Below are 71,446 nucleotides of genomic sequence, written 5' to 3'. Positions count from 1 at the left end.
ATTTATTCTCTTAGGAGTTTTGAGTGTACAGTACAATATTGTCAAATAGGTATAATGTTGTACAGCAGATCTCAGAACTTGTTCATCTTGCATTGCTGAAACTTTATACCTATTGATTAGTAAGTTCCCATTTTCTCCTCCCTCTGTCCCTGGCAACCACTGTTCTACTCTGGATTTGCTTATCTTGCTTAACATTATGTTCCTGAAGTTCAACTTTGTTGTGGTGTTTAACTGCAAGTTCACTTGCTTCTCAGCAATAAAATGGAATAAGAGAATAGAATGTTTTAATAATATATTGTTGGTGTACACTTGTGTTATTTTTACTTCATTACTATCACCAACAACTACTATGCCATTCTTTTGGATGTGTCCCTGGAGTATGTGAGAGTTTCTTTAGAGTACAACCTAGGAAGGATAATGCTGGGTCGTATGATTTGAACATCTTTTTTTTTGTATGTGTGTGAAATTAGGCATCAAACCAGGACTTGGAGCATGCTCAGCAAGTGCTCTACCACTGAGCACATCCCCAACTCTTGTCATTTTTTATTTTGAGACAGGGTCTCACTAAGTTGCCCAGGCTGGCCTTGAACTTGAGATCCTCTTGCCTCAGCCTCCTGAGCAACTGGGACTACAGGTATGTGCCAACGTGCCTGCCTGGCTAGAACATCTTAAGTCTTACTAATAATGTCAAATTGTTTTCCAAAGTCACTGGATCATTTGCCAGTGCTCTGAGTGTTCATGTCTTTGTAGACACTTGATGTTGAAAGACTTTAAAATTTTCACCAGCCTTATGAACGAGAAATCTTTCTCTGGCAGGTGAAATTTCCATTTTCGTGATTGCTAATGAGGTTGCCTATCTTTCCTCTTTGACTCCTTGGCTTTACTCTTCCATATTGTGTCTTTGCCTCTTTTGCTCATTTTTCTTTGAGGTTAGTTTCTACCCCCTGCCCCTAATTTGTAGGAAATCTTTATCTTAATATATGCTAAAAGTAGTTTTTCTTAGTTTGTGGTTTGCCTTTTCACTCTTCTAACAACGCTCTTCCATTAATGGAGGTTCTTAATTTAACATAGTCTATTCTAGGATGCAGCTTTTATTCTTATTCCAGAAATCCTTTCTACCCTGCGTTAGTACATACATTATCCTGTATGGGCCTCTGCAAGGGTTACAGTTTTACCCTTCACCTTGAAGTCTTTAATCCACCTGGGATTGATTTTTGTGGAGTGCGTGAGACAGGGGTCCAGTTTCAATTTTTCTATATAGATATCCAATCTTCTTAGTGCCGTCATTCCCCATGGATCCGCAGGGCCAGTTCTGTCATGAATCAAGTTCCCATTATTCTGTTCTCTTAGTCACTCTCTTAAGCATGATAGCTTTATATTAATTCTTGATCTCTGGAGGGAAGTCCTTCTATTTTGTTCTTCAAGCATGTGCCAGCGATTATTGGGCCTTTGCTCTCGCATCGTCTTTTGAAGGATCATATTGATGTATTTAAAAATAGCTAGTGCTTCCACACTCTTGATCCTTCCATCCACAAATACGGCAGGTTTCTCCCTTAACACAGGTCTTCTTTAGTGTCTCCCAGTAATGTTTGTACATTTTTCTCTGCAAAAGAATGGGCATCTTTTGTAGATTTATTCTTAGGTTCATCTTTTTCATTTTTTTTGAGGCAATTGAGAATGTTCTCTCATTTAAAAATTACTTTCTTCTACTTTTTTTTTTTTTTTTTTTTTTTTGCCAATGTATAGAGCTATGGTTCATTTTCTGGATGCACAATTCAACTCAAAGACTGTGGAGGTGTGGTTGATTTTTAAAGTAGCCTTATTTTTAAAAGTGATTTTAGGTTCACAATCTGAATGGAAAATATAGAGGCTTTCCACATCCCACCTGCTCCCCAACTCCCTCAACCTCCCTGTCACCAACGACTCCCACCAGAGAGGGACACTTGTTACAATCAATGAACCCACGTCAACACACCATTGTCCAAAATCCAGATTTGACGTTAGGATTCCCTCCTGTTGGTTCATCCTATGGTGTGACAACATGGATCCACCATCATGGTGTCCCACTCAGTAGCTCCTCTGTCCTGAAAGACTTCTGTGCTCCTCTATTCTTTGCTCCTCATAGTCCTAGGTAGCCACTGATCTCTATCCTGGAAGGTCCCATAGTCAGGGCCATCCAGTGTGTGACCCTTGCAGACTGAAAGAAGCCACTAGGTAATATGCATTTAGATCCCTCCCTGTCTTATGGTTGAGAAGCCCATTTCTTTTTAGCACCGAATGCTATTCCATTATCTGATGTACTGGTTTATTCACTCACCTACTGAATACCCTGATTATTTCTGTTTTTCCCACTAAGAATAAAGCTGCTATAAACATCCACGTACAGGTTTCGTGTGGACGGTTTGACTGACTTTTGAACTTTGCCTTAGTATCTACCCAACAGCATTGTTAAATCTCAATCACTCTAATGATTTGTGCATTCGGGTTTCTACATAGAAGAACATATCATCTGTGAAAAGAGTTTTCTTTCTTTACTTCCAATCTCTCTATATTTTTCCTTCCTTGCTTTGCTGTGTTGTTTAAGACATCCAAATGTTGAACCCCAGGGGCAACAGTGAACACACTTGTTACCCCTCTCAAGGGGAAAGATTTTAAAATCTTATGATTTGATGTTTACTCATAAATTTTACAAGGCACATTTTATTTGGGTAAGGCTACCCCTTTATATTACTATTCACTAAGATTTAATTAAGAATAAATGTTGGAAGAAAAAATAACAATGAATCAAACCTCATTACCCTATGTGAATGTATGATTACGCAAATGGTATGCTGTTACTCCAGGTACAAACAGAAACAACATGTATCCCATTTGTTTACAATAAAAATAAATAAAAAAAAGAATAAATGTTAACTTCTATCATCTTTTCACATAAGTTGGAATGATGAAATATTTCTCAATCCTTTAATTTGATTGCACTATTAATTAAACTTAATTTCCTAATGTTAAACAATCTGGAATTCTTGGGATAAACCCAAGTCATGTTGTATTATCTTGTTATTTTATTCATTTGCTGAATTGCTGCTAATTTTTTAGGATTTTTTCACAAAATTGTGTTTATGAATACAATTTGACTGAGTTTTCCCTCCCATGTAGAACCTCTTTAAAACTTTAATATAATGATTATGCTCAACTTGTATATGAATTAAGGAAAATTCTCTATTTTTCTATACCCTGCATAATATTGGATAAAACTGAAGTGCTTGTTGAATGTCTGAAAGAATCTTTTGGTCTGATGTTGATTTTTTTTTTTTTGCTTAGTTTTTTTTTTTTTGTGTGTGTGTGTGTAATAATTTTTAGTCATGGATTATTCTTTGAATAGGTATAGAACATTCAGGATTTTTAGATTTTTGACAGAACTGGGATGTAATAATTTTCTGTAATAATTTAAGGGCTTAAATTTATTGGCACAAGTTTATTCATATTTCCTCCTTTGATTCTGTAGTCTCCATCTCCCTTTTTCTAGCTAACATTTTTGGGGGTTTTTATTGGTTTGTTTTCCTTCTTCTTTTAGTGATCAGTCTTGCCAGATGTTCGTCAATTTCATCAGCTTTTCCCAAGAAACCAGCCTTTGGCTTTGTTGACCTTCCATCACACCTTTGTATTCATTCATTTGTTGTCATTATTATATCTTTCTTCCATGTCCTTTGGGTATAATTTGTACTTTTCCTATACTATATAATGGACTAGAGACAGAGTCATAGATAATTGATTTTTTTAGTTTTTCTTCTGTCCTAATATTTGCTTTTAAATCTAGGCACATCTCTCTACATACCAATTTAGCTATGCTCTCCAGTTTTGATATGTCATATGTTATTATTCATCTCACTGTCAATGGAATTGTGTGTTCATATGTTGAAAATCTAAACCTCCAGATGTGACTGTATTTAGACACAGGTCCTAAAGGGACATAATTAAGATTAAATGTGTTCATGAAGGTGGGCTCTGATTGGATAGGCTTAATGTCTCTTAGAGGATGTACATGGAAAGTTCCCGAAAGCCTCATGTGCTGAAGTCTTGGTCCCCAATGCAACAAGTTTCAGAAGTGGAGCTCTCGGGAAGTGACTGGATCAGGACTCTGACCTCAAAAGTGGGTTGATCCATTGACGGGTTCATAGCTGATTGCATTACCGGGAGGTGTTGGAAATCTTAGGAGGTGAGGCTAGTTGGAGGAAGGAGGTCAGTGGGCCATACCCAAGGAGGGTGTTTCTGGTCCCTGTTCCCCTCCTCTCTCTCTCTTTCTGCCTCCTTTCTGCCATGAGGTAAGCAGCTCTCCTCTACTATGCCCTCTGCCATGATGTTCTGCCTCACATCAGGCCCAAAGCAATGAAGCCAGCTGTCCATGGACTGAAACCATTTTTGAAATCATGTGACAAAATAAGTTTTCCTTCTTTAAGTTATTTTTCTTAGGTGTTCTGTCACAGTGAAAGAAAGCTAAGTGTCCTTATAAGAAGAGACACCAGAAAGCCTGCCCCACCCCTCTCTCTCTCTCTCTCTCTCTGACACACGAGGACACAGTGAGAAGGTAGCTGTCTGCAAGCCAGAAGAGAGTCCTCACCAGAAACCAAACTCTGGCAACTTTTATCTTCTCCTATTTGCCTCTGGAATTCTGTAGTTTCCTCACATTGCAACTGACCGTAGATTTCTTTTTTATTTTTTCCCTTCTGATGTTTTCCCCTGAATTCTTTGGATTAAGTTTTTTTTTTTTTAAATATAAGTTCTGAAAAATTCCCAGACTTTTTTGCTTCAGCACATCTCTCCTATTCTTTTGGAGCTCGGATTATACATCTGTTAGATCTTCATACTTCATTTTCCATGCCTTATTTTTTATGTTTTAAGATTTTAATTGATGTTTTCTAGGAAGTAGAGGAGAATCCCTCAATTAATACATCACCATTCAAAAACTACAAAATTGGTTTTCACAAATATTAGAATCAAATGAGTGTTTTAAAATAAAAGATAATAGTTTAATATTTTTGAAGGGCATGGATTCTAGTATGTAAATTGAGTTATAAAACTTTTACAACGCTGGTAGTAGTATTACTACTTTTAACTGGAAGCTTACCTTTGCTTTGGTGAACTTTTTTAAAGATTTGTTTTAATTAGTTATTCATGACAATAGAATGCACTATGATATACATCATACATAAATGGAAGTATAATTTCTCATTTTTCTGGTTGTACATGATGAATCCCACTGGTCGTGTAGTCAAATATGTACATGAAGTAATAAAGTCTGTTTTACTCTACTATCCTTTGTACCCCCATACCCCTTCCCCTCCCTTCACTCCCTGCTACCTAATCTAAAGTAACTCTATTCTTTCCTAGACCCACCACCGCCCTCATTGTGAGTCAGCATTCACGAATAAGAGAAAACATTTGGCCTTTGGTTTTTTGAGTTTGGTTCATTTCACTTAGCATGATATTCTCCAGCTCCACCATTTACCAGCAAATGCCATAATTTCATTCTTTTTCAAGGATGAGTAATATTCCATTATGCATGTCTTTTGATTTCTCTTTTGTATTTTCCTTCCTTTTGTCTCCTTGTGCTATGTTTGAATAATTTTAAGACTTAAATTGAACAAATTTCTCTTCAATTATTCTTAATATGCTGTAAGTGCATTTGTAAATTTTAAATCATGAAACTTTTATCTCTTGAAGCTGTATTCAGTTCTTTTTCAAATCAGATGATGCCTTTGAGAGATAACTGAACTGTGTGTAGACCATGCTTGATCTCTCTTATAATGTCTTGTTTTCTTGTATGGTTTGCGATTTCAACTGTCATATGTTTTTGAATTTTATCTCAGGGAATTCTGGGAAGATTCTGTTTAAGATGAATTCCTTGAAGATGGAAATCTGCAAGTGTTTCTTCCAGGCATTTGGGGGGGCCCCACCAGCTTGGAAACACTCTAAATTTTTGGTCTGAGCTGGTGTGCATTCAGGCTGCAGACACATGCAAGTTTCTTTGCTGCTTATTAATTCCTGAGGAGAATTTCCTTCCCTCCTTCACTTCTCATTAAGTTTTGAGACACTTTTTCAAGCAGTCCCCCATGGCAGGTCAAGGAAAGGAAGATTTAATTCTAATCCACTGTTAAATAAATGTGCGATCCTTTGAAGTTCCAGTTCTGTGCAAGAGTAGCTCCTGAAATTGGGCTTTATTTCTGTCTCCCATCAGCTCTGACACCATGACAACCAAAGGTCAAGAAAACCAGGGTTAGAAGACATCCTCAGCAAGTCCAGGTGGGCATTGCTCTTACCCCTGCATATCCCCCTTGCACATAGATCTTGGTGCCAGAGTATTTTTCCCCAGTCCTAAAACTCTAATACACTGGGAAAAGGGATTTTCAAAAAAGAAAATCAGTTTTCAATTATTTTTACTTGGGGGATAATTTCTGTACAGTCAATCTACCTTTGTTCAAGTACAGTTCTATGAGTTTTGGCAGATGCATGTAGTCAAGAATGTAAGATAAAGAAGATTCCAGAACCATCCAAAAATTCTTTCTTGCTGCCCCTTTGTAGCTGATCCCTCCCTTGATCCCAGAGCAACCATCACGCTGCTTTCCGTCCCTATAATTTTGCTGTTCCCAGAGCATCATATAAAAGAAATCGTACAACATGCAGTCTTCCCAGTTTACCTTCTTTCACAGGGTGCAATGCACTTGAGGCTTAGAGGAGAAGTATTTTATTAAAAGTGTTTTTAGCTGTGTACAGAGGAGGGCCTGGAGGTATGCTCTTCAGGCTGCCAAGGTCCTGCTGTTCAGCCAAAGTCCTTTGTAAAGTCTTGAGAGTCCTCTCTTATTTGCCTGCCTATTATACTTAAATTCTCTAATATCCTTATTGAGGACTAATTATTTTTTATGTCCTAATAGATGGTAAGTTAAAGTCAGGGACCGTGTTTTCTGCCAGGGTAATATCAAAACACCATCTTTGTTGAGTCAATTCTCTGCTTGCTATTTTCCAGTGAATATAAGTCAGCCACATGGAGAAATTATACATTGACATGATAGGTGATTAGATTTTGAATGTTGCTGTATTTTTTTTCCTAAAGCAAAAATGTGAAATCACTCTGATGGACCTGAGAATTAGAACCTGACACTATGGAGACACTCCAACTTAAAACCCATTTTCCTTTTTAAGTGACCTTCCTTGAGTTGGTTTTCAGGTCTCTACAGCAGCTTTCTTTATTCCCTGGGCATAAGTCAAGTGGCATTGTGTTGAGTTAAGGACCTAATAGAGCTTGCATACAAAGCCCTAATCAATGACTCCATGTTAAAGTGTTTGAGTTGATCATACTTTTTCCTGAGGGACGGTTTTATTTAAGGGAGGGTAAAGGAAGAAGTGGTTATGTGGCATCAGAAACCCAAAATTTGAATCAAAAGCAGGAAGTGCTGAGCATTTGGGAGGAAAGCCTTAAAGGAGAACTGAGGAAAGGCAGGTTTTCCCACCTCAGGATTTTGCTGGGCTTGGTTTGGGTCTTGTCTTGAGGGCTCAGGCCATACTATGCAGCCTTAGTTACTTGAGAAGAACAGGGTTTCAAACAGGAGTCAGAGACTGTTCATCTGCACAACCTATTTGGGAGACTGGCAAAGAGCATGTTAGGCATTTGGGAGAGGGAAGTGACTAGTTCAAAAGAGAACGGGGCTGGATAGCTGAGTGATTCGCTCAGGAAGTGGCTACGAGAGAGGACAAACAGAGGGCTCCAGATGACCTTGATACAACAGGTTCAGTGCTCTGGCCTGGGAATGGGTTCTTAGCAAAAGAAGGCTTGCTGGTTCTGGGCTGGGAGGGAGGTGCTGGCCGGGTGCCGGAAGGCTCTGCCCCTTCCCGGCCTCCCCATCTTCTCTGGCTTGCCAATCTCCCATCAGGTTTCAGCTGAGGGCAGGAGGCCCATCTGCCTCCTTAGCATCCTTGGTAGTCAGCAGTCCTCTGGCTCATCTGCGCTTCTGCTCTGCAGGAGAATGTTGTACTGAAGAATATGGGTTTGGAGGCAGAGAGATTGGTTTCTAATCCTGACTTTGCCATTTGCTTATCGACCGAGTCCTTTGGGAAAATTATTAAAACTCTCTAAAGCTCAGTTCCTCTATGAGAACACGAGTGATAATGGTTCGAGGGGACTCTGTCTACCTAGTGACGTTGTGATGATGAATTCAGGTGATTCTTCTAAAGTGCTAATCTCAAAGCTTGGGACACAGACTGTACCTTGTAAATGTGAGTTGAGGTTGTACTTGGTTCCTCTGCAGCCTTATCTTTCTTGTGTTTCTTGGCACAGGCTGCCAAGACCTTTAATCTGATTCCAGTCTTTCTGAAGGGAGCTAGAATCCTTTATCTGTCCGCCGACATCTAGGACATTTCAGGGCCACTTCCAACTCAAACTTCTGAATCTCCTGTCTTCTTTGTCTCAGGAGAGACTGTGGCTATTTCTGAGTCTACAGGCTTTTGCCTCGTCGTCCACATCTGATCCATTAATAAGCTCTGTCATGTTCATGGGCAATTCTGCTTTCCGTCTTTTGTCCCCGTCTCTCTCTGACTGTCTCATGCTGAGACCACTGTAATAGCCTCTGACTTCATTTCTGCGAGTCCTTCTCCCTTTTAGTTCTGTGTGATCGACCCCCAAATTTCTCCTTGGAGATTCTCCTAATTGCTCCAATTTCAAGAGATGTGTATTTCCTTTGAACCCTTATACTACTTATTTTCTGTCTAATTTTAGTACTACTTATATTCTACCTTATCTTCTAGAATCTTTTTTTTTTCCTTCTAGAATCTTCTTAAGTATACATCTTGGTCTCTAAGCGGTAAACAGAAACCAACTCTTGGGCTTGTCATTTCTCCACCACAAAACTTAGATCTCTGGTGAGAATATCCTAGTTTTCCAGTAAACAGGCATTGGTGGATGGGTGAGTTTGTTATCTTTCTTGAAATTGTGTGAGGGGTCTGTGTTCTGAGTTAGGGACCATGCGTAAGGCTCAGTACTTCCTGCAGATGTGGGACATGAATGCATTTCCTTTGAGTTCAAGCATTACTATCAACACAGAATTTGCCATATTAAAAGTATTATTTTTCTGTATTAAAGGTACTTGTTTTGTCTCTTAGCTTTTCACGATGGCCATAAACAACCTATACCTTGGCACAGATTTACTTCCTATCCCTGGAAATTTAGAGCTGTGTACCGTGGAACAGTATAGGGTTGAAATAATACACTGGAAATATCATTCAAACATTGATCTTTTGATTTCACAGCCAATCGTATTTTTTCAGTGCAACCATGGGCGACAGAACCCAGCTAGACAGCGACCACCGAGCCTTGTGGGAGTGACTTCAGGACCCCGGGGAAGTGCTTCCCTGCCATCCTTAGAATGGCTCCTTTCCTGATGCCTGAAGTTCCTCTTTCAGAGTTACTGATAAGTCCCAACCCCCAGCACGTGCTCATTTAGAAGGAAACAGGTCGGTGCGATCTTACTGTCTGGGCAGGTGTGGGAATTGAATATGGGGGGAAAGGAGGAGAAAGGAGTTGGGCGATGAGGGAGAAGAAGTCCAAGTTCATATACAAACTTTTTTCCTGAGCTTTCTTTTAAATTGGTTTTATGTTTAAAACAGTTTTAAATTCACAGCAAAGATGAGCCGAAAATGCAGTTCTTCCCCATGTACTCCCTGCCCTTCCTTCCACTTTCTCCCACTATCCAATCTCCCCCAGCATGGTACATCTGCTGCAACTAAAGAATCCACGTGGACACAACAGTATTGTCCGAAGTCCATCATTTACATTAAGGTTCATCTTGGTGTTGTGCATTCTATGGGTTTTGAGAAATGGTTACTGATGTGAATGAACTATTATGATTTCATACGGAGTAGTTTCACTATCCTAGAAACCCTCTGCGCTCACCCATTCAATCCCCCCTCACCAATCCCTGCAACCCCTGAGCTTTCCCCCATTTCCACGGTTTTGTCTCTTGCAGAATCAGTTGGATTCGTACGGCGAGGAGACTTTTCTCATCGACTTCTTCCACTTTACAATATGCATCTAAGATTCTTCCATGTCTTTGCACAGTGTGGTGGTGCCTGCCTATTTGGTGCTGGATCATATTCCACTGTCTGAATATACCTCTGCATATTTGTCCTTCTACCTACTGATGGACATCTTGGTGGCCACCATGTTTTGGCAGTTGCAAATACAGCTGCTGTAATCACCATCTTTAAAGATGGATCTGGAAAAGAAGAGTGAAGTGCACGGACGGGAAGCTGGAATGAAGCTGACAGACTTGTTCGGCCACAGCCAGTCCTGCTGCCGTCTCTGCTCCAGAATTTAATGAGAAAGATGAATAGAAACTGTGGAAATGAAACAAAATCAGTCTAATCTCGGTAACTCAGGCACTGAGCAGGTCTTCAAGCAACACATGTCGGGTCCATTCACAAATGCAGCTCTCCCCTCCAGAGAAGAGACTCCGTGGTAGGATCTGGGGTTTTCTTTTCTTACAGTGTCTTTGTCCTGCTCTGTTATCAGGGCTAAGCTGACCTCCTAGAATGAGCTACGTTTTTTTGAAAAGTTTGAGAAACACTGGTGTTAACTCTTCTTTGAATGTTTGTAGAGTCCTCCTGGCAAGACTTTTCTTCACCTGAAGGTTTAAAAAATCACCGATTTAATACCCTTACTAGTTATGGGTCTGTTCAGATTTTCTGTTTCTTTGTGAGTCAGTCATAGTAGGTTTTGTTTCTCTTAATTTATCCATTTCATCTAACTCATCAAATTTGTGTATATACCATTGTCCACCATGCTCTCTTATGATCCCTTTTATTTCTGCAGAATTGGTAGTAATGTCCCTACTTTCATTTCTTATGTTACCAACGGAGTCTTCTTCTCATAGTCAATATGGCTAAACACTAGTTATTTTTACCCAGTTGTGTGGGGGTTTTTGGTGTTTTTTTTTTTTTTTTAAACTTTTCTCTCTAGCTTGATGGTTCTCTATTTCATTTATCTCTTCTCTGATCCTTTTTCTAACATGGGATTTAGTCTGTTCTTCTATTTCTAGCTCCTTGAGTTGTAAAGTTAGGTTGTTTTATGATATTTTTCTTGTTTTCAGTGCAAGCATTTGTGGCTATAAACCTGCCCCTTAGCACTGCTTTTCTGTGTCCTGTAAGTTTTGGTGTTTTGTTTTTCATTTTCATTCCTCTCTAAGTCTTTTCTGATTTTCCTTGTGACTTCTTTCTGATCCATTGGTTGCTTAAGAATCTTTTGTTCACTCTCCAAAAATGTATGAATTTTCTAGTCTTCCTTCGTTGTTGACTTCTAACTCCATCCCACTCTTCTTACTCTATTTTCTGCTGCCACAACAGAATACCACAGATGGCATGATCTGTGAGCAATAGAAGTAGATTGGGCTCATGGAGGTGGAGGCTGGAAAGTCCACAGGCACACAGCCTCTGGTCAGGGCCTTTGTGCCCACGGCACTGTGGAGGAAAAGCCAGCAAGCATGCGTGAAACAGGACAATCAGGCAGAATTCAACCTTTTTACCAAGAATCCACCTCCATGGTAATGGCCTTAATTCATCACCTCTTAAATGTCCCACCTCTTAATACTGTACAATGATGGGTTATGATTTTGATCTGCAATGTCCCCAGGAAAGCTCACACTTTGAAAGCATGACCCCCAACGTAGCAAGGTTCAGAGGTATGACTTTAAGTTAATGATTAGAGCTCTGACCTCATTAGTGGATTAATCCACTAGATGGATTGGATTAATCCCTTGATAGATGAATGGACTACTGGTGGTAACTGTAGGTGAGTAGGGCATGGCAAGAGGAAGCAGGTCTCTAAGGGTGTGACCTTGGACTATATCTGTCCCTGACCCCTTTCTCCCTCCCTCTCTCTGCTTCTCTGCTGCTGTGAGGTGAACTGCTTTCCTCCGTCATGCCCTTCCACAATCATGTTCTGCCTCACCTTGGGTCCAGAGAAACAGAATAGGTGGATCATGAACTGAGACCTCTGAAACCATGAACCAAAAGAAACTTTTCTTCCTCAAGTTGTTCTTGTCAGGTATTTTCATTTCAGGGAGAAAAAAAAAGCTGATTAACATAAATATAAATGGTCCTTAAATTTTCAACATGAATTTTGGAGGAGACATTCAAATCTCAGTACTGTTGTGTTTGGAGAAGATAATTCATGGCATAACTTATGGTATATACTAAAGAAGGCCTACACGCTCTTGAAAATAAGGTGTGTTTTGTAATTGTTGGGTGGTGCTCTGTATCGATCTGTTTGATCTAGTTAATTGTTATGTTGTTCAAGTCCTATATTTCTTTACCTTCTCTCTGGTTGTTCCATCCATTATTGAGAATGAGGTATTAAAAATCCCTATATATTGTAAAACTGTCTGTTTCTTTCTTCTGTTCTATCAATTTTTACTTCATATATTTTGATTATCCCTCACTTGGTGCATAAATGTTTATAATTGTTATAACATCTTGCTATATTGAATCATTTTTTAATATACAAGTCCTCCTTTGTCTCTTATAATCTTTTGATTTATGCCTGTTTTGTCTGGTATTTGTATGGCCATCTCTATTCTCTTGATTACTCTTTGCATGCAATATCTTTTCCATCCATTCACTTTGAACTAGAGTGTCTGGATCTAAAGTGAGCTATATCAACATTACCTTGTTGGATCATGTCTTTTTTTTTTTTTTAATTAATTGTGTCAATCTCTGCTTTTGGTCAAAAAATTCAATCCATTTACATTAAAAATAATTACTGATGACTTATTTTTGCTGTTATTTCCTATGTTTTCCATATGTTCATAGCCCTTTTGTGCTTAATTCCTTACATTACTTTCTGCTTTTGTGTTTGGTTGATTTTTTTGTACTAAAATATTTTAATTCCCTTATTTCCTCTTGTATATTTCTATAACTATTTTTTGTGGTCACCTGGGGGATTACAGCTATAACACTCTAATTTAAATTTGTACCAGATTAATGTTAATAACAAACAAAAACGCAGGTCCTTTAGAGTTCTGCCTCCATCCCAATTTTAGCTTTGCAGTCTCCACCTGGTTCAACAGTTACTTAGATCACCACCTCCCTCCTCCCTTAGCGAAGTTGTTTTATACATTATTGTGTAATGTAGGTAAGATTCTCTTTTTGCTGTCACATTTCTTCCTGGACCCTGACCATTAAAATAATTTTTTAGTTTGCAAATAGTGAGGCTCACTTTTTGTGCTGTATAGGTCTACGGATTTTGTTAAATTCTAATATTATGTAGCCACTATCACAAAATCATAGAGAAGTTTCGCTGCCCCCAAATTCCCCTGTGCTCCAACTATTCCTTCTTCCCTCCCTCAAATCACTGGCAATCACTAATTAAAAAAAATTAATGCTATTCTAGATATGTCTTTTCCAGAATATTGTGTGACTGAAGTCACACAGTGTGTGCTCTTTGCATTCTGGTTTCTTCACTTAGCAACTTGCATTTAGGTTGCTTCCATGTCTTCATGGTTTGCTAGCTCATTTCTTTTTTCTTGAAATAATACTGAAAACCTCAGCCAAGTCAGCCTCTGCAACACCCGATAAGGACACCCCTAGTTATTCTGATGGCATTGTTTCCTTGATTCTAATGGTCATATGAAACAAACCCTTTGTTTAGATCATACAAATTTAACTCAACTTACGTGGGGCTGGATGTTGTCATAAATAACTGGGCATCTGCTTAAATGATGTCTTACATGTAAATGTTGTTCTTAAATTATAATGTATTTGAATTTAGATGGTTATGGGAAGGTTCTGACAGCTTCAAAACCAGAAATTGTTAAATGAAGACTGGTAGGAGTGGGAGGAGACCCTAGAGATGACTTTATAGATGAGGAGACTAAGACTTAGAAAAGTGGATCACTTCCCAAGGTTCTACCTCCATCCCGATTTTAGCTTCGCAGTCTCCACCCGGTTCAACAGTTACTTAGCTCACCACCTCCCTCCTCCCTTAGTGAAGTTGTTTTATACATTATTGTGTAATGTAGGTAAGGTTCTCTTTTTGCAGTCTACATTCCTTCCTGGACCCTGAACATTAAAATAATTTTTTAGTTTATAGATAGTAAGGCTTACTCTTTGTGTTGTTTAGGTCCATGGATTTTGTTAAATGCCTAATATCATGTAGCCACTATCACAAAATCATAAAGAAGTTTCGCTGCCTCTGGACAGTAGTCTCACTTAATACTCATAGGGGAAGCCTTCCCTGTTAGTTGCTAGGCCTTCTGTTCTGGGTTCTCCCTCCTTCCTTCCATACTCAAAGATCTAATCTGATCATGAAAAGTCTCTAGCTCAACAACTTTTATGTCTTTGGATCCTTTGTTTATTTTATTATTATTATTTTAAATGAAAGAATGCTGAAACTTGGGTGCAGGGCCCCTGTAATCCCAGCTACTCTGAAGGCTGAGGCAGGAGGATCACAAGTTTGAGGTCTGCCTTGGCAACTTAGTGAAACCCTGTCTCAAAATAAAAATTTAAAAATAACTGAAGGTGCAGCTCAGTGGTATAGCATTTGTCTAGCATGTGCAAGTCCCTGGGTTCAAACTCTAGTACTGAAAAAAAAAAATTGCTAAAGAAAAAGAAATGGTCCACATGGTCATAAGACACTGAACTTCAGCTTCTGAATTCCTCCCTCTAGTCCAAATTTAAATGGATGAGGCAAAGGCAAAGCATAAACTGCTTAGGTAGACTTTTTCCTACTCCATGACTCTCCCAGGGCTGGGAGAGTCAATGAAAAACCAATCAATATATGTTTCATTTTTGTTTTCTGTATAAATAGTTGTCTTATCTGAAATGACCTTTCTCCAAGAACTGATGGTCATAAATTTTTGCAGCTGGACATGTTTAGAAATGCCTCTTAGCTATTTTTGTTGATTTATTTTCTTTGTACTTGTGCAATCCAGTTTTGGGCATGGAAGCAAGTGGCCCTGGTTCTCTGGTCTTCTACCTCTAATGATTTAATTCTGAGGACATAGTCCTTCCCCCATGGGAAGCATCTCATAGGTATTCTATGGTGTATAGTTCAGCCCAGGAGAAATTACTGTATCTTGGAGACATAAGCCTTTAATTTTCTTTGTGGTAACTTTTTCTGCACTTCCCCTTGAGTCTGTTTTCAATCTATTTACCCACCTACAGCTTTTGTGTCCAATAATATGGTGGTTTATATTATGGAGCATTAACTCACTGGCATATTAAGTGGTCACAAAAAAATTCTAATGTAAAGACCACTTATGATATTGCTTCATGGAAAATCATGTATATATAAATGAGTGTTCTAAATATTTATATATTTAATTATAGTTTGCAAGTTTTATGCAAATATTTGGAAAAAACTCAAAAAAGAGTAAAGTGAACTGGAAATTCCTGATGACCTATTGTGTGCTAGATTTTTCTCATTTAATTCTTAGAACAATTCTGTGAATAAGGCTTCCATTTGAAGATCAATAACCTGAGTCTTCATTTGGTCGAATAATTTGTCTAAGATCACACAACCAACATGAAGGTACAATCAGGGTTACAAGTTGCACCTAAAGCTAGAATCCATCCTCTTCATTATCGATACCATACTACATTTAGAGAATTCTGCATGATTTTTGACTTAGGAGGCAAAGGGCCTAGAACTATGGCCTTTTCGTTAAAAATAAAAATAAATATGAAGACATTTTTGTCCTCGTCCATATTCTCTAATTTCTGAGTTGGAGGAAAAGAAGTGTAAATAATGCACTAGAGAGAAGTATCATCCCTGTCTGCCCTGTCATTTTTACAGCAGGTGATCTCTCTGGATATTCATTTCAGGCAATGATACGCATGTTCTGAGATCTGAAATTGAAAGGGCTCCAGGAAAAGAAGGTAGTAGCTTAAGCTTAGAATGTAAGACTAAGCAATAAGACAATCAAAATCATTTGGCTTCTAGGCAGGACTAAACTTAAATGAAATTTGGCAATAGAAGTTTGTCTTTCTTCTCAAGCCTCCAGCCTTCTTTTGTGTGTGTGTGTGTGTGTGTGTGTGTGTGTGTATGTGCGTGTGTGTATAAGTTTTACCATTTCCTGTCTCTATTGAAATCAATAAAATTATTTATATCAGGAATGAATTATTCATTATGCTTAGTTCATTATTTCTCCTAGGAATATTCAACTGGAGATGAATTTTTAAGATTCAATAATGAATCTCTAAGGATGGTTTTCAAATATCAGTCATCAAGTATCAATCAATCAAAAGATCTCCTCTTTTGTCCCTTACACAATGGTCTGTTTCTCTTATGAGTCAGAGGCAAGAGTTGTAGGAATGACTTGATTCAGTTTACCACCAAAAGGATTAATTCCCCATTTAGCAGAGGAGTAGCTGAAACTCGGGAGGAGCTGGGGTGATTTGCCTCCATCTCAGATTAGCTGGGGTCAGTCAGGATGGAGCCCAGTACTTCTGTTTTGAACGGTGAAACCAGAGGGCTGGCAAGGATCTTGGAGACAAACCATGCACCTCCATCCTTCTTGTGCCTTCACCAAACAGTTGTCAGTTTCAAGGAACCTTCCCCATGACAGAGAACCCACATCGGAACCCTCCAATTATGATGCTCAGAACTGAGTCTAGGCTCCAGGCACAGCCAGGATTCATTCATTCACTTATTTATTCATTCATTCACCAGACATAGCTGCTCAGTGTCCAACTCCTGTCTGATCAGTACAGGGGAGGGAGGGGCTGCGTACTCTGCTGCTCAGGACATTATACACTTCTGATTGCGGCCCAGAAGAAAATTAGATCTGGTTTTTAGGGTTCATGGTCAACTAGCTCCTCTGAGTTCTTTCTCATGGTCTCCTGGAGTAAACTGCACCTCGTTCCCCAACACGGCTGCTTCTCTGTGTGTGAAGTGTCCTATCTGTGCAAAGCCATCCTGCTCCTCCGGGATGTGTGCCTGAACAGGATCTTATAAAAACTATTTGGGTTGTAATGTGAACACCTTTCCTCAGATCCTGGTCCAGCTTTTGTTCCTTCCTGAAGCCAAAGTTGACATGCCCCCAGTCTGTCTAATAAAACTTAATATCCAGGGTATCGAGCCATCTCTTCACTCAGGGGTCAATCGGAAGCCATTGAGGGGAGTTGTGAGCTCACACACACTCAAGGATGCCTCCACAGCCTGAGGAAAACTACCCATCCAGTTCCCGTCCAGTTCTTCCCCTTTAAACACGGTTGTTCCTCCTCTCCTTCTCCTTTGCTCTTCCTATGCAGTTGAATTGGCCCACGGGAAAGAAAGATCTCGTGACAGAGAACTCAACTGAAATCCAGGCCTGAAAAGCATTTCTGGAGTCAGGATTCTGGAACTAGGAGGGTGCAGAGCCCTGGAATCTATACTACTGCTGCCTTAAATGTCTTTCCTTGCTGGTGCCATTGGTCTTCACTCCGTTCCCTCTTTTTTTTTTTTTTTTTTAATTTCTGCTTAAAAACTCCTTCCAAGCTGGGTGCAGTGGCAGATGCCTGTAATCCCAGCAATTTGGGAGGCTGAGGCAGGAAGATCACAAGTTCAAGGCCAGCCTCAACCACTTAGTGAGACCCTAAGTAACTTAGCGAGACCCTGTCTCAGAATTAAAAAATAAAAAAGACTGGGGGTGTGGCTCAGTGGTTAAGCACCCCTGGGTTCAATCCCCAGTAACAAAAATAAATGAATAACTATTAAAAAAAAAACAACTAAAAACTCCTTCTACCAGAATTTATTAATGCAATTTGCACATTTACATAGGGTCTTGTCTATTCACTTAGCAGATAAGGAAAACTAAAAACCCAGAGAGGTTTTAATTTGTGGAAGTCATACTGAGAACCCTGGGCCCTTGTCCAAGCTTCCATCATCAGTTCATGCTGCCAGTGGGTGCATTTCACTAAGGGGCAAGTCGAGAAAATCTGCAGGCTCGGTAAGTGTCTTGCTTCTCTAGCAAAATTCAAAAGTCTGTCTTGCTGCTGTCTCCATGATGTTATTATTTTATCGCTGGAAGGAGATGCAGACGCGCTAGCCAGAGCTCTGCTAAAGCTAAATAAGTACCCGGCTTGTATCCTTACCCATGGCAATCCTCGGAACACGCTGCCACACACACACACACACACACACACACACACACACGCACACACACACACACACTGTCCATCTTTGCAAGAACCTGCCCAAACGGTCTTTGGTGCTTTGGCCACCTTCTTCTTTAGAGGGGAAAATATCATGAAAGATCTAAGTGTTAGCAAGTTCCCAGCATGCAGTGAGGGAGAGATTCCAAACTTTTCCATGAGAGGACGCCTTCCCTTCCTGCCCCCAGGCTCCTGCCGAGGTCATTCCTGTCAATGGAAGAGCTGGGCAGAGGTAGCTCCCTTCCATCACCCCCCATCTCATATATTGGTTCAGTCACATTGAGGCTTTTCAGGCATCGGGAGTTCTAATGCCAACTTGGAATTTACTGCATGCAAATTTCAGTCAAAAACCCCATTGCCGCAAGGCATATTCCTTCCCCTCCCTCCACCCTTATCCATCTCCCACAGGAGCTTAAAAAAAAAAAAAAAAAAAAAAAAAAGTTCAATATTCTGATTTGGCAGAAGGAAGTGTAAATGTTATGTCAGCAGTAAGACACCATTTAATCCTGATGGATGGGTTGTCAGGGAAGCATGACGGTAGTCGACAGACGTTAAATGGCACCTGCTGTTCCCAGCCATGCGCAAACAGGACTCTGTGGTTCCAGGCAGGCGAAAGCTCCTCAGCAGGTCCGGGATGCCATTTTCTTTTCTTTCTTCCATGGGGCACAGTGTGTTGTCAGCCCCGGCAGTCTGGGTGGAAGATGGGTTGTAATTGTTTCTGGATTACCAGGTTAGCAGAACACCCATGCAGTTGAGACCCTTAAGCATTGAGTGAGGGATTTGCTGGGGTAGACTGGGGTTTTCCCAGATTGCAGAGGGTCTTTTGGTGGTTTCAGAAATTCTAAATGGGGATGCTTGGGAAGAAAGTAAGAAAAGATCTGTTCTCTGTAAAAAGGAAGAGCAAACCAAGGAGGGGGATGGTGGGAAACTCCCAATGCCTCCCTTGCTGGCTGGCACCTCCAGATGCCTCTCTCTTGCCCTGGCACCATTGAGGCTGAGACGCTAAGGAGGCAAACCCCTCATAAAGTGGCTTAGTGAGTTGCAACCTTGGACATTAGCATTAAAAAAATACTGATGTCTGAGTTCTGCTTCCAGAGATCTTCATCCAATGGGTGATAAGGACTGGGTCTGCCTCTTTTTCTAAAGGTTCCAATGAAATGTTAAGGTGCAGTGGACGAAGGGTCATCTGCAAATGCTCCTGAGGATGTGGGCACTATTGGTATTTGATCCTGAGTGCTGCTGGACTTCCACCTTTAAGAAAGCAAAATCAGCATTTTTCTTCTCTGATGCATCACCACACATTCTAGGCTTTAAAAAGTCTAGTATGGTCTTGGGTTTTCTTTTGTTTGTTTGTTTTGCTATAACAAAGTACCTGTGGCTGGGTACTTTATTTTGACTTATCTTTTTGAAGGTTTAAGAGTATGGCACCAACCTTGGCTGCTGGTGAGGGACTCTTGGCAGATGGTGTCCCACGGAAGAGCACATGGGAGATGCCACATGGCAAAAGAGGAAGGAAGGGACTAGGAGGGTCCAGGCTTTCTCTTCAATAACAACCCGCTCTCTCAGAAGCAAACCCAGGCCCATGAGACCTGACCCGCTCCTGTGAGACACGTTGATCCATGCCCAAGGGTGGAGCCCCCATGACCTAATTACTTCCACGAGGTCCCACTTTAAATGGCCCCACCACTGTGATACTGCACCACTGGGGGCAAACTTCCAGCACATGAAACTTTGGGGGACAAAGCACATCCAAATCACAGCAGTCATTTCAGTGAGAAAAGGGGACTAATCTCTGCCACCCTTTTCTCTACCCCATTGCCTCCCGGTAAGGGCTCTCCCCGTGACTGAATGGGCTGGCAACTGGAGACTCTCCGGTGAAATGAGGCTACATCTCTGTCCTAAACCCCAAATCCGACCCAGTGACGCTCAGGAAATAAGTAAGGCCACATCTGGAGGCCCTGCAGAGGTGAGGGGAGGACACACATGCAAGCTGGGTTTCTTTTCCTTTTCCTGCAGACTTGAGATCTGCCTTTTCACAGGCGGCTCTGCCTGGGAAAGTCTGCAGGGAGGCCAAGTCTATGGTTAAACTAGCAGCCCTTCGTGTTCCAGGGCCTCGTTCCTGCCCTTTCTCTGGAGCAGTAAATAACTCCCGGCTTTGAAAAACATGCCTTGGTGACACGTTCATGATGGCCAAGGGAGGAGCAGAGCCTGGATGTCTGAGTGTAGAGCTCAGAGCTCCAGCCCCAGTCTGACTCTCACACAGTCCCAAGAGCCACCAAGGAAGGGGCACCTTGTCTTATAGTAGTGTCCACCAAGTCTTCCCCAATGGGGTGAGCATAATCCCACCAGCTGGTGGCAATTCTGGTGCAACGACTTGTCACTGTGTCCCTTGGTGGCCACAGCCCTACACACAAAGAAACTGTAGTTCCCAAGCTTCCTTCCACTTTCAGGAGGCAGTTAATGCTGGGATTAAATGCTCACCTCACTTCCCTCAATGTGGGACATCTTGGTTTTTTGGGCCTCTTGCAACTGTTCATCGGTCGGATTTGCCCTTTCCTCGAACCCACCTCCCTCGAGTCCCTTCAGGTGTGTTTCTGGAGATCATGCTCAATAAAGGTTCTGCAAGCAGCCCTCCAACACAGGCTCTGTTTCCAGGACACCTGAGCTAAATTACTTTTTCTTCATGCTCATTATTCCCTCTGAGGGCAGCTTCGAGATACATGACATTAACATCACCCTAGAAAAATGATTTATTAAACACTATTCTGCGATTTCATCTCACTCCAGGTAGAACGGCAGTCATCAAGAACACAAATAATAATAAATGCTCGTGAGGAGGTAGGAAAAAAAGAATACTTATACGCTGTTGTAAATTAGTACAAACATATGGAAAGAAGTATGGAGGTTCCTCAAAAGACTAGCAATGGAAACACCTAAACACCTTAAGACCAGCTATACTGCTCTTCAGTATTTCTCTAAAAAGAATTCAAGTCAGTACACAAAACTGATCCCTGCATACCCATGTTTATACCAGTGCAGTTCACAATAGCCAAGTAATGGAACCAGACTAAGCATCCGTCAATGGATAACCGGATAAAGAAAATGTGGTATATAGACCACAAAAAGAACAACAAAATTATGTCACTGCAGGAAAGTGGATGGAACTGGAGAACATCATGCCAAATGAAATAACCCAGACTCAGAAAGTCAAGGGTCACGTGTTCTCTCTCATATGTATAAATTAGAGAGAAAAGGTTGGGGTACCTTGTGAAAATAGAAGGGAAATCACTAGAGGGTGGAGATTGGGGGAATGAAGGAGGGGAGGGAAGGGGAAAGTATGGAGTGGGGATGCAAATTAGACCCAATTATGCTTTGTGCAGATTCGAGTATATCCCATTGGAGTATATCCCATGGTGTATAATTTACTAATAAAAATATTTTTTAAAAGGAAAATGATTTGCTTTGTGACTAGAAGAAAAAAACTTTTGTTAGGTGTAAATCTCTGACATTGATTTCCCCTCTGGAGGCTATCAGCTTGCAAAGGAGGCCTTGCGGTGGGGTGGGGGGACCTGCAGCACCAGAAGTGACAAAACTCTGGCTTTAGAGACTTACAGGGGAAGTCACTTGAAAGGCAGACTGAAAAGGAGTTCCAAAGAGCAGGGACATGGGACATGCCAAGGGGAGCTGCTGAAAGGAGATGGGTGTGAGATTAGCAGAGATAGCAGGGAAAGTTGGAAAGGGGACAGAAAAGAAGAGGCAGAGAGGACTACTTGAGAGATAAGATACTTTTGTTTAATTTCCTGGATTAGTTGCTTTTAAATGGTTTACCAAAAAAAAAAAAAAAAAAAAATCCACTCTGTTAATTTACTGCAGGAGCTTTGTAATTGGAGAGCTAATGGCCTTCCAGGAGGAGAGGATGGCTGTAGATTTGTGTAGTTAAAGCTCATGAGGTGAGCATGCTAAAGAAGCCCCACCTGTGTGTACAATGTACTTAAGGGATTAGAGCATACTTTGAAATTATGATATGTTTTACCTAAAGCAAGCACCTCACTTTTTAAGCTTCTATTTCCTTGAAGGAGGAGGGAAGAAAACCATCCATTCTCCCAGGTAATCAGGCACATAAGACTTTCTACTTGTGGGATTTCATGAAGTTTAATACAGAGGGATGAAGGGTGTTATTAAAATCTTTTAGCATGATAATAAAACTTATTTTCAACACTTATGGTTCCAATTCAAAGGTGTGGCTTGCAAGAGGTCCAACAGAACTGGATACAGGTGACATTTTTAGGAAGATCCAGGAGTGAGAGAGCCAGGGAAGCTGTACTATGGGGGGGTGAGGGAACATGAAAGAAGACTAAGAAAATACCCGATGGTCTTTATTTAAATATAAGGTGTCCTGGGACTGAAGTGGGATGGTTATTAAAGATAGAAATATCTTCTTCTTTCCTTTATTTACCAGAAAGGGAGTTGGCCCCTTTAAAAAAGAATAATGCTCATCTGCTACCAGCTAAGCTGCTATTTTGGATGATTTTGTAGCAAAAGATTTATCAGTCAGAGGGCCAGAGAGTAGGGTAACCAGAAATACCTCAGTTAAACAGCATGCGTTTTTTAGGAGACTGAGAATCACACACAGATACATCTAATAAAGACATAGAGACTTTATTTTTAAAACACTCATGTTGCAAAAAAATACATAGAAAAATAATGTCCAATTGGGGTACTTTACTAAAGTTCAAGTCACAGACCTTTATGTTACAGATTGAAGCAGTGTTTGTGAACTAATTTATTGAACAGGGTAGAAACAGAGTGTCCTAGTCACCTGGCAGGCTCATAAACTATTTCTACCAGTTCAGGTGTGGGTGAATGACTAGTTCCAATGGGGACTGATGGATTAATAGACAAAATAATTTTAAACAAACTTTCTTTTTGCAACACAATACACATCACAGGAAAATGTTTAACCCTTGAAGAACTGCAGGATGAAAGAATTCAGAGAGTGGAGAAAAGAGGGATCACTACATGCTTAGGAGGCTGTCAAAAGCAGACAGCCATTCAGGACTCCGCTGCATTCTGAGCCACCCAGTACTGAGGAGGGGGTCGGCAGTTCACGACACTGAACATTTCAACTTGGAGCACAAGCCATGGCAAGATGGGATGAAACTGGCTAACTTTCTATCAATTCACTTCATGAGTTTTGCCACCAACAGTAAATTGGCCCTTTTAATAGGAGGAAATTGAAAGGTTTCTCACTGCACAGAATTAAGTAGTGGGAGCAAGAGACTTCCCAGTCTCAGGGGATCTCATTAGCAATATTTTGGGGGTTTTCTCCCCTGATGTCTTCTCTCTACCAGGTCACCTGAAATAATACAAAAGAAACAGGAGGGCAGCCAGTTAGTTTGCTCTTTTGCTTGCTGCTTGTTCTCTCTGAAGTCATTCCGGGGATCCACTGAACACAGTTCCCAAAGCATGTGGATAGTTTGTTTATCTGGTAATGGAAGCCACAATAATGTTGTTTGGAAAATGGTTTCCTTTTTCTTAGCCCCTTCCTGCAAGGTATATCAGCTCCTTCTGCTCAGAGGACAGGGCTGCCTATGGCCTAAGTATGTTTCTTCCCTGCCCTCTCTGGGACCCTCCATTTCTACTGGACAGTTCAGTGATAGTGGACCCCTGGCACTGTATTCTAGATTTCATGTGAAAATGCCTTAGCCCTTACCTTCTCTGCCTACAGGGATTTCCAAGGAGTGTCAGACTCTGAAATGTTACAACAGAGCCACAACGTCCGATAAATGCGGCAGTGACCTTCTCAAGCTGTCAGGCCTTTAAATAGGATTTGGGATTTAATGCAGTTTTAAAGGAAAGAAATAGGCATTGCTAGTTTAGAAAACGTATGTCTCTTGGCCAACTCAGAATCTGCCCCTCTACTTTTTTTCAAGGCTGGGTTGATAAAAGAAAAAGACAGACCAGGTCTTGGGCTAAATAAGGAAGGCCTATGTTAGGTATAGCCAACCTAAAAGCCTGGACTGAAAAGAAGCCCTTCAGTGGTTAATTGCCGGAGAAAAGGGGAAAAAAATAAAAGGAGGAAGGGAAGGACCTTACCAAAAAAAATTGTGTCACTTCTGTTACAGTGTGGAACAAATTCTACCCTGAAAACTCCAGGAACCTCTCATTCTAAATTTTCCAGCTAGGGCAGAAAGGGTTGGCAGAGGCCTGTCCACTTTTTGCCAATAAAAAAGGCAACAGGACCCTCCTTAGGCCCCTGCTTGGACATGCGGAGGTTCTTCTGGCACAGTCCCACCCCTTCCAGTCCAGTTCTGTTTATACAGCTTGTCTTAAAAACCACAGTGAGTGCATCTTGTTCTACTCAGGCCACCCTGTAAATACTTAAATTGGCATACTACTGAAAAAGGAATAAGAAGCTCATATTTTCACCTCCCCACCCCATGTCCCATGCCAACCTGCCCAGAGCATGAGGGCTCTTTCATTGAGACCTTCCTCACTTTTACAGGGACAGAGAGAAACCTTGGCCATATTCCAAGGCCAACAAGAGGTGTTTGAACTTAAGTTTGCTTCAGTAGGTGACATCCTCCTCTTGGCTGTCTTTCTCTCCTTAGGTTGGCTCTTTCAGAGTTGATATCAATTACCCAGGAGGATGGAGCCACAGCAACGGAATCCTCAGGAGCAAGGCACACAGCTCATCCAAAGTCAAGCAAAGTGCTGGAATCAGCACTTGATTTTTCTCTTCCTCTCCTCAAACAGTAAGCTAAAAGCAACAATGATCTATGGCAGGCACTGGGGGAACTATTCAGATATTAAAATAGTCACTGCCCTAGATCTCTCATTGGCCCATCAGTGAAGAATCTGGGATTTCCACAGAAACCTCCAACAGTTTTGGTCTGCACATCTCTTGGGCCCCAGCTCTTCCTGACCTCAGCCACTTCCGTTTTCCACAGAGACACTTCAGGGAAGGCAGTTTCTGATCACACATAGTCGTCCTCTGAGCTGGTGTTACCAGAGAGCAGGGCTCCAGCTGCCCAGGCAGTAAAGGTAGGGGTAGTAAGGGTAGCTGTTATACATGGAGATCAGGGAGGCCCTAGAGAAGCCCCCCTCCTTCAGGACTGGCAAGGAGGAGGGCTTCTCTAAGTCGCCCAGATCTGAAGACAGCTGCTTTCGTTTTGTCTTATAGCGTCTGTTCTGGAACCATATTTTCACTTGGGTCTCAGTGAGCTTGAGGTTCTTGGCCAGGTGAGCCCTTTCAGGGGCAGACAGGTATTTCTGATGGCTGAACTTCCTCTCTAACTCAATGACCTGAGTGTGGGAGAAGGCAGCTCGGGACCGCTTCTGAGGCTGCTTGGGGGTCTGGGAAAGGCTTGGTAAGGCGCCTGAAGTGTGTTCACAATCCAAGAGATAAGTCTCAAAGTGACTATCTGGAAAAGAGAGAGAAGGAGGAGGATTAGAAGAAAAAAGTTACATGTTAGCACAGAATTCAATCCACCCTTATCTCCTCAGTGAGTGAACAAAACAGCCCACTGTTATCTTGGAAACATTTCACTTTTTTCGCATGATTAAGGAACTCTTGGGAGAGAAGAATGAGTAAATTTGTGTATTATGTATTCATTTTCTAATAATCAGCAAAAATACGAAGTTACAGTCGTTCAGTGGTTGTGCTTTCTGCCATATTGTTGAGTACAATTAAAAGGGGATACTGGATGGGGTGAGAGCAGGCAGGAAAACACCCAGAATTAAGACACCCGTAAAGGCATCTGGAGTTAGCATCCGGGTGGGCAAGAGAGGGCTTGTGCGATGGGAGAGGCGGCAAGGGCTAATGGCAAGTTCATTCTCCGGCTTTAATCCCCTTTACCCTAAATGAGGCGTTAGGCTGGCCCATAAGAAGTGATGTGAAAGAAAACGAGTCTCCTCTAAATATTCCAACGGTGTTATTTCTCCTTAAGACCTAAAGGAACATCCCAAAGTACTGTGTTTTTGCCCACGGGATCGAGAAGGGGGATTTTTGTTGATCAAACAGTAATTAATATTAATAAGTTATGATTAGTTCTAATCGCCAGAGCAGGTGCCGCTGGCTTTCCAGACCATGGAGCCTAGGGCAGACTCTCGGTGGGTCAGGCGGGTGTCCAAATAGCGCGCCGCCCTGCCTCGGGGCTAGGGGACAGTGGGGACGGAGATGCCGCACCCCAGCATCCCGAGCTCCCGGCCCGGCCTCCCTGGTCTCGCCGTCCTACCTGGTTCGGACTCCGCCAGCGTCTCGGCCTCCCCCGGGGCTGCGCGGGGCCCGGCGCTCAGCGGCTCCTCCGGCGCCCCGGCGCGGCCTTCTCCTCCCTCGGGCTCGGGCTCCGGCTCAGGGTCGCGCCGGGGCGGGGGCTGCGGGTGGCCGGTTTGGCCGCGGCGCCGCTCGGGGCTGTCCCGCAGGATGTCCTGGATGAGGAAGGAGGTGAGCGGCTTGGACTGCGTTGGCGGCGCGGCGCGGGGACTGCGGCCGGCCGCCTCCGCCTCGCCCGGCCGCGGCTCGGGAGCCCGGAGCATCCCCGCGGCTGGCTGGGGCCCGGCCCACGGAGCCCGCACCACTTTCGCTTTCCGCCGCCCCGCGCGCACTTATAGTCCCGGGGGAGCGCGCCGCGCCGCCTTCCCATTGGCTGCGGGGGCACCGACCGCGCCGCCGATTGGCTGTCCGGCGCGCCAGGTGACCATCGGCGAGGGGGCGTCCTTCGCACGGTTGCGCTCAGCTCTTCCCTAGAAGATTCCTCCCCGGGTTCGCTTCCCTCCGCCCTAACCCGTTTTCCCAGGCTGGGCGCGAAAACCAAAGCGGTCTCCTTGGCCGCAAGCCACTCGCGGTAGAGGCTCAGCGCCTTACCGGGATGAGGATCCGATGAGACACACCGAGTAGCTCTTAGACTGTCGGAGCGCCTTTGCTTCAGGGATCAGGCGGCCAGTCGCTACCACGCTCTTTACCAGTGAGAATCCTGGGTGCCCATGACCAATCCAGGGAGAGATTGGTGGTAAAGCCAGATCTACTAAATCTTAAGTCCTCAAGGAGGTGTAACAACTCTGCAGTGCCTGATCTCAGGCTGGATTCCGGACTAGGCGTTATTGGGGCAACCAGCCATGAAACAGGGAAGATGAAAGTATTATCAGTATTAAATTTACTGAAGTTGAGCACTGTGCTGTAATTGTGTAAGAGAGTATTAAGAAATAAAGCCTGAAGTTGTAGAGACAGAGGTACCGTATGTAACTTATGCTCGAGTGGTTCAGAAACAATGATGTAGATGGATAAATAAATCCAACATCAGAAAAGGAGTGGTTTCAAATCTTAACAATTGGAGAATCTGGGGAAAGGGTATGCTGATATTCTTTTAAACCACTAGTATGCAACTTGTGTGTTTGTGGTTTAAGTCACCTTCTGTTCAACTGGAATCTTTTCAAAAGGGGTACCTTGTGTGTCTGGGGAACAGGTTATTGATACAACATCCGCCAAACAGAACTATCCTGTGCAACGGGAAGACCTTAGCAAAACTGGGTTTCTTCCTTAATCTTTTTTAAGTCTCTTTTCCTTGAAAATTTTATAAATATTTTCTTTTGAAATAGTTATAGATTCACAGGAAGTTGCAAAGTAATACCTGCAGTGTTGGCCATAATGGCATCTTAAAGAAACAGAAAGTGGACCTAAGTACATTGTGGTTAACTGGATTTCAGACTTCATTTTATTTTCTCCATTAAAAATCTGTATTCATTTGCCTGTGTGTGTGTGTGTGTGTGTGTGTGTGTACTTTTGTATAATTGTGTCACAGTTTAGGTTCATGTAACCATCACGATCAAGACAGGGAATTCTTTCCTCACTGCAAAAGAACTCCGTGCTGCCTCTCTGTTTGAATCCCTGGCCTCTTCTCTCTGGCCCTGACCCCTGACAACCACTACTCTGTGCTCCATATCAACAATTTTACCATTGAGAGAATGATGTATAAATGGACTCATACATCATAGGTATATTACCTTTAGGGATTGGCTTTTTTCACAAGAGCCTAGTACTCCTGAAGTCCACTTTGATTATTGCATGTATTAATAGTTCATTCTGTTTTATTGGTGAATGCTTGTGTTGTATGGATCTATTCAATTCAATTCTGTTCTTATCTAAGGACACTTGAGTTGTTTATGAATTTTTGCTATATGAATGAAAGTACTGTGAGCACTCATGCAAAGGATTTATTGTGGTTTGGGTAAGTGTCCCCCCAAAGGCCTAGATACAAAAATGTAGTCCCCAGAGTAGCACTATTGGGAGGTGTGTGGACCTTTAAGAGGTGGGGCCTAATGGGAGATTCTTAGGCCATTGAAGGTGTGCTCTTAAAAGGGATTGTGACCTGGTTCTGTCTTTTTGACTGTCTGTCTGTCTGTCTCTCTCTCACACACACACCCTCTCTCTCTAGTGCTCTCTCTCTCTCTCTCTAGTTCTCTCTCTCTCTCTGCTCCCTGGCTCATGATGTAAGCATTTTCTTCCACACACACTCCTGTCAAGACGTGCTGCCCTGGCTTGAGGACCAAACCAATATAACCTCCTGATCTTGAACTTGAACTCCTGATCTTGAACTCGAACTCCAGAACCATGAGCCAAAGTAAGCCTCCTTTACTTCATAAGTAGTCTACATTAGGTATTTGGCTATAGTGGCAGAAAGTTGACTAATACAATAAGTTTCATTTTTCTTGAATGAATGTCCAGAAGTACAATGGCTGAGTCATATGACTGAATCAGATGTAAGAATCTCTTTAGTGTTCTAAGAAGGTGCCAAACTATTTTCTAGAGTGGTTGTGTCATTTTTCACTTCCACAAGCTATGTATGGGAGTGTTAGTTTCTTCACATCTTCAGCACTTGGTGTTATCACTATTTTTATTTTAGCCATTAATAGGTGTAGAGCACTATCTTAGTTTATCCTAGTTTTAATTTTAATTTGCATTTGACAAATGGCTAATGATGTTGAACATCTTTTCATATGGTTGGCCTATTTGCCCACCCTATCTCTTCTATGGCAAAATATCTGTTCAAGTCTTTTGCCCATGTTAACATTGAATTTTCTGATTTTGTTAAATTTACTATTTTTTATGATTACTTTTATACCTTTATTTTATTTAATTTATGTAGTGCCAAGGATCAAATCCAGTGCCTCACACATGCTAAGCAAGTGCTCTACCACTGAGCTATATGCCCCCATCCCCAACTATTGAGTTTTGATAATTTTCTATGCATTATATATACAAGCCTTCGTTGGATATGGAGGTTTGCAAGTATTTGCTCCAATTTGTAGACCTGTTTTCATCCCTTTAACAGGATTGTTTACAGAGCAAATGTTTTGAGTTTTTGTGAGGTCCAGTTAATTAATTCTTTATCTTACACATTGATTTTTGTGTCTTGTTCAAGAACTCTTGGCTTAGCCCTAATAATAAAGAAGGTCTCCTATGATGTCCTCTGAAAGTTTCATACTTTACTCTTAAATCTGTGCGCCATTCTGAATCAATTTTGTGTATGGCATGAGGTTTAGATTGAGGTGGGCTCTTTTCATATTTAAAATTTAGAAGTGGGTGGTATTTCAAATCAGTGGAAAATGTGAATGATTTAATAACCTAATGCCATTATATGGAAGTTTTAACACTATTTGTTGTAAGTTCTATTCTTATAACAAAATAAATCCCAGATGGCTTAAAGGTGTAAAACACAAATGGCACATTGGGGGAAATACCACACTCACCATTCGAGAAACTCAAATCAAAACCACATGGAGACACCCCTGTCCACCTCTCAGAATGGCAAAAGTTTTATAAAAAATGAATGCTGTCAGGTATTGGTGGGTACATGGAGGAATAGCTGCTCATGGGAAGTTAGATGGAGAGAAAACCAGTTCTGCATTTTGAATGGCAACTTGATGATGTCTGTCAGCATTAAAACGGGGTATATCCTTTGACCAGCTATTCCATGCTTAGAGATTTGCCCCAGAAACTCATGAATATACAAATGTACTGACTTGGGGAGCATCTTCAGCTTGACCTGAGACTGGTTCAAGTAGCAAAATGTATATAGAATAAATTTATCGTAAAGTGGCTACTAGTTATCTACATACTATTCTACACATTTGAAAGGATATATGAATATAGATTTCTTTTTTTCAATAGAGAAGTTATCTCTGAGATGGAGATAGGTTGGGAGAGGGAAGGGAGGAGAGTGGAACAGGATGCGTATCCGGTACTCATTTATAATTTTTATAAATTACAAATCTGGAGCTAGGATCGAGCTGGGCCACCTCCCTCACCATGACCTCCTCAGGTCTCAGATCTCCCTTTAGAATGGGGACACTGTTCTTGACACTTGACCTCATCTTGCTTTACATCTCCTCCCCTTCATGCTTTGCACTGGGTTTACATGAGTAGGTCATTTCCTTTATCAGACTACGAGCTTCATGAGAGGGACTTGGTACACAGCAGACAATAAATGTTTGCTCGCTGCATGTCCAGCTTCAGTTGCTACGAGGTATCTCACTGACTAGCAGAATTATCCATATGTTACTGCAGGGTCCCAAGGCAAGTCACGGAGGGAGGCAGGTTGCCTTGTCTCCTTGCCGTGTTTATGCAACTTAAATGGGATGGAAATGACCAAGGGTCATCAGGAGGATACACAGTGCTGTGGAGGCAGAATAACAATCCCTCAAATGTGCCCGCTTCCTGATCCCCAAAATCTGTGAGTATGCTCTGTAAATGGCAAGAGGTAGTTCAGGTTGCAGATGGACTTAATGTTGCTCATGAGCTGACCTTGAGGTAGGAAGATTGTTCTGTATTATCCAGGTGGGCCTCATGTCAATCAGGGTCCTAAAGTGAAAGGAGGCCAGAGATCCAGAGTGAGAGGAGCTGGTGTCTGAGGCAAGCTTAGGGAGAAAGACTCAGCTGGCCACAGCTAGCTTTGCAGCTGAATGGGAGCCATGAGCTGAGGACTGCAGGGGTGGCCCCTAGAAGCAGGAAGAGGAGAGATATGATTCCCTCCTGGGTCTCAGGAGGAACTCAGCCCTGCCTACACTCCATATTAGCCCAATGGGGCCCAGTTTGAACTTCTGACTTCCAGAACTGTAGGGTAATGAATTCGTGTTATTTAAAACCATTAATTTTGTGATAATTTGTCACAGCAGCAGCAAGAAGCTAATATATTGGTCTTATAAAAGTAGCAGAAAGATAAGGGAGAACTGACCAGCTCTGCTTTGATTGCATGAATGGGAACCTCGGGTCCTTTTGTTCAAAACTGAAATTTACATTTAGACCCATGATCCCATCCTTTCATTAAAGCTGTCTCCTTTGTATATTTCCTTCAAGTCTTTTGCCATATTAATTGTGGGAGAAATGTAATTTGTATGCTTTTCTTTCTCTCAATTTCACATTATAAATAAGCATTTATACACCACCACTCCACTCTGCCATTTTAGAAGCCATCTAAATCCAGAAAACTTTTAGAGCTATGAGGGACCTCAGGATCATTGAATAAAATATCTTGCTTTTCTGAGACAGAACATCAGGTTCTCAGAGACCGCTGAAGTGTAGCTGGAAGCCCAGTCTCGTAACCCCTAGCCCAATACACTTCACCCCTGTCCCTTCATCCTTCGGCCCCTCCCCTGTGGCCCCCAGTGCTGCCCTCCACTGGAAGAAGCAGGAACAGAGCTGACAGAATTGTGCCAGGGACATTTGTTTTAAATGTACCTGGTGCTGGTTTTCATCAGGTATGGCAAGGCACGCAGACACAGGAAAGACGATGTGTGCTCACAGACCCCTAGGCAGCACACCATGCAGGACCATGTGGCAAAGCACCAGGCTGGGGAGCAGGCAGCGGGGTGAGAGGCAGCATGGGCCACAGATCTTCATGTGGAAAGGAAGGGGTGGGGCATGTACGAAGCTGGGCACACTTAGGGATGGAGAGTTGGGGGTGGGGTCTGGGTTAATGGCATGATCCCTGGCTGTCTGGGACTTGGGATCTGGGGTGACTTGGGGTAGGGGAAATGTCAGCTCAGTGTGTCAGAGTTAAAGAAAGGATATGTTTGGGAGCAGGGACTCCAGGTTGGTTTGCTCTCCTAGGAACTGGCTAACCTTAGGAGGGGCAGTTCCTTCTCAACTCCATAGGTCCCAAGCTGTCAAACCATCATAAAACACAGAAAATGTTAAAATGTGCTTCATTAGCACACATCTCTTTCTTTCCTTTAAAGTGTGCTTTTTCAAGGCCTTCCGGGGGTAGCTACTCCAAATTTGTACCTCGCCTGCATGCCTTGATTCTCTCTCTTCCATGGAGGCCCTTTTTGTTTGCCGTCACTAATTCAGAAAGGCAAAAAGAAAAAGAAGAGGAATCGGTGACCACCACCACCCAACAAAAGAGGCTACCTGCAATATGCAAGCACGAGGGTGCTGAGATTTCCCGGAGGTGAGGGTCCCGGTTCACAGTGTCCAGATGGAAGCGGGAGAGGTGGGGAGCAACCCCAAGGTGCCCACCTCATGCACGACAGAGCAGCAGGGATCAATATCCAGGTGCCCTCTGAGTGCCCTCAAGGTTCCTGGTCATGGCATGGAAAACTCCTTTCTCTTTTATATGCCTCACCTCAGCCCTGGTCCAATTCCCAGTCCTAGCCGGGGTTGGACGGGCCTCAGTGAGAGACTTTCTCCCTGCAGGGACCCTATCATCCATGCTGGACAACAGCTCTCCTTGGCACTGTACCAGGCCTTCAGGACTCTGAGCTTTGGAGGTGGGTTGGGAGAACATTGTCCTAGTGTTCTTGGAAGTTCAGTGATATTGGAGTTCAGACTTGTCCCTTTGTTATCTTTTGGAGCTGGACTGGAACGTTCAAGTTCATGGTCTGCACCTTACAGAAAAGGTCCCATTTGTTTTCCCCCTCCCTCCCTCCCTCCAGGGAAGCTGAAGACATTGTAGTCATGCAGAGACAAGAATCATTTGGAAGGAGCTTCTGGGAGTTCGCTGTGTCTTGGAATCCCCAGGGACCTTGTGAAGAGACAAAACAAAGAGCAACCCTGAACCCAGGAGTCCCTGATAGAACTAGAGTACAGAGTGCGCCACAGGGCGAGCCTGCCTTGGCCTGCGTGGGGGTGCGCACTGCACTCTCCAGCCACGGAAACTCAGCCTCTCAGGGTGCTCCAGGGCCTCTTGCACGCAAGCCTCAGCCTCCCACCTCTCCTTCCTGCCCTGCTGACATTCCCCCTCCTCTGCTGACTGGTCATCTCGTCCCCACTCAGTCCTGCCCCAGCCTAACCTCAAGCCCTTTCCAGGGCTGCGTGTGCATTTGCAGTCTCTTGTGTATCTTCGCTGGTTCAGTTTCCACCCAAAAGACCTCGGAGACCTCTCCAGTCTTCTTGATGGCTCGGCTGCTCATTGGGCACTGGATCTTATGTTGCCTTAGAATAGCCATCATTTCCACTTACTGGTTGTCTTAGTCCATTTTGTGCTGCTGTAAGATGTCATAATTTTTTTTTTTTAAATAAAGAACAGAAACTTATTTTCTCACAGTTCTGGAGACTGGAAAGTCCAAGATCAAGGTGCTGGTAAGGTTGATGTCTGGAGAGGGGTGCTCTCCATTTCCAGGATTGTGCCTGGTGGCTGTGTCCTCCAGAGGGAAGGAGTACCAGGTTCTCACATGGCAGAAGACAGGCAGCCAAGCCCAGAGAACCCTGCGTCAGGCTTCAGGGCTGTGACTCAACGTCTCCTTTTCTGCAGCACACCAGGAAAGGGGAGCAAAGGCTGACACATCCAATGGCCACACTGGGCTCACTACCATGGGTCTGTGGCTCACTATAGACATTTGGTCCACACTACAACCCTTTGGGGGTCCTTCTTTACAAATAAAGAGACTGAGGCTTGGAGATTGAGGGCAGCATGCTCAGGTTGGCACCGCTAACAGGTTGTTCTGCCTCCAAAGTCCATGCTGTCCCCACTGAGTCCTGCACTAGGCACCTCAGGTGTTCAATGAGCACCTACCGATTTGGCTATTCAGAGATGGTTGACACCGGGGAAGGAGAAAATAGAGTTGCATAGAGTGTGGCAAGTAGACAGGACTGTGCACACATCCCTTAGGATCACAGCTGTTTCCCATTGCTTTCCAGAATTCCGTTGCTTAGCTGACCTATTTTCCCTCCCTCCTAGTTCCACTCCCAAAGGAGCATGATAGCAGAACCATCAAAAATGGGTACAAGGGGTAAATAAAACCACCTTTTGCAAGGTTGGCCCAGATCATAGGCAGCTGCCTGCCTGGAGGGGTTCAAGGGCATTGCCTCCCCTCTGATCTCACTCTGTGCCCTGTATTTTTTCCATGTGGCATTTGGGTTATTGTCATGTGTTAATATGAAAGTGCTTTGTAGACTTGGTGACATTATATTTCCCTCAGTCATTGACCTAGTGGCATGAATTAGTCTGACCTTTATTTTCCACCTAGTGGTTGACAGAGTTCAGGCCACAGGACACAGAGATGAGGTGCAAGAGGGGAGAGGGGACATAGAACAGCCCAGAGCACAGGAAAACTAGCCTGGTATCTTTGTAACTTTTCACTCACTTTAACAGAATGACGCAGGCTAGCTAAACTACGACCAGTAGAGGTTTATTTAGCTCATGGTTCTAGAGGTTGAGAAGTCCAAGATGGAGGGATTGCGTCTGCTAGGGCCTTCTGCTTACCCACAATATGACAGAGGGCCTCAGGTGGGGAGAGAGAGAGAGAGAGAGAGAATGAATCAGCCCAAGCTCATTCTTTTCTCGGGGATCCACTCCTGCAATAACAGCAGTTTACAATGGCCATTAAAGTTCAATGTGACTTTCGAGGGGCATTCAGACCATGAACCCGGGAAGAGGAGGTGGGGTGGTAGGACAGCTCTTCTCAGACCTTGAGACCTTGCTGGAATGCGGGTTCTGCTTCCTTAGGTCTGGGCGGTCCCTGAGATTCTACACGGCTAGCCCGCAACCAAGGGATGCCAGTGCTACTGGTCTGGGGGACTCCTGCCTTTAAGAGCGGGGAGCTGAGGGCACTGAGCAGCTCAGAGAGAGAGAGACGGACATGACATGGGGGAGTAGACTGGGAAACTTCGGCAGCAGAAAATAGCTCATGGTGTCCCTCATCAGTGCATATCACCCAAGAAAAGCCATCTGGGAAGATTTATTGGGCAATAGGAGCCCAAGAGTATTTTGCTAACAGTGCCCCTGGTCACTTCACTCACAGCTGCCTTCTAACTGGGTGGCCGCAGTCCTTCCTCGCCTGGTCTGCTCAACAGCTTAGCAGAGGCCCTCACCTGGGAGACACACTGGGGATGTTTGTCTAGAGGAGGGGGCTCTGACCTTCCCCCTGCACTTTCTGCCACTGGCAATTTGAGACCTTTCTCTCCCAATCCCTCTGGTTCTCAGTGCCCCCAAGAAGCGGAGCAGGTTGTCATAGCCTTGTCATAGCCACCCCAACACGATGGTGCCCGGGGTGGATGAACAGAGGATACAGAGCTGGTTTCTAGGCATAGGATGGGTGGGGACCCTGTGGGGCCAGGGCAGGGACTCGGATGCCCTCTGGCTCCCCAGAGAGATCTACGGACCGTTGGGGTCAGGGACCCAAAGAGGCTGTTCTAAAAGAAAACTGCTTTCTTCCAGGGCTGCTGGCTCAAGCGTCTCTGTCAGACATATTCCTGAAAATCATTTCAGACTGCACGGCCACGGCTCCCTGGGGTAGGTCTAAGTTGTTGAGCCAGGAGTTCATGTTTGGCCTGAGGCAGGTCCTGCCCCTGAAGTTCCCGGGGATGATGGTGAGGCAGACCAGTTCCTGTAGGTGTTTTTACAGCTTCCAGGGAACATGGCCACCCCAGGTGTGGGGGGGAGGAAGGGCGGGCCCTGGAGACCACCCTGTGCTGAGCCTGATGTCTGAATGCCTGGGTCATGGGAAAGGCCTCTGTCTCCTTCAGGTATGTACCCAGGCTCCCCTCCCCTCTGAGGGAGAGAAAAGGAGGGAGATGGAGAATATTCTAGAAGGAATGAAAACAGGGTATGCAGGAGAGAAGGAACTATCCAGAAACAGGCAGAGTCATGGGCATCTACTTAAGGAATACACAGGAATACACAGGCCCAGGGTTCCAACCCTAGCACCACAAGAAAAAAAAAAAAAAAACCCACAGAAAAAGATACAGAGGGACCCGAGGCATCATTTCAAAAGTTCAGAGCATTTAATTGACTCACCCAAAATTACACATTAGTGACCAAGTGGAAACTGATCTGTGCCTCTCAATATGTAGGCCGGTTTTATTTCTATTTCCTGAAACCTGTGATTTTTTTTTTTTTTTTTACTATCAAATTTTTAAACAGAAAGGGAAAAGAAAAAAGGCAGAGATAATTGCTATCACTTGATTTGTTTTATGAATTTTGTGAAAAGAAGGGAACTCTCACGGTCACAGCTGAAGCCCTCTGCTAGGGCTGTAGTTCCATGACACATTGCCCTCATTAGGATATAGTTAGGGCTTGTTCACGTGTTGGAAGCTCATGGGAGGTGGTGGACCTTTGAGAGGCAGGACATTTAGTGGCAGTTAGGTCACTGGGCTGTGCCCTCAGAAGGAGCTAAAGAGGGGACTGCTATGGAGCAGCACACCCCTCTCTGGCTTCCTGTCCCACCATGTGATCTTTACCTCTTGCAGAGACTCCCACCACAATGCCGTCAGCCACTGTGACCACTATCAATATTGTCAACATGGTTGTCAACTTTGCAAACAGTGTCAGCCACTGTCAATGTTCAATGTGGCCACTGACATGGCCATTGTGACCAAAGGGACCCTCACCAGAGTCTGAAGAAGTGGGGCTTCCCTGATTTTGGATTTTTAGTCTGCAAAACTGTAAACTCAATAAGCTTCTTTTCTTTATACAGTTTACAGCCTCAGGTATTTTGTTACAGAAATGGAAAATGGACTAATACTCATGCTGACAGAAAAGTAAAGGTCTTTCAGTAAGAACCCATTCCTGTGTCCTCCTGTCAAAGCCGGCAGGTAACTGATTGATAAATAGAAACACTGACAGACCAGGTCAGGCAGACATTCCCTCAGAGGCCTCTGGAGAGAGTCAAGGCCATCTAAAGGAAGCATCGGAGGAGCAGAGGGTAGGACAAGATGGCTGGGAGGATCCAATTACTGAGAAAATCTTGGTGACTCTGATTGATGAGCTTTGCTTGAGGCCTCAAGAAACGAGGCTCATGGGCATGGTGGGCCCAGTCCTTCCTGATAGCTATCTCCCTTAAGCAGAGGTAAAAGCTGTTTGGTGCCATCTGAGATCTGAGCAGGAGGAAAAGTGTTGGGAGAGAGCTGGAGAGGTGAAAACCCAGAGCAGAGGAGAGGAGAAGGCCAGGTAGGCTCTTGCTGCTGACGGACAGGCAGCCATTGCTGCCCTGAGAATTCAGTGCGAGGCGGGGAGGCTGGTCCATTTCACAGGTGGGCCACCGAGGTTTGCGTGCGGACTGCATGAGAAAGCATTTTCTAAACCCTTTCTAAACTGGTGAAATTCAGCAATACAGAAATCTTTGGCTTGCCACTAAAACAATAGAAGCAATTCTTAACTAATGCTTAGAACCTGCTGTTCAAAGCCCTGTGCTTATATGAACTCAGCCCTCACTGCACCCCATGCAGGAGCACCGTTACACCCCCTGCTACGGAAGAGGAAGCAGAGGCAGGAAGAAACTGCTAATAAATGGCAGAGCCCATACGCACACCCTCTGGCTCTGGATGTAGCAGGTTTGACAGGCAGTGGTCATGGACGCCTAGAGGAAATGTTGCTTATTTAAGGGATGAGTAGAAATGAGTGGGGATTGTCCCTAGATTTATGTGACTTAAGTTTGGGAAATGGGATGTCAGGATAGTCATGCTGTCTGCCCTCCAGGAGCTTGCAGTTCGACCTGGGCATAGGAGTTAGGGAAGAACAGCATTTGTCCCATGTCTCCGAGATTGCTCAAGCTGCAGAAGGCGAAGTACACGCAACTGCAGATACAAAGCCCTCAAGAAGCAATAATTTGCATAGATAAGAATGCATGAGGGTGACGTCACCAGTGGGCCTTAGGCTACCAGGCTGGTCCCACTGCCCATTTTCCATTTGTTGCCTCAGAGATGATAATGTGAACCTCAGAGACAGGAAGAGAGGATGCAGAGTGACATTCGTCCCAGGGGAATACGCTGCTGGCTCACTTCCTTTGGATTTGTGGACTGTTGGACAGGTGGAGGCACTGCTCCCTCCCTGGAAGGCCAGGTATGGCCACATGGTACTACAGCCCCGCCCCTCCCTCTTGTGAACCCTGCCTTTGTAAGCCACTGTGGAGGCCACGCATTTGAGATTTACAAGTGAGTCCATTGTCCTGGTCAGCATAACCCTGGAAAAGAAGGATGGGAGGTTTCCAGCCACTGAGGCTGACTTACCAAAAACATCCTCACCTTCCTTTGTTATTTTGCCCCCAGGATGACGGGGAGCTGACTCATGCTCCACTCGAGGTGGCAAGGGACTGGAGCTGTAAGGCTGAGCCCTGAGCTGCCAGTAGCTGTGTGTCTGGCAGCCGGTTCAGCCAACCTGTGATGCTGAAGCCGACGTGGAGGTGAGGGGTGGATGGGGAGGCGCTTGGGACTAAGGCTAGTGCCAGTCACCCCTAGGTCCAGCTCAACTTTCTTGCCCTTCAGGGCAAGAAATTGCCTTGAGTCTTTTGCTCATGCGAGTGTGAGTTGGGTCTCTGTCACTTAAAGAGTCTTCTTGATCACAGCTGGTTTAACGTTATTCTGTTTTACCCAAGAAGAAAACTAGGGAGGTGAAGTTACTCACCAGCCATCACAAAGCTGATGAGAGCTAAACCAGAGCCCAGTAGATTCAGTGACATCAATTCTGCAAGCTGTCCTCAATTCAGGAAGGTTAGGGACCTCTGCTCTGAGTCGAGGATAGTTCAATGATCATACAGATCACTTTCCCTGCAAGGTCTTAAAGCCTGGACAGCTGTTGAAGGAGAAGCTATTAGCAATATTTGCTTTACGAATCCTCCAGAATTCGTTTCTAAACACAGTTAAATTTTAGACACACAAGGTCAACCCTGGACAGAGGACCTGAGAACAAGATTAGTAGCATTTATATTCTGACTGATTTACAAGCTGGGGGATCTTGGATAGGTCCCTCGATTTCCCCAATTTCACCAATGGCGTGAGAAGAGGACTTTCTCATTTGGCAATTAAATGAACCAGTTGTGGAAGACATTTGTCCATTGTAAAACACCCCACTGATTGCATAGCCACCAGCACCTCCACATTAAAACCATTGCCCACCATTGTAGCTGGCGTCTACAGAGCCCTTATCTACTGACTCATTATCTCCTGTTCATGCCCAACTGTCAGTATCCAGACAGGAAGGCAGAGGGCTTGACCTGAAGTAGAAACCTGAAACATTACCTAGAGCCAAATGCAGAGGCTTTGGGTGGAGGCCCAGAGAACGTGGGAAATTCCCATTCTCCAGGAAACTGGAGGCGATGGCGTCCCCTGGTGGGCAGCTTAAGTTCTGCAAGCAGTGTCCTTTGTCTCCAACACAAAGGTAACCTCTTCAAAACTGAGTCCCAGGGACATCTTTACATCTTATACATCTCAAACATCTGAAGGGGTTCCTTTCACTCTGATCTACTCTCTGTGAACCTTGGATGAAAACCGCAGGATCAGAAAGACACCACTTTTAGTTAGAATGCAGGTGTTGGGTACAAATTGGCAAGGCCAGCTGCAAGTTTAGGTGGTTTCGTAACAGTAAGAAGCAGCACTTTGCAACAGGTACTAAAAGGCAACAGATGTATTGGAGAGCAGTGGAATTTGGAGGCTCACCTTCTACCTGGCCCCTTAGTGGCGTTGATTTGGGCTAACTGTTTTAATCACCAGGAGCCTCCGTCTGCTAATTTGGAAGCTAATGCTGCCTCCCCGAAGTCGTTGGTTCCCATGCACTTTGTGCTCTTTGTTCTCCTCTGTGTCCCTTTATGTAGACTTCCTGTCCTTTCCCTCCACCCATCCAAAGTATATTCCTTCCAAGGGGCTTGTCTCAAGTCCCTTTTCTTTGATGGCACTCTCCTGGACCACTCTGACTTGCCAACATCTATCATTGCTCTTCCAACTACCTGCCTGTGTTCTTTGTTAGTTCAGATACAGGTTTAGCTGCTGTAACAAAGGCCAAGATAACAGTGGCTTAAAAACAGAAAAAGTTAACTGTCTTTCATCTAGTTGGAGTATAAGCAGAACAAAATTGATGTGATGCTCTCATGGTGCTGAGGAGCTAGGCTTCTTCCATCTTGTTGCTTTCATCATCTAAAATAGTTACTACTGCTCCCACCATTTCTTCTGTCTTCCAGTCAGCAGCAGGAAGAGAAGGGAAGTGGCAAGGGGGTCCCTCCCACTGAGGACTATGTCCCAGAACTTCATTACTTGACCACTCTCAGCTGCAAAGGAGCCTGGGAAACACAGTCTTCTGATGGGAGGCCTTGTGCTTAACTGAGACTTGGGGTTGAATTACTAAGGAAGGAAGGGAGAAAGGGGTGTGAGGTGACAGTTGGACATCTCTGTTACATCTTCCCATTGTAAATCTCCAGATAGAAGCCACAGTGTAGATGTTCCACTACTGGGATGAAGGACTTACTCAGAATCTTGGCTCCCTGTGTGTGCTCCCACGTGGTGTTGCGATGCCCTCTTTCTCCTGGCCACATTATGCTCTTAATAGTGGGAGCTGTGTTCTATGCATCCATGTATCTCTCTGGCTTACCTTCTACCTGCTTTCTCAGTGAAGGGGAAATGGCTTTACACTTAGTAGAAGTTCCCTTGTGAATATTTTTTGATGATACTGGTCTTATGTTCTCCTGCTCTGCTCAGTCAAATGTTCTTGATACTTGCTAATTAAAGTTGAAAAGCAAGGGGATTTCTTTCTCTTGTTTTCTTCCTTGAGTGAAAAATGCATAAGGACCTTACTAGTTACCCAACTTATATGGGAACCTGGACAGCACCAGGGCTGTGGTTCCTGTTATTGAGGCTCAGACAACCCCTGCCAGGAGCCAGTACCTATCCACACAAGGAAGGGGTTTCTTCCAGAAGATTCTGGCTGCCAAGGCTAGAGCCTGGGTCTTTACCTCAGACACTGTGGAGCTGTTCAGGGGAACCAAACAGGAACCATTCTCTTGTTTGATCATGTGATCCATCGACCAATGGCATGAGCCCACAGGGTCTATCAGAAGCACACAAAGCACGCGGCTGGTTGTTCAGAGAGGACAGCAGGCCTGAGGGGTCAGTGCATTGGGATGGGGACCACCAAGGTATTCCAGGGTCAGGGGTCCCATCCAATCTGGGCACCAGGCTTCCCACGGAGAGTGTCCAGACCCTGCAGAGGAAGGCAAGACAGAGGCCATGAAAGGAAAGGCCCCTCTGGCCCACTCAAGTCTTCACTTAGGATTCCAATTTCCTGGGCCCATGGGTTTCAGAGGATTAAGCTGGGCTGGTGACAGCAGGAGGCAGGAGTCAAGGAGGCTGAGATGGGGAGGAGACAGGTTTGACTGAAGCCAGCTTATGAGCCAGGCCCCAAGGGGACTTAGAAAGCGCTCTGAGGTTCGTGGTGGGGGGCGTTGGGCATATCTTTGCTTTTCTTATGGTGGAATCTGGACTGTGTCACTAAGACCACTTCTTTCTCTCTGGTTGAAATGGGGGCAGGGGTTTGGAGGAGTCTAAACAGTCTGAGAGGAAGGCAGAGGGCTTCCAGGAAGCTCTCTCACTGTGTGTGTGGGGCGGCGGGGGATTGGAGCTGAGGAGAAGAAACAGCTCAGGGCTGAATGGGCCCCCCTCTCAAGGGCTGGCCACCCTGAGTCAGTCCCTGGAGATTCAAAGTGCAGCAGAAAATGTGGAGAGAAATGGAAACGGGGACAGGAAGACAGAGCCCTTAGGTACAGTGTGCCCGGGGCACAGGAGGGGGCAGGTGCAAGCCACTGCTCCCTCCCTCCTGCTCCTGCTCTGAGTTTACCTGCCCCTCTTTTTTGTTTGCGTGCTGGGAGAGAACCCAGGGTGTCCCCCATGCTAAGCATGCACCCTACTACCAGCTGCACTGCAGCCCCTATTTATCCCTCTTCATCTTTCCCAAAGTGCTCTACCCCTCTTAGGTAGCTTTCACTCAAGGCGTAAAGAAAACAAAGGTACTTCATAATTGCCTGATTTGTGTAAGAACTTAAACTCTGTCAAGTATTCAGGGGACATAACCCAGGGCCAGAGGACAGAAGAGGGTCAGGGGGTTAGTTCCAGTTCCACCACTAACTCACAGTGCAGCCGTCTAAGTTTGGCCCTTGAATGCTTCCTCAGTGGATGGGAGGCATCTTGAGGGTCCCAGTGTCCTCAGGGCATTGATTGCAGGACATCCTCCCGCCTCCCACAGGACGCAGCAATGCTCAATACCAGGGGCTGGAGCGCTTGACTTATGCACATCCTCCCACTTGCTTGAACTCCTCTCTGATGACTTGACATACTGAACACAGCCCATCATTCTCCTGGATTCAGCAGAATCCAAGGCAAGGAATTCAAGTTTTGCTTTTAGGTACTTTCTGAATATTTTTTAAATAAATTTTTTATCCAAAGTTGACTGGATCCACAATACAGAGGGCCAACTACTCTACCCCAGACGGAGGTGGTGAGTCCAAAGCAAAATTGGACAGTCGTTGCAAAGGTATACCAATGGAAGGCTGCACAAAAAGCAAGAGGGCCCAGGACAAATCCTAGCTGTGGCATTCAGCTGCGCCTGTGAGAAAGGGCACTGACTGCATTTTTCAGTTAATACATACATGGAAGTACATGCATTTCATGCCATAGAATCAGCAATGAAAACCAAAGAGACACACAAGAGTTTGAAGAAATCCCACAAATATCAAGGAAGCAAATCACAAAAGAGTACATACAGGATGATGCTATTTTTAATTTTTTTTTTAGTTGATGAACCTTCATTTTTATTTATATGCGGTGCTGAGGATGGAACCCAGTGCCTCACACATGCGAGGCGAGTGCTCCACCACTGAGCCACAGCCCAGCCCCCGGGACGATGCTATTAATGTAACATTGAGACCAGGTAAAATGTAGCGAAGGGATGTGTCCATAGGAGAACATCTGTAGAGACTGAAAACGATCATCTCAGAAGTCAGAACCGCTGACACCTCCTCTGGGAAAGGAGAAGGAAAGGGATTTGCATTCTGGGAGGGTGTGTGGAGAAGGGTGCTGGGGAGCTGGCAGCCTATGTTTCTAACTTTGCATGGAAATTCATCTGTGTTCACTTTACAGTTGTTAAACTGTAGATCAATGGTTTTGTGTACTCTTTTGCATATATGATTTATCTCCCAAATTTTAAAAATTAAAAGCATGTGACATCAAGAGGGAGCCACCTCAAGTCAGAATAATAGTCTCAAAGATCCTCAATTTTGTAGATGTGGAGGCAAGCCCAGGGAGTTTAGGAGCCTGATTAAAGGTCACAGAGCATGTTTCTTGTTGAACTGGGACCAGAATGAGACAACTCCGAACCTGCCTCCCTCATCTCTTTTGTAAGACTTCTTCTTCAGGGGAAGAGGAGGAAGGAACACAGCCTGCCTCAGAGTTCTCTTGTTTTGTAAAAAAGAAAAATGACTAGTTAGAGGAGCTGATAAATTAAAGAGTTGGCATAAAGGCCAAGCATCATAAATTATTTTCAAATGGAAGTTCTAAAAGATTTGAATATACTCCCTAAATCATAATGTTGATAATCATAATAATGATAACATTATAAAAGAAATACCCGAAACCTCAAGCAAGTCTGTGCTCTGGGTAGACTCCACCCGATTTGCAGATGGGATCAGAGGACCTGATTTGAGGGGGATGGGACCAGAGAGGAAGGACAGGGAGCCAGGAAGTCTGCAGATTTATTGACTTATCCACCTGGCCTAGGTGAGACCCCAGCCCTGGGACAGTCAGGAAAGGAACCTCTGCTATCTCTCTGAGAGCTTTTTTGTTTTGTTTAGAGGTCAATTACTTCCCATTTGGGGAACTTGTGAACATTAAGAGGTGACTGGAGTGATAGGGCTGAAGGAAGACGCAGATAAGAGGTTGATTGCTTACAGAGCGGCTCCCTGGTAAAAGCCCTGGGAGGATAAGCAGTTGTCGGTAAGACGCACACAAAAGGGGACAGCTTTCAGTGCGGAGGAGAGATTACAGAGACGGAAGGCTGCGGCTGGGGGTGGAGGAGATGGGCTTGGCCCGGGAGGGACTTGTTTTGAAATGATCCTGCCAGGCAGAGAGGAGAGATGGGAGAAGAGAGTTTTCCTTCACTTCCCTTCAGGAATCTCTGGGGTCCCGGGAAGCTCAAACTTCCTGGTTTGAAAGTCACATCCGCTGCAGAAGAGTAGGTTTTTCTGTTAATAGTTTTGTTTTTGTTTTTGGTTTTAAGACCAGCCAAATACAGATGTGACAGCAATCTGGGGAGGAGAACAGAAAATGTGGGCTCATGCTGGGGTCCCTGAGCCTGAGGATTGGGTCTCCACTACTGTGGGAGGGGTGTCTCCCCGGAGCCAGGTTGTGACTGCCATTTTGCCCCAGTGGTGTGAAAAAAAAGTGAGGCAGACCACTGGTTCTTGGGTCAGGATCTGGTGTGTAGATGTAAGCAGTGCCCTCACCCCATAGCCCTCCGGTCACCTGAGTGCAGTTCGCAGATTCACCAGTACTGGCTTTGATTTGTGTCTCAAACAACTAGGTCCCCTTTACAGTCTCCATCCCAAAGTCCCGGGCCTCTCCAGAACCTCTCCCAGTGCATAGGGCGGCTAAGGTGACCCACACTGGTCAGGCTCAGTCCCTTCTTCTTCGGCACAGCCCCCCCAAGCACGCCAGCTCCCACCCAGTTTTCTTTCTCTAGAGAAGGCTCATCCTCTTTGTCCTATTTGATTTTCAAAATGTACCACCTTGTATTTTTAAATACCTTTCTGTCATTGGTCTTTGCTACCCAACTTAGCAAATAAATTCCTTAAAGGTGTCAGTAGAATCTTATTTTCTCTCCTGTCCCTGGCAGCAGTTATTGGAGACGGGCCTGGACCTCCTTCCTCCCGCAGAGCCTTGCCCAGCCATTTTATTCTCAAGTTTTCCCACAGGTAGGAGACAAAGGCGAGGAGAGGGCTTGGGCATCTTTTGTCACCCTAATTCAGCAGCCAAGGCCTATTCAGAACAGTCTGTTAACTGCTTCTGTTACTTATCTACGTTAGAAGGAAGCTGGAGAATGAAGAGGATCAATTTGTTAATTTCCTGCTCTGTGCCAAGGATCCACACCCTGATGCCCTGTATTTGCGGGCATGGACCTTACCCAAAGAAATTTTTTAATGAACACAGAATTTGCAAATCTGATCTTAGAAAAATCACATACAATTTATTTAACAACTGAAGACCAGATAGATCACAACTCAGAGACAACACTGGACTGAGACTCCAGTGTCATGGATCTAAGGTTGGTGTCCAAGAATAACTTCTTCTCTTCTGAGAAATAGCCCCAGTGAAAGAGGAGGGGGTAACACTGTAAGGTGATTCTCACATTATGGAGATTTTAACTGTGATCTCTTTTTTCCCTTAGTTTTCTTAGTTTCTACGTCCTGCACTCTATAATCCTAGGGACTCAATACTAATTGAAAGACATTGTGATGTGTTTCCAAATACACTTTTATTAGCAGTGAAAGTGGAGAAATAAGAGCAAGGAATGATCAAAACAAAGAGGAGAGACAACGTCATGAAGTGGTGGGAAGAAAAAATAATGAGCAATTAATCACTGTCTTTTCTTTTGGTTTAAGCATATAAACTTTAAGGGTTATACGCCATTGACAGTCAAGTACCATTTTCATAAAACCAAGCAACCTCCATTTGGTATTCAGGAAAAAATGCAGGGCGGGTACATTTTAATGAAACATGAGAATTTATTAAATCATAGAATTTTAACTTTTGTTAAGTTAATGAACCAAGGGGGATAGAGAACCAGAATTTCCATTGTCTAAAAATGTAATCCAAGTCAGATTTATCTACTAAATTTCCTTCTAAGTTGGTTCTGCCAAAGAAAACTTCTTATTTGTGGTTCTGGGAATTGAAGCTGAGGCCTTTTTCGTGCTGGGTTCTGCCACAGAGCTACATCCCCAGCCCAACAATTTCCTATTTGATCCTCCTTCAGAAACAGAATTTGTTTTCAGTCTTCAGTTTGTATGACCTCAGAATATGCAGTGGGGGTGGATGTCGAGTTTTTATAATTTTAGGGAGCCTAAATTTAGGTTTTCACCTTTATAGAGGGTAAGTCCCCTGTGGGGGCCCTCCTGTTTGGATTCAGAATTCAGGAACTGATTACATTTCAAAAGAAATTCCGTCAGGAGGGAAATGGGACTCTAAGAGAAGACATCAGATAACCTACCTCCAGAATCAGTTTTTGTCTCCCTAGAACTACTTTGATTCAAAGTTGTTCAGAAGATGACCAAAACAAGGGGTTCTAAGGGTCTACAAACAATTATGCAAACACAAGTGTATGCGGTACGGTCACTCCGGGCACTGTGCTGGACGTGAGACACAAAATGTAGTGACTGCGAAGAGAGAAGAGGCTCCTTGTGGAGCGCAGCCGCGACCAGAGTACTCTCCCCGGGATTACTAGCATCCCAGATCCGAGTGTTCAAACCCTCAGGAGGACGTGAACTGCGGCGAAAGTCCGTTTTCTGGAACCTCCTGGGTCCTCCTCTTACATGATCTACATTCCCTTCCCGCGCTCTTCTCAGTCCCCCCACCCACCCCGCAACACTCCTGTTCCTTTAATTGGAGGATGGAGTCCCCTTTGTCTCCCATGCCTCCAGACTGTCGCACACAAATCAGAGATCATCTTGAACCCCCAGGAATCGAGACCCTAAAAGTCACCTGCCTGGACTTGCCGGCCTCCTTGGTTTTCTGTCCTCTCGGTGTTGCTTCGCGGGCGGCCGAAGAAAGCCTGGCGTTACGTCTCTTTTGGAAAAACTTTTCCAGCGCCCCAGCGCGGTGGCTCGTCTGGGGGCAGTTCACAATACCAGAGGTCGATGCCAGGAGTAGGGCCCCTTCCCTCCACGCCTGTGGCCCCTCAACCTGGCGCGACCCTCAGCAGGGAGAGGAGGGGACCGAGCAACTGGCCCTGGTGGGGACGGTGGAGCAGAGGAGCCTCACCAGGCCCTGACGCCCTGCATCGCGGAGGGCAGATGGCCCTGAGGTGTGGCGCTCGGGCCGCCCGGGCTGAAACCCGAGTTGGCCAGTGGCGTGGGCGCCGCGGGTCCTGCGCTGGCGTAGCCGACGCCATAGCCTGCGCTGTAGGGGGCGCTAGCGTAGCCGCCGTAGCAGGAGTAGGGTGCCGTGGCCGCCGCGTAGGGGCTGGAGAAGGGCGGCTGGCCCGGGCCCAGGCAGGGCTTGCCATCGCGCACCAGCACCGGTACTGCCACTCTGCGGGGCGCTAGTGGGTGGCCAGCCAGCTCCAGTGACCTGTCCTGGCGCTGCCTCTTGCACTTGTAGCGCCGGTTCTGGAACCAGATCTTGACCTGCGTGGACGTGAGCTGCAGCGCGCTGGCGAGGTGATCGCGTTCGGGCGCCGACAGGTACCGCTGCTGCTTGAAGCGCCGCTCCAGGGCCAGCACCTGTGCCTGTGAAAACAGGACACGCGGCTTCCGCCGCTGTCGCGCCTTGGGCTGTTGCGTGCTGCCACCGCAGGTCCCGACGCCGCGCTCCAGCATTCTTTTCCCGCCTCGGAGGGATGAGGCTGCGCCCAGGCCCGGCTCTAAAAAGCAGAGGAAGGACACCATCAGCGGCCAGACTCAGGCTTCCCAGCGCTTCGCACAGCGTCTTCTAGAGACGCCCTCTCCCTGGCAGTCCTCACCGTGCATCCCTTCTTCCCCGCCATCCCCTCCCGGGCCAGTCTGAAGGTCCCGCTCCTCTGAGCTCTGTCATTTTTGAACCCGCTGGAACATAAATAAGACCCTCCATGGTCCCTGGTGTACATGTCATTTTCTAGAAGGTAAATTCGATTGAGACCATTTTCTCAAGATGCGTATGGTGGTCGGGTTTGAGGAAACGTTTGCTTCGAGGATCAAGTGGGCGCTGGCTTTGGTCATCAAGCATTTGGCTGTCGCCAGGGGACTCGTCCGGTGAACGCAATGCTCTAATCCAACTTGACAAAATGAAACGAAATGTATCTTAGCACCTGACCCTTGGATTGGAAACAGAATTTTCCTTTAAGGGAAACATGCAGATCCACATTTGACTTCTTCAAGAAGCACCAGCTTCCTCTTTTGGGGTCTTTCTTGCAGGTGGGTGGCACTGGTCTTACCTGAGGTCCTAGTTCCTGAAGCGACTCCAGACAGTGACTCTATGCTCAGTCCCGCCAAGATGCAGCCTTTTCTTCCCTTCTTCCCACCTCTTTTCTGTCTTGGTTTAAGTGCTGTCTCACCCCAGGGTGGGTATAAACTCACCCATGGAAACTCAGCCAGGAGAAATTAGGGGTCATGGAGGGCGTTTAAGTTCGTGGAAGGCTGGTGGTACATGCCTAATCAGAGCCAGGCGGGTTGGAATTCGGCTTTCAATTCCCAAATATACTGCATCTCTTGGGGATAGGGTTGTTTGGTACTTAAAAGTCTGGGGAAAGAAAAACGTCCTTCAGAGATCCTGTGCTCAGAAAAACTGAGGACATTGAAAGAAGAATACGATGGAGAATATTTTTTCCCTTAACAAATCAAATGCAATTGACCTTCGATGATGCTGTAGAGCCAACAAGACCCCCTTTAAAAGTTGCTGACTACACAAGTGGAGGCACTGCGGGCACCCCAGGCGCATGCCACACCCTTAGCCCACCTGGTCACAATCTGGAGTCTCTCTATCCTCCTTCCCTGAAGATTAGATGACTCTAGTGCGGAAGCATGAGGTCGTGAAGCCCATCAGGACAGTCCCTTCCCTAGCAGGGATACGCTCTGAGCCCCAGACTCAGTTCCAGGCCCTCGGACTGAGGTTTTCAGTTAAGGAACTGCATAGTGTGAACCAGCAGCTGGAAGAACACAGTGGTAGTCGCAATAGCTTGATCTTTTCCCAGCCAAGCGGAAGTGAAAATCAATTTGGTAGAGCAGCACAGAGGGAGTTCAGTATTTAGAGTCCACAGCAGAAAAACCACCAGATACTCCAATTCGGCAACAAAGTCTAATGTGTTCCAGGATCCGGTAGTCAGTGAATAACCAGCCTGCGAGTCGGTAAATAACTCCGCACCAGTCTCTTTAATGTATTTGGTTAGTTTTGCTGTTTCCCACCGTGACAGCTGAGGCCGGCCCGCCGGGCGCCACTGCGCTTCGCAGACCTGCGGAGGGAAAGCCGACCGAGGTACACAGGCTTGGCGAGGAAGACGGCTTTTTCATTCCTGCCAAGCCTCCTGGGTCGCTGAAGCCACCGCAACCCTATTCTCCTGCTCCTTCGGGTCCTGCTAGCGGTTTGCTGGCGCCCGCTCCTCACTGCCAGCGGGGGCGGCTGCACTTTCAGGGACCGAGCGCCAGGACTGGGCAGGCAGGAGCCTTCTCCCAGGACAGTTAAAGACCCCGCTGCTCTCAACACGCTCCCTGATGCAGAGGACCCGGCACCAGGGCCCTTAGGACCTTGCATTTCGTTGGCCGCAGACACCATCTAGTCTTCACCTCTCCTTTTCCGTGTGCAGGAACTGGAACTGGCCAGGCCATCAGCAAGCCTTAAGAGAGAACTGGGCAGGGTTGGCCCCAGAGCTAAGGAGGTCCCACTGCTACAGGGTTTTTGTTTGTTTGTTCTTCTCTGACGATGTAGGACAGGCAGGGAGGGTGGTGGTGGAGTAGAGGGTTTCACCTGGTGACCAGGAGCTGGACCTTCTGGGAACTGTGGCTATGTGGGTGATACCTTTGTGGGAACCATTGGGGGCGGCTGTGGTCATCCTTAAGACTCAGGGCCTAATTTCATAGGATTTGTGAAACACAATGGTGTCCGGAGGAGGTGGGAGCGGAGACTGAGGAGCCTGTCTTTTGGACTCCTCAAATGAAGGAAAATGGGGTGAGATTCTAGGACCCACGAGATAGGAGATGCGTTTTCCCGGGTCGGTAATGAAGCCCTCCCTCAGTATTACCGGGTTCTAGAAGACCTGAGCGCTTACTCACGTGGCTCCCCGCCTCGTTCCGTGTCCTTCTCCACGACTGCCTCACACGGTCCCCCAGAAGGTTCCGATCCTCCTCGCTCTTTATCGCAGCCACCCCCATTACCAGCGTGGTTAACCTCTGACCCTCGCGGTTCCGAGTCCATCCCCAGGTAGTGAGAGTTTTCTGGGCTCCTCGGCATCCCCCATTGTGGCAAAGCCTCGGGATCACTCTGCTCACGCTCCAGCCGCAGGATGTCATTGACGAAGAAGGGGGTGGAGGTGACCCGGCCCAGCAGCATCCCAAAGGCCGAGGGGGTGGAGTCGAATATTTCCGGGTCCCGCGGGGCACTGCACCCTAAGCTTCTCGTCTTGTGGCAGCAGACCCCGGAGACCGACCCACGCTCTGGGACACACACCCTGTGTTCCACACTGCGCCTGCCTCTGGGCCATCTCTGGAGGCTGGGGAACCAGGACCGAGTGAGAAGACTGCGGCCCCCCATTGGTTCCCGCCGAAACCACGTGGTTAGTCCTGCACCTTTCCTCCTTAAGCGCAGTGTTTCTGCGCCCTTCTAAACCTCCCCCACCCCTAGCCGTCCGTCTTGGGGGGTTTAGTTTGTACTGATGATTCTCAAAAGCAAACAACCTGGGGAGACGGTGCTGCGCACAGTTCAGGTCTCGGTCAACACGTTCCAAGCCGAGGCTTCCGAAGTCAGCCCAGGGTGCGAAGGGAGCCTCCCCCGGAGGGTCCAGGAGTGGGAGGTGGCGTTCTTTCCGTGCAACCGAGCGGGCCAGTCCGCCTTGGCCTTAGCTCTGTCCTCCAGTCTTCCTCTGATGGCAGTGGAAAAGTGAGGTAAAGAACGCGAGGCACCTGCGGGATTGGAGATGCGCGATGGGGCCTTCGCCCCAGCAAGGCTGGGTGCCCGCGGCGGGTTGCCCCCCAGAGCGCAGAGCGGGAGTGCGCCTTGACCCGCCGGGGCGTGAACCGAGTTGGGATCGTCTGGCTTAGCTGAGTTCAGACACGCCTCTTCTCCGGGAACGTGAAAGAAGTGTGGGGTCTGCAACTGGGGGAGACCCGGTCCTCTCTGAGGACTCGGCGAGTAGTTCCCACCCGCCCGTGAGAAGGCTCGGAAGAGGAGTTCACCTCGCCTCTCGCGGCCGGGTTTCCTCTCTCCCTCCTCCTCTCTCTCCTCCCTAAGGCTGGTGGCTCCCTGCGTGCGGTATCAAAGCGGCACCCGCCTCAGTGGCGGCATTACCTTCCCAGAAAAGCTCTTTGGACACGCGGGCACTGAGTAAGGTAGGCAGTGTGGGACCGTCGTTAGGAACACGGGGACAGTGCCAGTCCTTGATCTGGAACACAATTGTGGTTTCTGGGCAAAGAATGAACCCCTTTCAGCTTCGTCTTCATTTAAAAACTAAAAATGGAGACGACTGGGAGAATTTAATGAGATGTCCTCCTGCTGCTTACCTGTGCTAAGTGAACGTGACGTGGGGTCCGCGGTCTCAGGGGTGTTTACTGAAGGGCTCTGGGATCTCACTAGGGTGCTTTTCGGGATTTCGAGTTGATGTTTCTTAAACCTTCTTATGCAAATTTAGTGTTACAAGAGCAGTTCGGATATTATTTCCTAAAATACAGATAAACTGACCACCTCCCCTCCAGCTACTGGGTGAACATTTCATAAAAAAAAAATTCATACGTAATTTCAGCAAATTTGATCGTGTGTGCAAAATTACATGATATCATGAATTATTTTTCTCGAAGCTGTGTTCTGAATGTTCCCTGATTTTTTTCTCCCCATGAGGAGTAGGAATCAGTGAGAAGTGGGGTGGAGGTGATTCCTGAGATACCCTGCTCTTTATAGGAAGGAAGCTGTCACCTAACAGTAAACCTTTTCTTTTTCTTCCTTCTCCTTCCTTCCTTTTCTTCCTCTTTCTCTCTTAATAGATATTTTTTGTCCTAAGAGATCTTGACATTTTGTGATGACTCACAGGGCTTTTTAAATCTTGTGTATTTTCTGGTTATTTTCCATTATTTTCAACTTGTGCCTGATGATCTTTATAGAGAAAAGTTGAAAATATAATAAAATCCATGCAAAGATAACATTTTAGCACACTTTTTCAGTACATTTGCATGTATAAGCTCACAGGGTATGTTCGAGTTTGTATAGGTTTAAATTGACATCATAAACATGTCCAGTACTTCATTAGTTTTTTTCAAGTACTATCTAAAATAATAATCTAATATTCTACTTTATGGATGTATCATAATAGACTGTTTATACTTTTAGACAATATTGGGGTTTTTTTTTTTGCTGATGTAAATAAGGTTTTATTTTTGTGCCTTCGTGTTTGTGCCTTTAATCTTTGTCCCTTTATATCCGTGCATCTTTTACACGGGATACACATGTAGAAGGAACATTAATGAATCAAGTACTTTATAGTTCATTAAAACATATTATCCCGAGGCTTCCTAGATCAATTCCGCTTTCCTACCCTCCCCCAAGAGGTGCTGGCTACTGTCTAGTTGAAGGATTATTTACATAAACCAACCAACCGACACCACAGAGATCCCGAGGACTTGGAATACCCGGGTTGAAGACTGTGCGCAGGCGCTCCACCCCTCTTCATCCACTGGACACAAGACAAGAAGGGCTGGGGGGCCGGGGGCGGGGCCAGCTCAGATAAAAACCTAAAACCGAAACCTGCCAGAGCCCTATCGCTTGGAATTCTCGCTGCCAACAGTCAAGTTCTAGAAAAAAAGGACGTCTTGGGCGGGGGGACTTGACGTCAAAAACTGAGTTCGAATTCTAGTCTTAAGTTCCTAGCCCTGCCCTCCTGGTTTACCGTGCAGATCTAATGAGATATGGGACGTTCAAAGGCTTTCTAGCCCTTCTCGTGCTGTGCAAACACGAACTCTGTTATGGAATGATCGAGGTGCACCTGGCGCAAACCTCGGGAGAGTTGTCCCTACCTTACCTGCTAAACCCTGGTGCGGAGAGAGACGGTGTCTCCAGTGTCTCCGGTGTCTCGGTCGTGGCGTGGGGCAGGAGCTTGCAAGCTTGCAACCCCGGGACTGCGGCTGAGCTCCTGGTTTTCAGGGTTTCGTACTCCCGGAGTCACCTCCTGTGACCTGGGGTTCTTGCGTCCAACCCTTCTCCTATAGCACCCGTGCGCCCAGAGAGCACCTGGCAAGAAACCAAAACCTTTTTCTCGCGTATTGTGAGTCAATTAGGGTCGCTTTAGCGGTTGCCCAGCACGCCAGCGGCCAGGAGCAAAGTTCATGGGGCCTCGAGACCAGAAAAACCCTTGAGTTCTAGGCTTTTAGGTGCAGGCCCGTGCAACCCCGAAAATGTAGTACAGTTTGAAGTGTGTGTGTTTGTGTGTGTTTGTGTGTGTGTGTGTGTCTTGCTCATGAGTGGAGACGTGGTCACCTCTGTGATCCAGGTCATGTGTACAATAGAAACGAAAAGTTGTACCCCATTTGTGTACAATGAATCAAAATGCAGCCTGTAAAAACAAACAAACAAAAAAGAAAACAACAACAACAAAACCACTCAGGTCACACAACATAATGCTTAAACCAATGTTCAGGTCCACAGCTGTTCTGAGCACCTACTGAGGGCCAAGTGGAAGGTCTTTCATCTGAACTTGCACTCTTGCACAGAAGACAGGATTTGGAGTCCCATGCAGTGTTATACCTTACACAATTATATTGGATTTGTACCCGAAATTTATTGAATCCCTTCTTATAACAAAAATCCTTATCTCCTATTGCGTTCCATCTATGGTGTGTGGTCAGGGGGTGGGGAGTTGTGACTAGAAACTGAACCCAGAGACTGGCCAGGGCTAACACCCACTCTACCACTGAGCTACATCCTTTTCTTTTTTTGGGGGGTGGGGGTGGGGGTGGGATACCAGGGATTGAACTCAGGGCCACAGGGCCTCTGAGCCATACCCCCAGCCCTATTTTGTATTTTATTTGGAGACAGGGTCTGACTGAGTTGCTTAGCACCTAGCCATTGCTGGTTGCTGAGGCTGGCTTTGAACTTGCCATCCTCCCCCCTCAGGCCTGAGCCAGAGTCTGGCGCTTTTATCCTTCCTGTTCCTATTTCCAGCTCCCTTTTTTCCTGGGTGAGTACACATTCCCAATCTCATTATTTTATCCTTTCTGTGCTTGTTTACTTTTAAACAAATGGACAGATGCATGTTAAAAACAGAAACAAAGGGACAGATGCGTGCATATGTTCCTATTTCTCCTTTTTACATGGCAGGGTAACTTAACATGGATCTCTTGTGGAGCAGTGCCATTGATAGTGGTTTTTGTGTGGCTCTCAAGCTTTTGGCTGATAACACAGATGATGTCAGCTGTAGCACAATGCCTGTGAGCTCTGCACCTGCCTCTCCTTTGCAGTAAACTACTCATGTCTGAAGTGACTCAGGACACAGAGAAGTTCCCATAACTGGTGACTGTTGGTACAGACTTTCATAACCTTATGAAGCTTAAGTTTGGTTGAATCCAGATTCTTGGCTTCTGCTGGCAGTTGGCAGCCTCTGAAGCCCAGAAAGCCTGTTTTGGTGTTAGCAGTTATCAGAGCAGGGGAATGCCTGCTGGTATCCGATGTAAAGGTCACAGCTGGCAAAGCTGAATTCTTCTCCACTGCTACCTAGTGGAGTGTTGCAGCTACAATGGCAGACCATGCCCTACCTGCCCACTCCCCACCCCCACAGCAGATCCCAGCTACCTGCCAGTGACTTCTTTCCTGGTTCTTATCTCCTGAATTTGAAGGATGAAATCCTGGGATGAGAAAGAGTGAGAGTAAAATAATAGGATTTATTCAAGCGAGAAGAAAAGAGACAGCGCTCCTACAGAGTAAGGGGGAGACCCTATAGTTGCTGCCATTTAAGTGTATTAGTCTAAGGGTTTACATAGCTACTGTGTAAGGGCATTGGTCAATGTTAATACTAATCAGGTCTCAGAAAAGTACCAAGGCTATTGGTCAAAATCTATACACTAAACAGGTATTGGAAAAGTGTTCAGGCTACTGGTTAACCTTTGAGTCTGTAGCCTTCACTCAGTTCTGTCCTGACACAATCCCCCACCCCCATCCCAGGACAAAGAAGTTAGTTGGAATGTTTGGAATGTTTCTACATGTTAACTTCATAGAGTGACCTGTACATTAAAACAAGAACAAAAACAAAAACAAAACAAAACAAAACAAAAAATCTTAATCTGGGCTCATTACCTATCCTGTTATTCACAGTGCATATTATAATCTACAAGTAAATCATCCTAGAACAACGTGGTGATGGCTCAGAGATGGCTATGGCTTATCCTGTTTTGCAGATAAAGAACATAGAAGTTAAGTTAAAGAACATAGAAGTGGAGAAAAATCAGAAACCAGATTTTCTCACTACCTGCTCTTTTTACCACAGCCCTGAGTTGCCAACACAAAGCCATCACTCTTCACCTTTGTGGTCCCCAATCCCATATCAGTTCCCTTGGAGATGAAAAAAAAAATTTGAAAAGTACCTGGAATTTGGCAAGCAGACCTGGACTGTTCTATGCAGCTGCTGCCACTGCTGGTGATCAAACCCAGGGCCTCTTGCATTTGAAGCAAGCACACTGCTGAGCTAACATCCCCAGCTCTCTTTTAAAAACTTTAATGCACATTTACATCTCATCTCTCCTAGTTCTCAAAATAACTCAGAGATCTGTGGCTAATAAGTGAGGAAACCAAGACAAAGAAAGATCAAGGAAACCTGGATGGACCACAACTGCCTCCTCATTTCTAGAATGGCGCTGTTTTACAGACGGAGATTAAGGCAATTGTTCAGTGATCATCTTGCTTCTTCCTACCTTTTTGCTTAGTACATCTTAGTATCCTTGTTCAAATATTCATTTAATATTGTTAAATTTCCATGAAACTTTTAAGTCAATATGTTCCAGATTATTCTATTCTTTCCACTAGATATTTCCTGACTCTGTTATATATGGAAAAGGTAATCATATATAATCTAACGTGCAAACTGAGATACACACCTTCCTTCTTTTCTTCCTTCCTTCTTTTATTTTTCAGTACTGGGGATCAAACCCAGGGCCTATCACATGTTAGGCAAATGCTCTGGTCTGGCAATGAGCCTTACCACACACAGTCCTTTTATTGTGAGACAGGATACCACTAAGTTGCCTAGGCTGGTCTTGAAATTGCAATTCTCTTGCCTGAGCCTCCTGAGATACAGGTTAGTGACACCACACCCCATGAACTGGGACACTTTTAAGAGGAAAGGAAACACTAATTGGGTGGAACATTGGGCATAAACTGTAACTAATCCAGGCAAATGAGAATATATGACCACCCCATATATTTTTTTAGCATTGTATAATTTATTCCTTAAAGGAATAGTTGATTTTAATTTGCAACAATAGAATTTATTGACATATTCAGCACGAGAGAGACACTGCTACATACATGAATGCACACACAGATATTTACAATATTTTTCTTAACCTTACTGCAATGTGTAAATTTATTTCTTAATTGAATACATTGTAGTCTATTATGGTATTATAAATTTCATGTAAAGTTTGGTACTGAAATGCAAATAGTATCCTATGAAAAAAAATTCTCATATTTATAATACAGAATATAAATGTAATGGCTCTAAGTTTTGGCAAGCAATTTTTCTGATATGATATGGTCAATATTATAATTCAACAGAATCTGAAGGTACCTGTACAATAATCAGGATGAAGTCAATATTAAAGTGAAAGTGCAAAAGACAGGGTTCTAGGTATGGAAAGATAATTGCAATGATACACTTGTTATAACTTTTAAAAGACATTTCATGTAATTGAAATGTGGTAGATATCAATTAGTTGAATCACAAGTTTATACCCATGTGACATTGCTTGCAGTGAAATAATGGAACTCAGCTCTCTGAACATTTTTTTTTTCTGTTAGTTGGCACAATATTAAACTTTATTAATAAAAGGTTTTGGAGGGTCATTGCAAAGAGTAAGGGGCTCCTCTTTTTGGTTCTATCATGCTTCTGTTTCTCTTCTTTCTTATATGTCATAACCTCCATTGCTATCAAATGTTGATTTTACAGTTACACATAAATGTTACCATGTAGGTAAATTTGCAAATAAACAATCCAAGAATACTGAGGATATTTTTTAACCTATTATACACATTACTTACTCTGTAAAATGAGAACAATGTTTAATCCTAAACACTAATGCCATATCCATGTGATGGACTACTAACACCTTTTAGTAACCTAATTTGTATGAACACAAGAAGCTTCACATCCATTTATGAATACTTTGTTCCCTAAAAAGGATCTGAATTCTTTTTTATATATGCATCACAATATATGTTACCAATTAGCTGAGTTTGACTAATTTGCTTAAAATGGTGAATAAGTTTTCATGTGGTCACCCTATATTTAAGACACTTTGCAAAGCCCTCAGGACAGGAAGATAAATAGCACAAATTCCAAGACTCTCCAGGACTATCCAATCTATGGATTTATATTGTGGCATGTTGCCAGCAAACCTTTATTCACTGGATTTCACTCATGTAATGAAGGATAACATTTATATCTGTAGTGACACTTTCATTATTAAAACCTATGGTGTGAATCTGATTATCATGTGGACTGGTTAGTCATTGATGCATCCTTTTTTCTGCCCCTCAAGGCAGGTAGGTCCACCTGTCCTCAGTTGAAATCCTGCCATTAGCACAGGTTGCTCCCAGCACCCATTCATTTATATACATACTCTTTTGCAATTTGCTTTTTTCACTTAACAATATATCCTGGAAATCACACCATATTGGCTTTAAAGAGTTTCCTTATTCTTTTCTACGATTGCCTAATAAATATTCCATTGTGTGAGTGTACCACAGTACAGTCAACTATACTCTTACAAAGTGTTTTTGTTTTGTTTTTGAGGTACAAGGAGATCAAATCCAGGGCCTTGCACAGGCTAGGCAAGTGCTCTACCACTGAGCTACATCCCCAGTCCAGCTACTGTCCTGTGAATGAGCATTTGATTTTCTCAGTATTTCAAAATTACAAACAATGAGATTGTTTGTGCCTTTGTATTGTTAGAAGTGTATCTTCAGGGAAAAAATAACAGAATGAATCAAACAACATTACCCTATGTAAATTTATGATTACACAAATGGTATGCCTTTACTCCATGTACAAACAGAGAAACAACATGTATCCCATTTGTTTACAATAAAAAAAATTTAAAAAAAGAAGTGTATCTTCAGAGGAGACTCTTAGAAGTGGGATTGTGGGTCAAAAGTAAATGCATATATGAATTCTTTTGGGTATTTCCCCTGTGGGAAATTTACCAGGTTTGCATTCCACCAGCATCATATGACATCCTGGGCAACAGAATGCATGACCCACCGTTCCTCCTCACTCACACCAATGTGGTGATCCAGAAATGGTATCTCAGTGCCTTAACTTGCATTTCTCTATGACTGAGGTAGACATCTTTGTATACGTTTGAGAGATACATATGTGTATGTAAGATATATGTGAACAGCATATACATAGACATGTATATGCACATAAATTGTATTCTTCATCTATTATTTGATCAATTTTTAAGCTTACTCAAAATCAGTGATTTTGACTATCTGTGATATAAATTGCAAATATTTTCTTCCTGTTTATCTTTTGACTTCTATACAGTTTTTTGCCTGTTTTTAAATGTAGCCACCTTATTATTATTTTCTACGATTTGGATCTTGGTGAGAAAACCTTTCCCTACACCGAAAATAAAGAGGAATCCACTTATATTTTTACAGCATGTATGGTTTTGTTATTTACACACTAGTGTATTCGAGTGTATGTTGTGAATCAAGGATTTAATATTAACGTTTTGTAAATGGCTTGCTGGGACCATTTTAACGGTTTGCCTACAGTCACTTTCAGAGGCGCTGTCTGTGAACTCCTGAAAATCACTTGTAATCTGGGATCCGGGGAGGGATGTGGGTGGAGCGGAACGGGAGGAGATTCTTTTATTAATTATTTAAAATAGCGGCACAACTTTTTTTTGTTTTTGTTTTTGTTTTTTTAAAATCTCGTTCTTTACTACTTGGCGAGCATCCTATTTTCCCCGCATCACCTCCCCACCACCCGCTTCCTGGCTGCGCTGCTCTGCTAGGCGGAGGCCGGGGCCTGACTTAGGACCCCGACCCTGGAGCGGGCGCCCGCAGTCGCCTCCCGCGAATACTCAAGACTTCGGGCGTGAAAAAGGAAGTCATCAGAGGCTTGTGATCGGCCCAGGCTCCCCGGTGCGGGGCCTGCCCGGATGGGGATTCGAAGGCCGCTGGCTGGGGCAGGCGGGGACGCTGCTCCGCGACGCTTATCTGCCCAGACTCCGCAGCTTCACCTCAATTAACATTCCAGCGCCCGCCGCCTCGCGGAGAACGATAGTGCCCGGCCACCAACCCGCGGCTGCAGAGTCCCAACCCCTGGAAAAATAAACTCTAGGATCAGTGACTCTGTGTGTGTGTGTGTGTGTGTGTGTGTGTGTGTGTGTGTTGTGTGTGTGTCTCGCAGAGACCAAGATAGAATGATCAGCGCCGCCCCGGGCGCCGCGCGGTGCAGAGGGTGGCGGCTCCCCTACCCTCGCCCGCCTCTGTAAGGTAGAGTCGGGCCGCCGAGGAGGAGCACCGCGCTCCGACTCCGCAGAACTTGGGCAGGACATACGCGGGCCATGCCTGATCTTGCTGAGCCCCTGCGAATCCTCAAAGCCTGGGATGCGATCATGTCCATCGCTGTGTCCCCAGAGCCCGGGAGAGGCGTTTCACACGCACTGTCTGACCCTCGAGGTCAGACAGTGCCTTTCTGGATGTTTTTAATGTCTGTATACCGCGCACTTTGCGCTTCCATGATCTCACCGATGTCCCAGGGAGATAAGCAGGGTAGACGTCATTATCTCTATTCTGGGAGTGGGATGTGGAGGCGCAGAGGGGTCCGATAACTTGTTTCAACCACTGGCCTAGTGAGAGGGGAACGCCAGGTGTGGCGCTCTCCTGCCAGGACTGAGTGCACCCATCTAGGTCGCACCTCCTTAAGAGGGTACCAACCTGCACATTTCTGTAAAGGCGTCTCTGAGAATGTGAAAGACGTCACCACCTCTCTATGTACAGACTGAATATAGGGTCACCTCTAAAATGGGTGGTTCACCCATCCCTGGAGGCCGCTTTGCATATAAGGAATTTAATTTGTATACAGTCTCAGGCTTCCCTGAGCCATTTTAGAGGTGTGTGGTGTGTGGGGTAGGTGATTTTTTAATAAAATCTTCCTACCCCCCAAAAAATATCACCTGAGCAAAGCACCAAAACCCTCTTTGATTTAGTAATTTAAATTGTCTGATTGTTCCAGAACTCACCATCTAGGGACCATCTATTGACTGCTAGAGAAAATGCAGGCTTCTGAATCAGTTTGCCTTATTTAAAACTTTAAAAATGTATAGATAAATCAATTGTGCTCTGTGAGTTTCATTTTCTAAAGACAACTTTTAAAATATAGTTTTTAGCTGTGGGTGCACACAATAACTTTATTTCTATGTGGTGCTGAGGATCCAACCCTGGGCCTCTCGCTTGCTAGGCCAGCACGCTACCACTGAGCCACAACCCCAGCCCTTTTAAAGACAATTTAAGCATGGCTCTTCCGAAAACTAGAAACATGCTAAGGTGATGTGGGTTGTACTGGATTGGAAGCAGGTGTAGTAAGAGTTTGGGGCAATTTGAGTTTCCAACTTAAACAGCACTCATTCCAGATTCTGGGGCTTCTGTCAGAACGGAAGGTGAATGGGTAGCAGGCCATTATGCAGAATGATTTGCCTCTACACAGCCTTATTGGGTCCTAAGGCATTCGGTCTCTATGTTCTGCCCCTAAGAACAACCATGTCCACAGTCATAGGTGGTTCACCCATCCCTGGAGGTCGCTTTGCATATAAAGAATTTAATTTGTATACAGGCTCAGGCTTCCCTGAGAAGTTAGGTTAAGTGGAGATCCTTCTGAGATCCTCCCAGAAACTTGTGGACACTTCCCTCAGAACACAGGGAGAAGGGCAGGTGGGTTAGTGCACTGGGGAGAATCCAGGACTTAGGGTGATGCTGCAACACAGTCCATTACTCTGCCCCCAGTGGCCACTTATGGCAATGGCAGGTTGGGGGTGGGCAGCCCACACGGACAAAGATAGCTCAGGCAGGCACAGCTGTTGGTATTTGGTGCCATGTAGATAAATTATCCTGATAATCAAGTACATTTTCCTTTCACCTACTCCCCAGACAGTGTGACGCTGGGTAGACATGTTGGAGTGGGATGGCCATTTAAGAGGTGGCCAGCCAAGGAAGGCTCACTTGGCTGAGCAGAGTCACTTTATATAGGAGAATAAGGTCCACAGGCCCTCCCAGTGCCAGACAGCCTACCATCCAGCCTCCACCAGCAGCACATCTGTGGTCTCTGCTGTTGTTTGTGTTCCCCTCCAGGGCCTGGATGCACACTTGGAGCAGGGTTGGAGTGGGCCTCTGGCCAGAGGGCCTGGGCATGCCTGGGATAGGACAGAGGGTTGGGGGTAAAAAAATCTACCCCAGGACAAGCTGGTGAGTAGGAAGAAAAGAAGTCCAAAATCGAATCTCAGGCAGCCCCAAAGTTAAGAGGTCAGGAATTCAGGATGTGATATTCACAGGCCAACTGGTTTGAACTCTACAAAAAAGTCTATGTCATTTCAAAAAAACGTTCTGGGTTTGTTGTAGATTTAAAGAAAGCAAGGGAACATTGCCCCCAAACTAATTTTGTGAACTTGGATTGACTAATTGCTTTTAAAAAAAGGAGCTACGAAAGAAATTTTTGCAGCACTTGGGGAAATCTAAGTTTGAATAAGTGTTAGCTGACATAACAGCATTAGTGTTAATTTCGGTAGATATCTTGTTGGATATGTTTGGGGACCCAGAGGGCATGATGTTTGTGACTTTCAAATGGTTCAACAAATATGTGTGGAGAGAGAATGCCCGTGGGAATGGCAATAGCTGCTGAGTGGCCACGTGAAGTTAGAGGGAAGGTACGTGGGCATTCATTATGCTGCTAGTTCATTTTCTTCCATTTGAAAAATTTCAAAATAGATCAGTGGAACAAAAGGCTTGAGTGAGGAGGAGGAATCAATAAGGGAGACTAGAGAGGAGTAGAAAGACCAGAGAGGGACTTGGAAACCAGATGAAGGAAGCATATAAAGCAGAAGAGAATAAAAATGATGTGAAATGCCACTGGTAGGTCCAATACTGAGAAATGAAGTCAGTGGTGACCATGGCAGGGCTTGGTCATGGTGGTGCCACAGTCCTTTTGCTGGTTAAACCCAGAGGATGGGCATGTTGCTCAGAGACTAGCTTCCAGGACCCAGGAAGAGTGTGCGGCTGTGCATGACTCTGTGTGTGTGTGTGTGTGTGTGTGTGTGTATGTGTGTGTGTGTTTGCTCATCTTCATGAGGGGTGTTTTATGGCAAGCGAACTGGGTGTCTGTACTGGGACAGGAGAGGGCCGGGAGCCAGCATCCTCAGCTCTGCAGCTGGCCAGCACACACTGACTGTCTCTCATAGCGCTTAGGGTAGTCCAACAACCTTTGATACAGTATGCACCATGGGTTGCCTTTCATTTTGCTGAAAATGGGATTTATTCAAATGGAGATGGAGAAGCCTGGGAAAAGAGATACCTAGGATAAAGAGTATATTTATTTTGTCCCTTTGATTTGACTGCTCTCAGTAACACCAATTAGGATTAGAAAAGCAAATTCTGGTCTTCCCAAAGCAGGAAGTAGTAGAAATTTTTTCCTTTCTTTCTTCCCCGCCTCATCCTACACCCTTGCCCCCAAGGTATGTTGCTTGAATTATCCCTGTAGGCGCCTTGGCTCTGAGTTTTCTACGGATGCAGTTCTGACATGAGAGTTGATTGCACAGGAACCAGCATTGATGACAGATTTGTCCTCAACCCAACAAATGGCAGGAGTTTGAGAAACATCTTGAATCAATCTCGATCCTTCTCTCATTCTCCTTTCTTCAAAAGTAAACTAGATTCTTAAAAAGCATCATACTTTCATGGCGGGGGGAGAATAGAGAAAAACAAAAAAATTTAAAAAGTTCTAATCCCACAGCCTAGAGAAAATGTTTTGACGTCTGTTTATTTATATGTATGTATAATTAAATCTTTTTAAAGGAATAAGCACATGGAGGCTTATTGGAGGCTGGGGGTGGTGGCACACACCTGTAATCTCAGCAGCTGGGGAGGTTGAGGCAGGAGGATCACAAGTTCAAAACCAGCCTCAGTAATGTAAGGATGCCCTAAGCAACTTAGTGAGACCCTGTCTCTAACTAAAACATAAAAAGGGCTGGGGATGTGTCTCAGTGGTTAAGCAAACCTGGGTTCAATACCTGGTACAAAAAAAAAATTAGAAAAAGAAAAGAAAATAAGCATTGGATATATGGCTTTCTAGACTGCTTTCCTCCCTAAGGTTTTATAAATTTTTTTGTTTGTTTGCATATTATCATTCTTCTGTAACACTACTTGGGAGTCCCTGGGTCTCACCCCATGCTGAAAATGTTCTACCGCTGAGCCACACCCCTCCCCCAGCTCTGGACATAATATTTTCTCCTATTCATGGGTACATTTTCTTTTTTTCGATTTTGGAGATTGAGTCCAGGGCCTCATGCATACTAGGCAAGCGCTCTGGGCTATATCCCTAGTCCTGCATATGTATTATTTTCAAAGTTACTTTCTCTTTCTAAATATCAAAGATATTTAGATTTCTTCCCAATTTTCATTTGTATTTGTAACACTGCTGTTCACTTTCCTATAAGTAATATTTCCCTTGCTTCTCAGATTGTTTCCTCGAAGGGTGGAGGGAGGAGAAGAGAGGGAGAAGGGCATTCGTTTCTTGCGGAAAGGAGTGCTGGCAGAACCGGCTTAGGAAAAAAAGGAGCGGGGGGTGGGGAGGAGAAGAAGAAATCACCCCCAGATTCTCAGGTAGACGCCTGCGCCCTCCGCACCGAGCCCGGAGCCCAGTCAAGGAGGCCGACCACCAGCCGCTCCTCCCCACCAGGGGTCTATCTGTCCTGGTCTTACAGATCTGCCCGGAGAGATAAAGTCACCGATGGACTGCGTTCCTGGTAGAAGCTCCCTTGCCAGGGACGTCTGCTGGAACCTGAGAAGGACTTCCGTCCAGCGACAGACTGCGGGGCACCGCCCGCAGCTGCTGCAGGGACTGCGAGTGCACCCGCCCCTCCGCTTCCTGCCCTTTTGCGAACTGCCTCGGGGACCTCAGAGGCAAACCAGGAGCTCGCCTGCGCCTTTTGGCTTTGAGAGCAGAGCTCGGCTTGGTTGCAAAGCAGCAGCTCGGAAAATGAAATATTCCTGGGCTGCGTAGGGCTTCCTCCACGCCGGCTGCCTCTGGCTTGATCTAGAGAAATCGATCTGGAGAAGGCGGTATTACAGAGGCCACCCCGCAATCCCGGGGGTATTTGCTTTGCACCGCAGAAGATCTCGTACGGACTCAGAGCCTCGCTGTTATCCCTAAATGTGAAAAGCAAAACGTAACACTTACAAAAATAACGTAACTCTTACAAAAATAAAAAGTAGCACAAAGTAAAAGTAGTACAAAGCGTAACTCTTACAAAAATAAAAATATATTATCATGAACTGGGGGCAGGGAGGAATTTCTTACACTAGGCACCATCTATAAAGAAAAAGATCCGTTAGCCGGCTACATCTTGGTCATCAAAACATGGCTACATCAATTAATTGAATTTTTCAAGATTGCTGGTAGGGAGGATTTTGAATGTTCCCAACACAAATGATAAATGTCTGAGGTGACAGATGTGCCGCTTACCCTCATCCGATCATTATACATTGTCACAATGTAACCCATACATATGTACGATTGCTGTCAATTAAATAAAAATATCTTTATAAAGAGTCAAAGGTAATCAATCTCTCGAGCAAAGAGGCTCACTAGAGTGGGAGACTTTTTGCAGCACATCAGGGCTAAAGACTGGTATTCAAAAAATGTGAGAAAGAAAGTTCCACCTTTGTAGGTTAAATTGGTTGAAATTTTGAAGCCTGAGTACAGGAGTGTGGCTAGGTTGCAGGAGGTGGGGAATCTTGATACGATGCTCCTGAGAGTGAAAACTGGAAATCTGTATGACCCTATCTACTAAAGTTGGAGATCCAATTATTCTGTGGCCCAGCAGTCCCACATGAATCCTAAAAGCTACTGAAGTGTGTGGACAGGTGTTCTAAGGGGCACAAACACCAATGTTCAGAGCAGCATTAGTTGCAATAGCTCAGAAGCTGAAACAATTCAAATGTTCATCAACAGCAAAATAGAATAGAACAAACTGTATGGTCACTACAGTGTCCGATGACATAGGAGAAAGGTCTGCATGGAGCAGTAATTAACTGAGAAGTATGAAATACTGCACAACAGTAAAAATAAAGGAACTACAGATAAATACAGCAGGGATGAATCTTAATGATTGCACAATGTCACGCAAACTAAGCCAGATACAGTAGAACACATACTAATGATTTCTTTTGTATCGAGTTTTAAAACAGGCAAAATTAAAGTACTGTAATTATTTTAGGGGTGCCTAGGTTACATTACATTAATGTAACTATTAAACAACAACAAGAAAATTATCAGAGAAATGAATACATTAAAAGTAAGAGTGACGATTACTATGGAGTATTGAGGAAGAAGGAGAGAGAGCTTTAAATTCCTGCAGTGGTTTGTGAATTTCTGGGTTGTCCTGTCCTGCTTGGGTGTTATCCTGATGTTTGTTTTACTACAGTTCCCTGTTTGGCATTTTTGTTTTATACACTTTTTGGGGGGGGGGTGTGTTTGCTGTATTTCATACCCCTACCCAATTAAAAAAAAGTGGTAGAGATGATCTGGGTCAGGGGTTTCGAGAAACCTCATCATTTTCTGATGAATGGATGGAGGGGTAGAAGGATAAAGCTTTGCTGTTTTCAGTTTTCAACTATACACAATAAAATGAACTATGCTAAAAATTGTGGACATCATATTATCGTCTAGGAGAGACTATTCACTCTGCAGCAGAAGAGTGTGAATTTTGATTTACTTGCCTGTAGTGGAAGTATCAAGGCTTAGCCTGAAACAGTGCTCTGATTTATGACAGTTGCTTCACTGATTAAATATGCTAATCTGTCCCTTTTCATTGACTTCATAGGTTAATCCCTGCAGGTGACCCAGTGTCTGGGGACTTATTTCCTTTGTTTGTTTTCTTAGCAAAACTTTTCTCAGGGGAGTAAAGGACACTTCAAATGAGTCCCTCTCCCAAATCAGGCTTCCACCTCTGACCCTGTAGAAGAATGCTGTGGAACCCTGAGGTGGAAGATCCCCAGCTGTCCTCTTTCCCTTTCCTCTCCCAGAAGGGAGCTGCTTGCTGCTACACACATTACTGGGAACTTAGAGACCAGCAGGGGAAATAATCCTATAGCAAAATTAGGGAGGCACAAGAAATTAGAAAATGTAGAAGATGTGTTCAGGAGGAAGGCGGAACTTGCTGGGTGACTGGAATTTTGAAGTGTAAGGTGATAAGCAATGGCTGTTTGGTCGTTCCAGCTCAAGTTATTTGTGTAAAACTTACAGTTTGCATTTTCACATGCGATAGGTTTATTATTTTAATAGGAAGGTCATACATTTAAGTCTACATTTTGAAATAAACACCTTATATTTACATTGAAAAATGCACAACTACTTCGTAGAAAAACAACCTTTTCCCTTTCTAAATCTTAGCGAACTTTAGTGTCTACGCGGTGCCAGGAGCCACTCTTGAGTCCCTTGCAGAAGCGAATGCATTTCAACCTCACCCCAACCACTTAAGCTGAGAACCCCACGTTACAGAGCGCAAACTAAAGCCCCTGGAACCTAAGTCCCTTGCGGATTAGAAGGCAGGGGGCAAGTTTCGGAGGTTGTTCTTGACACCACAGGACACCACTTTACAACAACCAGGATCCCGACTGCATATGGGACGCCACAGATTTCTAGAAGTGAGACACCGGAAATTTAGGGTGACCCAGGTGTGGGCCTTATAATTAATTACAGAGGGGCGGTGGCCATTGCGTGATGTCATAGGGCTATCGATAGCGACACTATCGATAGTGTAATGATGCACAAAACAAGGTTGAAACCTTGGCCACCTCGCTCGGCAGGCGTTTCTTACAAGGGCGGGGCTGTGGCACCCGCGGGGTCGAGGTCCGGGTCCTTGCGCCGCGCGGGCCTCTGCTGCCACTCACTCGGCTCCGCACCCAGTGGCGCCGCAGGGGATGGGGTTGTTTTCCTTTGGCCTCGGGCCGTCATTGTCATTCACTCGGCCTCCCAGTGTGGCCCAAACAACCGCCGCAACCTGACACCTCGCGCTGTTGACGGAGCCGGGCCGCCGGCGCCAGGGAGGTCGCCGAGGCAGCGCGGGCCGGAGGGACCCGCGGGGAGCCGGGAGGCGGCGGCCCGGCCGGGGAGGGGCGACGCGTGGAGCCCGCGGCGAGCTTCCCGGAGGACGTCACCTCTCCGAGTGGAGACTCAGCCAACAAAGAGACTCGTGCCCTTTGCCACCTTTCCGACTCAGGAAGGCGCGAAGGTGGCGTTTACTGCGCGATCTCCCTGGACAACTAAGGGGCGCCCGTCTTGGTCAAGTTCATTCTTCCTGGACCTGCTGCTTTCTTCCCGGATCCACTTCCCTCCGTACTACTATTACTTAATGGTCCATGTTGATTTGACGCACTTGCTGGAAAGGTGACAATTTAAGTCCGTATAGCAGCGTGCTTCGCAGCGCAGGCCTGGCGGGTTATCCGTATTTACTGTCCCCACGACGCCAGTGCGTAACTTAAGGCAGGGTCGGTTCGTCCTGTCTCACGGTCTTTCACTCCACCTGAGACCCGACCGCGCGCTGGAGAGCTTGCTCTATCTTCTTTCAACCGCGTCCCGGTCCCCTGCATTTTACAGATGAGGAATGTACATTGCGGTGGGCTAGCCAGGGTGCACCTGCCCTACACCAGGCCTTGAGTGCTTTTCCTGCTTCCATCCTAGGCGCTGGGATAGTCTGATTCTGCAGAAGTTTGTCACATGATCCGGCTTCCGAGTCCAGGGGCTCTCAGACAGCAACTCTCCACCAGCTGGGACAGGAGGGGAGAAGGAGGGGATTCTTCGCCTGCCATATCCTGCACAAGCAAGACCATATATAAAGTATTGTAGATAAATTTAGGAGGCCCTGTCTGCTGACAGTCACCCCAGGGCAACCCTAGAGCCAGTCAGGGGCTTTCCCACTTTGTGTTCCCTGGAGTCACCCTGCTGGAACGTCATGATGTACCCAGCCTTATCTTCCCACTGAGACTTCCTGACACATGACCCTTCACAAAGCAGCCTAACAGGCAAATTAGATGGCGTTGGCCATCTGGCTCAATCTGCTTCTCAAGTCCTCTTGATGAAGGGCAATTCTCAATGAGGAGCAGCTCTGTCTTACCTGAAAGGGCAGAGCATCTACACCAGGACTTCTCAGAGTTTAATGTGCCTTTGGATTACATGTGACCTTATGGAAGTGCATATTCTCATTTAGTAGTGCAGGCCTGAGGTTCTGCATTTCCCACAGGCTGCTGTTCCTCAGGACCACATGGAGTAAGGAGGATCTAAAAAATTCAGTTTGGGGCTGGCTCAAGGGGCAGAAAAGTTGAGGCAGTTGCTCCTGTCCACACCCCTCTGTTTACAATATCTCCCTCCTGGTTGGAAAGTTAGTGACTATGTGAGGAAGAGCAGTAGTTTTGAAGATCAAGTTTTGTTTTATAGTAGTACTGCATGAATTGGTCTAAGTTGCAAAACTTCTCAGAATTTCTTTCTTCATCTGTACAATAGTAACTTTTATCACTGGGTTTATGGGAAGATTATGGGGAAAACCCCACATGAATGTACTTTTTCAAGGTGTAAAGAATTAACCACTATATTACTGTTTTTTTTTTTTGTTGTTGTTGTTTTGTTTGTTATTGTTACTATAACAAAACACCTGGAGCTGGGTAACTTTATAAAGAAAAGATATTAATTTAGCTCGCAGTTCTGGACATTCAGGGATATCAGTGTGGCTCTGGTGAGAACCTCCTGGCAGATGGTGTACAATGGTGGGTGTCTATGCAGGAGTGAGAGATGACATTACCAGACAGGAGCCAGAGAGAGATTCAGGGGTTGGACTCACTCTTAACTACTGGCTCTGGAGAGCACTAACTCAGGGTCCCTAGAGAACTACCTTAATCCCTTCCAAAGGCAGAGCCCCCAGTGACCTCTGGTCAGCCTCCTAGGCTCCACCTCTTAAAGGGTCACACCACCTTCCTACATTGACACACTGTTAGTTTCCAGCACATAAACCCTTGGAAGACAAACAGCATCCAAACCACAGCAGCCACATACAAAGGTTTAATATTCTGTTCTCCATAGGTTTGCAGTAATTTCTCAAATGATGTATTGATAAATAAAACAAAATACCTAAATAAAATACCTAAATAAAAGGGACATTAAATACATTCACATTCACACAGAGCTATTTTATTAAAAAGCTGAAGTTATAACTTCTCTGAAAGAATATGGTTCAGAATATGGTTTATTTTTGAGAGTTAAACCAAGATTCCTAAGGAAAAGCACAGAGGAAAAATGACTGTTCAGTTGGACATTGTGAGTTGCATCCGTTACATCCGTTTTCAGGGGACTGTCGCTGGGGTGCTGGCTCCAGGCAGAGGGAACTCTGTGGATCTGGCTGTCGCAAGGCTTTCTGATCATACTGGCCGCTGCGTTTGATGCTTTCTTAAGACTTGCACCAGCTTGTCTTAAGTGATGACCATTTTGGTCTTCAGTGGACTTTCCCCCTGTACATACAACTCACATAGAACAGAGACAGGTTTGAGCTGAGCCTGTCCTTAGGGTGAGAAAAGTCACAGCAAGACTTGTCGACGAGAACTTGGAATTGGGTGGGAACTTTACATTCTGGTCTTGACTCATCCATTAACTCACTGCCAGACTGTCACTCATTACCTCTGTTTCTTTTTCTTGTGTGCAGGCTAATGATTTTTTCCTTTCTCTTAAACGAGAGTTGACTGGTCCTGCAGAGAGGGTGGGCTTTTTTTTTTTTTTTTTTTTTAATAATAGACTATTATTATTATTTTTTTTTTAGAGCTGTTTCAGATTTACAGAAAAATTAAGCAGAAAATACTGACAGGTCCCAAACAGCCATTTCCTTGTCAACCTCACACACATTAGTGTGGCACACTTGTTATAATGACACACTTATGCTGACACCTTATTAGGGTTCGTGCTTGGAGCTGGACATTCTGTGGGTTTTGACAAATGCATAATGACGTGTATTGACAGTCACAGTATCGTGCAGAATAGTTTCACTGTCCTAAAACTGCTCTATGCTGCATATATGCTTTCTTCCCTCCTTCCCCTGAGTTCCTGGAAACGACCAATTTTTTTTCTGCCTCCAGTTTTGCCCATGGCTGGTTCATGGTAGGTAGCCTTTTCAGATCAGCTCTGTTCACTTAGCAATGTGCATTTTAGGTTCTTTCCTATCTTTTCATGACTTGCCAGCTCATTTTAAAAAAATCACTAAATAATAGTCCATTGTCTGGGTGTATGACAGCTTGTCAACCTACCAGTTGAAGGTTACCCTAGTTGCTTCCAGTCTTTGACAATCATGAATAAAGTGGTTATAAATGTGAGCATGCGGGTTTTATGTGTAAACAGGACTTCAGTGCACCTGGATAAATGCTTAAGAGTGCAATTGCTGGATTGTGTGTTTACATCTGTAAGACCCTGTCCAGCTGCCTTCCAGAGGCATCGGCTGTATTGTTCTGCAGTCCCACCATCAGTGGGTGAGAGTTCCTGTTGCTCCACAGTCTTGCCAGCACTTGGTGGTGTTGGTGTTCTGGATTTTGGTCATTCTAGTGGTAACTCATTATCAGTTTAATGTGTGATTCACTAATGGCAAATGACTTGAGCACCTTTTTATTTGC

At 44.9% G+C, this 71,446-nt stretch overlaps 2 protein-coding genes across 2 annotated transcripts; both read right to left on the bottom strand.

Annotated features, from left to right (window-relative positions):
• Positions 1–22,833: 22,833 nt before the first annotated feature.
• Nkx3-1 (NK3 homeobox 1) lies at positions 22,834–26,739 on the bottom strand. The gene is made up of 2 exons (XM_047550376.1): positions 26,412–26,739; positions 22,834–25,598 (listed from the first exon to the last, which is right to left on the bottom strand). The coding sequence occupies exons 1-2, from the start codon at positions 26,710–26,712 to the stop codon at positions 25,180–25,182; spliced, it is 720 nt and encodes a 239-aa protein (XP_047406332.1). The 5' UTR covers positions 26,713–26,739; the 3' UTR covers positions 22,834–25,179.
• Positions 26,740–47,394: 20,655 nt separating this feature from the next.
• Nkx2-6 (NK2 homeobox 6) lies at positions 47,395–50,656 on the bottom strand. The gene is made up of 2 exons (XM_047548137.1): positions 50,380–50,656; positions 47,395–47,999 (listed from the first exon to the last, which is right to left on the bottom strand). The coding sequence occupies exons 1-2, from the start codon at positions 50,654–50,656 to the stop codon at positions 47,395–47,397; spliced, it is 882 nt and encodes a 293-aa protein (XP_047404093.1).
• Positions 50,657–71,446: the final 20,790 nt, after the last annotated feature.

Source organism: Sciurus carolinensis, chromosome 4 (assembly GCF_902686445.1).
Source record: "Sciurus carolinensis chromosome 4, mSciCar1.2, whole genome shotgun sequence".
Taxonomy (NCBI): domain Eukaryota; kingdom Metazoa; phylum Chordata; class Mammalia; order Rodentia; family Sciuridae; genus Sciurus; species Sciurus carolinensis.
Note: the sequence above shows the minus strand (reverse complement) of the source record. Positions and strands in the feature narration are given on the sequence as shown.

Bases quoted from the DNA above. Each gene is read 5' to 3' on its own strand.
- Nkx3-1 (XM_047550376.1), bottom strand. From the start codon at position 26,712: ATGCTCCGGGCTCCCGAGCCGCGGCCGGGCGAGGCGGAGGCGGCCGGC. The intron at 25,599-26,411 runs GTAGGACGGCGA...TCTCTTTTCCAG, and splicing joins GCTGGCGGAGTCCGAACCAG to ATAGTCACTTTGAGACTTAT.
- Nkx2-6 (XM_047548137.1), bottom strand. From the start codon at position 50,656: ATGCTGCTGGGCCGGGTCACCTCCACCCCCTTCTTCGTCAATGACATC. The intron at 48,000-50,379 runs GTGAGTAAGCGC...TCTGCTTTTTAG, and splicing joins GGAACGAGGCGGGGAGCCAC to AGCCGGGCCTGGGCGCAGCC.